Source organism: Microtus oregoni, unplaced genomic scaffold, assembly GCF_018167655.1.
Source record: "Microtus oregoni isolate MIOR12 unplaced genomic scaffold, Mior012 000008F_ref0000371, whole genome shotgun sequence".
Lineage (NCBI taxonomy): Eukaryota > Metazoa > Chordata > Mammalia > Rodentia > Cricetidae > Microtus > Microtus oregoni.
In genome coordinates, this window is record NW_024543067.1 from 43,255,332 (window position 1) to 43,310,609 (window position 55,278).

Sequence of the window (55,278 nt, forward strand, 5' to 3'; positions counted from 1 at the left end):
AAAGGAAGAATTAAGTCAAAGGCCAAGGGGTGAGTAATCAAGCAGTCCTGCTGTGAGGTCTCCTTGATCACTGTCTCAGTTTTAGCTCTGCAAGTCCTATTGCTTTGAAGGACAGCCTGGTAGTGTCCCAGGGTACAGCAAGGGTATCATGGGTAATTGCCCTCATCTGGGAGATGGTCTGTTCTGTGGGTATCTCTCGGTTCTAGAACTCAAGGTGACTGCAGATTTAGAATAACGACCCTATGCATCTTCTGCAGTATAGCCAAGATATAATTAAGCTAACAACAATGTGTCACTTAACTTTGTGAACAAGGCACAAAGGTTTGTTTCCTTTACATTGTTCACATTATTAGTTCTGTATATAGATATAGTAATCGCTTAAGTTGTATTAGTCTAGAAAAGAAGGACCAATCCCTTTAAGGCTGAAGACCCAAGTGATGTTGTGGGGGGGAGTTCTAAGTGCCTATTACATTGTGAGTATAGGCCTATAAAGTAATTGAGTCTCTTCTAGTTGGATTGCATCAAGGCATTAATGTTTCCTTTAAAACACCAGTCCTTAAGGAGGAAGATTTTACCCCAACATTGTGTGAGAGCAGAATTCTTCATGTGTCAAGGACTAACTAAGGGGTGACTAAGAAATATGAGTGCAGACAGGTAAGGTCGCTTTTCTTTAGTGGGAAGAAATAATAAAGCAGAATAACCACCGCAACAAAAACATGATTATGTGGCAATGGGTCCTGCAGGTACAGAGAGGACAGGTTGCTCAGGACAGGACGTGAGGATAAAGGAATACTGCCTCTGGGTATGAGGAAGGGAGTATCAGGACTAATCTCGAGAGGCCAAGAGGGTGTACTGGAGGAGTGGACCGGAAGCTTAGAAGGCCCTGTTAGGTCTGAACCCCGTCAGGCCATGCACACCTCTGATGCCTTTCTTACACCTGCTGCGGAGGAAGGCGCAAGATGCCTACCAAGACCCTATCTGTGACCCTCTAATCCTGAACAGCCTCTGCAGGAGAAGGACAAGTGCCACTCTCTGCCACTCTCACTTCCTCAAGGAATTTTATTGGCCTCAGGTTGCCAGACTCTGGGACATCAGAGGGCTACTTGTGCTGGCTGGCACATCCCCCACCTGTATAATAGGTTCACCTTAACTAAATGTGCCTTTCCTCCCCAGCATTATCAGAATGTTACCTTACTTCCAAGGAATTTCCTCGTCTCCCCCTGCTGCTCAGGAATCAGAGACAGCCTGGTTGGAGGTCCTTGTCGTGGACCACTCCAGCTATGTGGCGCGAAGACCTCCCTGTTCCTCCGGGAAGGAATTTGTGCTGTACCTTATTGGCCTGAACTCCTGCTCAGAAGGACAAGTTTCCTGCTCTGACGTATTCCCACCCTCAAATGTCTTTTGCCCTTAATAAACAATTTCTTCTTCTGTTACTATCCTTGTATCTCTGCTCAAATCTTTGCTCAGGGACATAAGAACCTAAAAATCCAGTGGATACCCTGCAAGGTAGGTACCCCCCAAGTCCTCTAACACCACAAATGGCCTCATTCTGTTTCACAGTCGGTGTTTGTAGGCTGTCTGCTGGAATGTTGGTTTCATAATATTAATTTCCAATAGAACATGCAGAGATTCTCCAGAGTTTCTATGGGATTTCATGTTATCTATGAGGTCAATTTTAAATATTTTATTTCAATCACTTGTGTATTTATGTGTCTACAGATAAAGGGGGGGAGGAGAGAGAGAGAGAGAGAGAGAGAGAGAGAGAGAGAGAGAAAGAGAAAGAGAGAGGGAGGGAGAAAGAAAGTAGATAAAGACTGTATTTTGTATGTGTGTATACTTATGTGACGTATGCATGTTTATTTATGCATGTACCTCTGTGGGGTGGGGGGGGGTACATACTTGCTCTAGGGGAGCCAGAGGTAATGCTGGGTATTTCCTCTATTGTTCTCCATCACCCCCTTTTTGGGAGATGGAATCTCTTCACTAAATCTGTAGGTCACTGATTTGGCTAGGCTGGCTGCCCAATGAGCTCCTGTCACTGTCCCCTCAGGGCTGCAGTTCAAGATATACATCTTTGCATCCAACTTTTTGGTGTATACTGGGAATCTAAACTCAGATCCTCACATTCGAACAGCAAGCACTTTCCCAATGAGCTATATTCCCATCTCCCATTTCAACCACGGCTTTCCATATTAGAAATATTTTATTTTCTATTAGTTAGTCTCCAAACAAAGCACAAAAGTGGTTATCTTGGAAAGTCTAGAGTTGCAACAGATCTCTCTCTCTCTATCTCTATCTCTATCTCTATCTCTATCTCTATCTCTATCTCTATCTCTATCTCTATCTCTCTTTCTCTCTTCTTTGCACATTGGGCAAAGTTTTTCAACACCTAGCTACATCCTCAGCCCCAGTAGTCCCCTTTCTGAGAATGTAGCCCATAATTGGTTTGGCAGACCTTTGGTGCCTTGATCAAATAGGCCAAGACCTGTTAAGCCTTGAAGATTCCCTCTCTATAAGAAGCTGCTTCCTGGATCAGTGGTTCCCACTTTCCCACTTAGACACAATTATGTACAAGTTCTTTGTCTCTTTGACCTTATTGGTATATCATACATCGTGAGGGGGTGGGGGGCTCTCTACAGAAATAGCACCCCGCCAAATACAGACTATATATCTACCTTAAGCTGTGAAAGTTGGGAGGCAGAAAAGGCATGGGTGTCACAAAGAAAGCTTGTTAGTCCAAAATCTCGAAAATCTCCAGATGCCAAGTGAGATCTAACTCCTGGAGATATTTCCTTCCTTGGGAAGTTGATAGAACTCCAAGATTTCAGCCACAATGTCTTTAATAAGGTTCTCATGTTGTTGTATCTTGTAAGGTTTTAGGCTGAAGTAAGACCTTTCCTGGCTTCATTTTTGCATCTGGTTCTTCCATGCGGATCGGTTCTCTCACACTGGTAACAGCTGAACAACTGAGCAAACCTCTACCTGAAGGAGCCAGCCATGATGAGCTAAATATGAACAGATTACCCGAAAGTTCTTTACTTCCAACCACTATCACCTGCCAGTGTAGGAGCCAGCCATGATAAGCTAAACATGAACAGATCACCCAAAGGAAGTTCTTTACTTCCAACCATTATCATCTGCCAGTGTAGGACTCAGGCATCGATAAACTTAATAGTGGTCTGAGTCCCAGTAGTTTACCCTGAAGCAATACTTTGTTGCAGGAAGGACCATAAACTAAGATTACCTGAGCACCACCCAAGAACAGACCAACTGCTGTAGACAGAATCACCTGCCAGCACACACTCACCTAGACAAATGTCAGCCAATCAGGGGTCCTGAGCCTCAGAAACCCCTCATCTCCACCTTTATTACTAAAAAAAAAACCCAACTCTAAATGAGCTCGGGGCCCTCCGTTTATTCTAATACGTTGGACATGCGGAGAGACCAAGTTTGCAAACTTGCATAAAATAAAGGCTCTTTGCTTTTACATTCAGGACTCGGTCTCCTTGTTGGCTTTTAGGGAACTTCGCGGATTTGGGCATAACACTGCCTACCCTCACCCCAAATTTATGATCTCTCAACATCATGAGTCTGGAGATGAAGCACATCTTCACCCCACCCCCACCCCACTTTTTGAAAGGCTGTTCTCATATTGTGGAAACTTAAGTATCTTCTCCTTTACATGAATTCCTTCATGGTAACTTCCATGAGAATTCTGAAACAAGTTTTTTTCCCACAGTGAAATCAGGAGCCAGGTTTTTTGTCTGGATTCCCATGTGTTTATTGAGATTTGTTTAGGACTGAGTCTTTTCCCACAGGGTTTGCAGCCAAAAGGTTTCTCGCCAGTGTGAATCCTTTGGTAGGAATTAAGATAAGAATTTTCATGGCACTGTTTCCTGCACAGTAGACATACAAAACACCTCTTTGTCTTCTGATCTCAAGTATGAACAGTGATTGACAACCTCTTAGTTTGAGAGGGCCTCTAGTGGACCACCATTTTAGTAGCAGCTAAAAGACTCCTAAGTTTCCTTTGCACTGTAATATGTGAGTTCATACATCCTTCTTGGCAACCTGGAAGCTGCTCAGACACCATGCAGCAGTCCATCACAGGGGCCTCTGTGACGTCTTCCTTTACAAACGTCTTTCTGGAACTCTTTGCCCCTCTTCTCTCATAAATCAGCAACATCATCCTCCGACATGACATTATTTTTTGTCTCTGAATTGGGGTATTGAGCAGGTTTTATGTGCACACATCCCTAAGGACCATTAGTGTCTTTGAGTCAGCTTTAAAGACGGCGATGCTACCTTGTTTCCACCAGCCTCCTAAAAGAACTAAAGAACGAGTTCACACTCTCCCAAAACACACTGAGACCTGGGCTGGGAAAGGTCCCAAATGCATGCAAGCCCTTGCCTTGTCCTTCCAAGTGTCCTTAAAGAATCCCAGACAGCAACCACTGGAATTGGCCACTTTGGAGGATCACATTAGCACGGGGTGCCTTCTGGGAGAATATTCACCTCCATCTCTGAGAGGTCACAACCAGGCACCTACTTTCATTGAGAAAACCGGGCTCCCCACTCAGGTAGAATACCTTGTGGGGGGACAGGCAAGGCTGATAATTGGCTGGCAGAAGCTATTCAATCTCTCTCCTGTAGAGGCAGGAAGCAGGTCCTCCTGCTGGGCTGGTGCACACAAGAATGGCCCAAGATTTCTTTTTTTGTTTTCAATTTTAAAATTTCTACTTGGGAACAATCCTTTAAATTAGGACAAACTTCTCATGTAAAGTCCCTTTCAACCATGCATTTCTTTTATTTTCTTTTATCTTTATCCTTACTAGTTTATTTGTTTGTTTCCCAACTTGACATAAAGTTATATGGGAAGAGGAACCTCAGTTGAGAAGATGTCTTTATCGGACTGCTTGTTGGCAAGCCTGTAGAGTAGTTTATTGATTAATGATTGACGTGGGAGGGCCAGGCCTACTGGGAGTGGTGCCACTCCTGTGCTCATGGTTCTGAATGGCATAAGACAGCAGGGTGAGCATGCAGTGAGCAGCCTTCTTCCATGGGTTCTGCTTCAGTTCCTGCCACCAGATTCTTTGCCTTGAGTTTCTGCCCTGATTTCCCTTGATAATGGAGCAGGCTTTGGAGGTGAAGGCAAAGAAAACCCTTTTCTTTCCATGTTGATTTTGGTCATAGTGTCTTAGCAATAGAAACCCTAACTAAGACAACCATTTATTTACTTATTTATTTTACCGAAAATATGCCTTATACAAATGGGTTTTCATGTTTTGTTTTTCATCTAAAGATTCCTTTTTTGTCTTATTCTAATGTAGTGCATTGAAACCACAGGACTCTATATCTGAAAAACAGGTAAAGACGTTTGATTTATTCATCTTTTCATTTTTCTAAGTTTTAAGTTAATCAATTTGTTACAAATTGAAATCCCACAGCTGATTCTATTTTGTAGGAATCAAGGGGAATGTTCTGAATGTCTTATGCTCAGGACTTCAAGGCCCAAGTACTCACTGTGCCCACAGGGAAACAAAGGAGCTAGAGGAAGATAAAAGGAAGCTTAATCAAAGAAAAGACCCCCTGATTCACAATATGCTAACTGACACCAGAAAATCCACCAATCTGGGACTCTCATTTCAGGAAGGACAGGTTCTTTGGGGCATCCTCTGTCTGTCCATTTGTTCCTGACACCCATAGAAAGCTTCATAAACTACAGATGGGACCTCAGACTCCATACACTCTGTGGCTGCCCTCTGCTTTCTTGATGTTAACAACTGGGATCTGAAAGAAGACCAGTAGGACTAGAGAAAAGGTACTGGGGCTCGAACCTGGGATCTCTGGAAGAGTAGCGGGAGCTCTCAAACACTGAGCCATAACTCCGGGCCTCTTTAAATGCTACCTGTTTATTTTAAACGGCATTCATTGAAATATAAGATAAAATTTCATTAAGCTTCAAAATTTTATATTAGCTAAAGTGATACTGATAAATATTTTCTTCCAAAAAAGATTCTGAAAAAAAAAATATTTTTTATAGTCAATGGTAATAAATATAAAAAAATGACATACAAATTCTTTGTTAATCAAAATAGCTCTAAATTGCATACATTAAATGTACTTTTATTAGTTTGATTTTTATATATTTCTTTTCCAAAAATTTTCTTTCTTTTAAAGATCTTACATTCTTGTTTCTTTTTTTTTTAGATTGTAAAAATCTTCTGCCTCATAAAAACAACTTGGTATTGCCATAAAATCAGACACATGGAGAAATGGAATCGAATTGAAGACCCTGATACTAATCCATACACCTATAAACACCTGATTTTTGACAAAAAAAAACCCAAAATTGTGCAATTGAAAAAAGAAAGCATGTTTAACAAATGGTGCTGGCATGACTGGATGTCAACATGTAGAAAAATGCAAATAGATCCAAGTCTATCCCCATGCACAAAACTCAAGTCCAAATGGATCAAAGGCATCATCATAAATCCAGTTACATTAACCTAACAGAAGAGAAAATAAGAAGTATCCCTGAATTCATGGGCACAGGAGACCACTCCCTAAATATAACACAGTAGCACAGACTCTGAGAGTACAGTCAATAAATGGGACCTCCTGAAACATAGAAGCTTCTATAAGGCAACGAATATGGTCAATAAGACAAAACAATAGCCTACAAAATGGGAAAAATCTTCACCAACCCTACATCTGGCAAATGGCTGATCTGCAAAAAATATAAAGAATTCAAGAAACTATGCCAAAATACCAAACAATTCAAATAAAAAATAGGGTAAAGATCTAAACAGAGAATTCTCAACGGAAGAAACTCATGAGGAATCACTCAATATCCTTAGCTATCAGGGAAATGAAAATCAAAATGACTCTGAGATACCATCTTACACCTATCAAAATAAGTAAGTTCAAAAATACTGAGGACAGCTTATGCTGGAGAGGATGTGGAGTAAGGGAAACACTGTTTCATTGCCGGTAGGAGTGCAAACTTGTACAGTCAATTTAGAAATCAATATGGCAGTTTCTCAAAAAATTGGGAATAAACCTACCTCAAGACCCAGCAATATCATTCTTGAGCATATACCCAGAGGAAGCTCAATCATACCATAAGGACATTTTCTCAACTATGTTCATAACAGCATTATTTGTAATAGCCAGAACCTGAAAACAAACTATATGCCCATCAGCCATAGAATGAATAAAGAAAATGTGGTCCATTTATATAATGGAGTATTTCTCAGTGGAAAAAACAAAAAAATCCTGACATCTTGAAATTTGCAGGCCAATGGATGAAACTAGAAAGAACCATTCTGAGTGAAGTAACCACCCAGACCCAGGAAGAAATGTGGTATGTATTCACTCATTTGTGGATATTAGCTGTAAGGCAAAGGAAAAACAGGCTACAATCCACAACTCTAGAAAATCTAGGTCAAAAGAGGAGCCTAAGAGGAACACACATGGAGAACCCCAGGAAGGGGAAATAATTAATATACCCTGGGTACACTGGGAGGGGGTAGACGGGTGAGAATGGAAACATGAGGAACCAAGAAGGCCAAGGTGGGGGAGGGTGAGAACAATGAAAGAGATATCTTGATAGAGGGAGCCATTATGGGGTTAGGGAGAAACCTGGTGATAGAGAAATTCTCACAAATCCATAAGAATGACCCCAGCTAAGACTCCTAGCAATAGTGGAGAGGAGGTCTGAACAGGTCTTCCCTTTAGTCAGATTAGTGACTACCCTAATTGCCATTGTAGACTCTATATCCAGTTACTGACGGAAACAGATGCAGTGACCCACAGTCAAGCACATGGCTGAGCTCCAGGAGTTCAGTTAAAGAGAGGGAAGAGGGATCATATCAACAAGGGGGGTGTCAAATGCATGATGGGAAAAACCACAGAGACAGATGACCTGAGCTACTGGGAGCTCAGGGACCCTGGACTGAGAGCTGAGGAACCTGGATGGGACCAAACTAGACCCTCTGAATGTGGTTTACAGTTATGCTACTTGATATGCTTTGGGGGAAGGCCCTGGTACCAGGACATATCCCAGAAGTATGAACTGTCTTAATGGAACCTATTCCCTATGGTGGGATACCTTACTAAGCCTTGACCTGGGGGGAGGGACTTTGTCTTGCCTCATCTTGATATGCCAGCCTTGTTGACTTTCCAATGACAACCTTATCCTTTCTGAGGAGCATATAGGGTGTAGGAAGGGGGTAAATGGTGGGGGGGGGGGAGGAAGGAGAAGTGGAGGGAGGGGGAACTAGGGTTGGTATTTAAAATGAAAAATAAATTTTTTAAATTAAAATATACAATAGTTAAAAACTTCTGCCTTTTAAAAAAGATTCTATTATTATTGTTACTTATGTGTTTATTTGTATATGTTTGGGTGTCTTGGCTGCATTATATGTCTGTTTACCACATGTGTGCAGTGCCTATAGAAGCCAGAAGAGGGCACTGGATCTCCTAGAACTGGAGTTACAGTTGGTTGTTACCCACTGTGTGGATGCTGGGAATTCAATCTAGGTCCTCTGGAATAGTAGCCAGTGATTTTAATTGCTTAGCCATCTCTCCAACTACAGGAATGGTCTTAATGTGTAACTGATAAATGTAATATTTTAAGACCCTGATATATGTAAAGTGAGATGTGGGGACCCACAGATGTGAGCCTGCTCAACCTTGACTGGAGGTCAGAGAGTTTGAGCTCAACTTTTTTCTCTCAGTGATATTGACAACAGATGTGATTACTTGAGAAATTCTGACCTGAGGTGTGGTTAATTAGTAATTTGAGTATAAAGGTAGATCTGCTCGACCTAGACCAAAGGTTGGACAGTTCAAGTCTATTCCTTATATCACGTTAATGAAGTCTGCGCATTCTCCCTCCCCTTTTGGAGTGATATAGGTGTGTAGAAAATAAACGAGGTGGATTCAGGGTTCACTGAGTGTCACTCCTGATTTTGTTCTGTGTTTCTGTCACTTATTTCACTTATATCTCTGTTCCTTTGGCTTCATAATTCTAATCCTCACTCTCCTATCTTGGAACGTATGAATTTCTCAAGACTGGGTTTTGACAGATTGTGCCCAATGTGGGGCTTAGGATGCACAATGAATAATGCATGATGTGTGGCCAGCAGTACAAGAGAAAACATGCAGGACCCTGTGAAGTGACTATTACACTGCAGGTGTAAAGGTGAGAATTGAGCACTCAATAATAGACAATAGTAGATAATAATGGAGGAAAGGAGGGGATGAGAAATCAGCAGGGAATACATGGTGTTTCTGGGAGATAAAGAAAGAAGAGGATGAATCAAGGTATGCAGGAAAAGCCAGGGACATGGAGAGAAAACAGGAGGTGTAAGATTGAATAGAAGTAATGTCATATGATAGAACATAGATTAATAGAAATGAATTAATTTAACATTTAAGAACTGGTTAGGAATAAGCCTAAGCTATAGGCTGAGCTTTCATAATTAATAAGAAATCTCCATGTCGTCATTTCGGAGCTGGCTGGTGAGACAGAAAAAGACTCATGACGTATGGCATCCAATGCAGAGGCTTGAATGTCCAAACACAGGGCCTGAGAAACCTAGGAAACGTTCTGGACAAGGAGCCGGATGTGGATTCCTAGGCCTGGAGTCTCTCCGTCAGGCCAGGTAATGCATAGGGTATTTTTGAAACAAGATAAAATAGTGTTAATTATCAACTTAAGAGATTCTACAATCACTTGGGAGATGATTCTATAGGCATGCCTTAGGAGGATTTTCTTGATGCTGCTGCTACTTGATGTGGGAAGACCCATCTTAACTGTGGAGCCCAGCATTCTCTGGGCACGGGGTTCTGAACTGCATACTGGGAGAAATGAGTCAGAGCACTAGCATGCACTCATTACACTCTGATTTTTGACTGTGGATACATTGTGGCAGCAACTTCCAGTTCCTGACACTTGAACATCTCCACCATAACAAATGCCAAAACAAACCCTTTCTTCATTAAGTTGCATTTGTCAGAGCAACACAAAAAGACACTGAGGCACTGTGTCTTACTATAAACCTTGGCTGGCCTGGTATTACAGGCATGAGCTACCACATGATATTAACTCCTGGGCTAACACAACCTGGTGTTCCCTGGCAGCCAGCCTAACTCAGCTACAGTGGTATAGGAAGGCCTCCTGTATATGTTTTGCTTTTATTGGAATAAAGAAGCTGGTTTTGACCAATGACTTAACAGAATATAGCCAGACTGGAAGAGATATATAATATAGAGAGAGTAGGCAGAATCAGGAAAAAGTCATGTAGCCACCTGCTGGAAACAGATGTCTTTGCTGGAGCCCACTAGAACCTTGCTGGTAAGCCACAGCCATGTGGTGATTAATAGAAATGGGTTACTTTAAGATATAAGAGCCAGAAATATGCTTAAGCTATTGGAAAAACAGTATTGCAATTAATACAAATTTCTGTGTGATTATTTCAGTTCTGGGCAGCTGGGAACAAATAAGCAGCTTCCACCAACAGATTGTCGCACCAGCATGGGGCAAGAATTCCACATAAAGTCAAGGAAAACTTTTTTAAAAAAAGGTTTCTAGACCCCAAAAACGGGAGCCAAGTGCAGCTTCTTGGTAACAGTATTTTTTTCAGATAGACTGTGTTTACAAGGGAGATGCAGTCTTCTTTTAAAAAACAGCAGCTTCCTGGTTTGCCATCACAGACAACTCTAACTTTTTTGGGAGGTCCAGCTACAGAGCATTTAAAGAGTGCTACAACTTGCTTAATGGCAACATAGACCCACTGTGTGCCTGAAAATGGAGCCATCAGTATGGCTCTCAGAGGCAGCAAACATGCCTCTACCATGTTGGACTGGGCAAAGCCAATAGGCATATCCGAGGAGTTGGTCCTAGCCATGCCCATTTAGGACTAAAAAAAGCACTCCTGTTTAGAAAATAATTACAGATATGCAATAACAACAAATTCAGACATAAATAAACCTGTGAACAGGTCACAGTGTGTTTAAAAAATGTGTGTAGGCTTGAGAGAGAGAATAAAAAGAGTATAGACAGTTATAAATGGAAATAAATTGTATATTAAAAAATAAAGGTTTTTAAAGAGACACAGTACAGATAGTCAGATTAAAGAAGAAAAGAAAAATAAGCCATGTAAAGATGGAATCTACACAGAGAGTCTGAATTATGTATATTATTGTATTCTTTGAAGAATGGGCTAAGTACAGAGAGACCTTTCATTGTATAGGCTGCTAAGCTAAAGCAACATACATATTTTAAAGGTATCTTGACATCAAAATTTGGGACTAAGGATATGTTGCTTTGGAAAAGAGGTTCGACTTTTGTTTCTACAGAGGATGAGAACCTGTGGATTCCAGACTAAAGTGGTTTGACCAAACAAGACTCCCTGAAAAATTAGCCCAGATGGTCCAACATCCATGACAGCTTCAGGACTGCTGGCTGAGATGGACCTACCACGCAGGATACCCCATGACAGACCTGATTAACGGGGCCTGCAATCAGCAGGAAGGAGTCTAGACAACAATGTCCAAATTCCCTAAATGATTGTTTATAAATGTTTGTTTACATTGAAAGGGGGATATGCCATAGATATAAATACTTTGCATTGGTATGTATCTTGGTCTATTGATACAAATTTAATGTCAGTTTTTTTTATACTGTGTATATGTATTTCTGCTCTTGATTAAGGTATTGTGTTTGTGCAGCTCATGAAAAGATGTAATGTATAATTAAGAAATACATGTTAATAGATAGCCATCTATATTAGTCAACCTTGTAGTCATGTTAAGTTTTCTAAATATATATTTCAGTTAGATAGGTATTCTTGAAATTTTTCAAAGACTAACAGAATACGGCATTTAAATGTTTTAAAAACTTAGGACTTTTTATGACAATGAAACACTTCAGCTCCTTGCAGCACCAATTACTTTAAGATAGGCATTGAAGAGGTTCCTTAAGGAGTTGGTTAGCCATTTGGGCAAGAAATTGCTTTTGCCTGAACTACTTGACAGGACTTGCAGGACCCACAGAAAAATAACTGCTGAAGCTGCCTAAAGAAGGTGAAATAGTCCTTCAGTGTTCGTGCTTCATGAAAGAGTCTGTGGGACATTCTGCAGGACACAGAAGAAAGTGACTGACAAACTGCCAATATAGGCAGAACTGTCTTTAAAATTTCATGGGAATTTCTTGCTTTATGGAAAAATCTGCTGGATCCTAAGGGCCTGTAGGCTAAAGATGGGTGCCCCAGTGTTACAGAACAACTTTGGATGACTATCCAGGCAGTGAGATGTCTCTGTCAATTCTAGAGTTTTGGAAGTTGATTGCAATGCACTTCCTGTTAACTTAGGTAATATTATATCTTTTTGGAGTTTTTGATGGAGTTGAAGAATATATAGTTAAAACTACAGATTTCCTTAGTTATGAAAAGATAAAGTAGATATAAATATTGTAATTATAATTCTTGCTTTATACCTGTTTTGTTATATGTAATTGTAGTATGTTAAAGTTAAAACCATCATTTTTATTTAAACAGAAAATGGGAAATGGTGTGGGAAGTCCTTCTGTATATGTGTTGCTTTTATTGGTTAATAAAGAAGCTGCTTTTACCCAATGACTTAACAGAATATAGCCAGTCTGGAAGATATATATATATATACATACACAGAATCAGGGAGAAGCCATGTAGCTACCTGCAGTAGATAAATGCCACTGACACCGCTGGAACCTTGCTAGTAGGCCACAGCCAGATGGCAATATGCAAATCGATAGAAATCGGTTACTTTAAGATACAAGAGTTAGCCATAAAATATGCTTAAGCTGTTAGCCAAACAGTATTGAAATTAATACAAATTTTTGTGTGATTATTTGGGTTCTGGGCAGCTGGGAACAAACAAGTGGCCTCCCCCAGGGCTACAGTCCACTGAGCCACTGAGGTCTAATTGGCATTTCTCTATAGGCCTCCTCGATATTCCTTGGCACCATAGCAATTCATTTCTCAGGGGACCCTCTCTCAAGTTCCCCCTAGTCTGTAACCTAACTCAGGGTCTGTTCACACTACACTAAAATTTGTAGCAATTATTTTAAAATGGGTCTTCCCTCTACAGCCTGAGCACGGCCCTAAAGTTGGTTAACCCAGGAACTTGGACAATTCTCAGTGCCCTTGGATTCAGCTCAGAAGAGTGGAAAATACCCTAGGAGGACCAAATGAATATCAGATAATCAACAGGGACTGTAAGTCAGATGACAAATGTTGGGTGGATAAGTGCCTTTGACTGACACAGCCTCCAAAGAAGGAAGAGTTTTATGTGGATACAGAAAAATGATAGTATGGCATGACCACTAGGAAAGAAATTTAAAAAACATCATTGCTGGATTTTACAAAAACCATATATTATACCTCTCTGTCATTGCCTGTAGTTTCTATTTCATTTGCTCTCTTGAAAATATTCCCAGAGTTACCTTATCAATATAGAGTATTCTGAACATCTTCTTGCTTTGTTTTTCCCAAAATTTTATTTGCTGGTAGAAGAAAATTTATAAAGAAACATGACAAAGGAAGTGGACACTTTGTGTAAACATCAGCACAAATGAGCTAACAAGTCAGAGGTTAGGTTTGCTGTCAAAGGAGAAGACGGGTGGTAGAACTGAGCCCAGAAAAGGGTAGAAAGAAAAGTCAGGGTGGATGCAGAGACCCACCTATGTGTCAGGACTCATGGGATACGCCCACCACCACGGTGTTTGGGATTCAGCTGTCTGTCCTCTGGATTATTTCACAATAGTTGACACTCAAAATCCTGAAAAAGAAAATCTCATTAGCCTACTGTATACAACACTCCCATCACAAGAAGGTAGAACATTGACCTGTGGGGACAAGAAAGCTTGCTCAGGAGGTTTAAAGAATCCACTAAAGTAAGACAACTGATTCTACATAAGACTGTCTCGTACTGGACCGTGAGTGCTTAGGAAAGCATTTGCATAACATACACAAAGTCTCAAGCTTGATTGCTAGCCCTGGGGGAGGGTGGGTGTCGGAGGACACATGGATATCTGTCTCTTGCTACCAAAAAGGGTTCAAGGGAACCTGGGTACCCAAGAGACAACTGCCTTCTAGGGACACTGCAACATGGTTGCAATATAATTGCTCCATGCATGCCTTGCCTTGAAAACTGGTTAAAGGGCACTAGAAAAGGATACCAGGGAGATATCTAACATGGCAGCCTGAGAAAGAGCCATAGGGACAGAAGTGAAAGGTGCTAAGATGGCATCAAAATGAAACTGGAATCCTGACAACATGGAGGGACTGTCAGAAAGAGAGACCGAGAGAGTCAGGATGAGGCTGATGGAGGAACAGGCAGGTTAAGTCATCTTAAAATGGGAGGGATGAGTGGGACAGTGACAGCATAATAGAAAATCCATCTATTGCACAAGGGCTAAAGAGGGGCAGGAGCTGAAATGACATAGAGTGTCATACCGAGTTTAGCCTCTCTTGAGAAGCGGATCTTTAGGCCACCATTCAACTCCTCGAACATCACGATCTGTAAAAAGAAGTAAGCAAATCAGCCAGAAGATTCCAGCTCTCCTTCTGAAGCAGAATAGCATTCAAAGAAAGGGAACTAGGAAGAAGGGGACATTGAGAGAAATCACCTCATTAATTCCAGGATGGAGCCAGGCAGCAGGGACATACAGGGTTTCCTGGGGACCGATATTCCAGTATCGTCCTAGGGTTTGTCCATTGATGAATATGACACCCTTTATCCAGCCCTGAACAAGATAGGGAGGTTTCAGATTCTAACTTCTACATGAAAAATAGAAAACAAATAGACCTCTATCCCAATGGCACACTAAACCTTAGCATGGGCCAAGATAGACAAGCAGAGTAGTACGTGGGGGGGTGTGGGGTGTGCAACATACGAGCTTGTGCAACAGCCCTGCCTTGGAGGTGGCTCAGCATCAGCCTATAGGAAGATTCTAATTTCTATCTCACCTCCCCATGGCTGACCCATGCCATCTGAAGAGATGTCTTACAATCTAATTATCACCAAAACACATCAGGCTTTAAAAACATAGATCAAACTGTATAATAGCAGGAATGGTTGCCAACATGCCCTAGATGGTGAGCTCATGTCAGTGGTAGGGGTATCTACATATGGGGTTATAGGTGAGAGCTACTGGGTCACACTCAATCAATCCCTGCTACAGAGCTTGCACCAGCCAGTCTCACTGGCACTCTCTGCTCAGTCCTCTGCTGCATCTCTTCACTGTCCTTGTCCTAGCCTAAGGGTCCTTAAAAACTTCATCCTTTGAATGGCTATGACTTGCTGTGACTAGGGGGACCTTGGTTCCCTGTTGCACCACAAGGTTCATGTACTGGGGAGCTTTTCTGAGGTTCTTTAGTGCCGGGGCTGGGGCACAATAGCAGGAGAAAAGTGGCACCAACCTTTATTTTTATGAAGGTGTCCTGGGGAGGATCTCCAGCTCTCAAGTGACTGAGGAAAAACGCAGGTCCCCGAACATGGCTTGTAACTACTTTCCAGGAGTCAGGAAACTTTGGAAGTCTTCTATGGGGGTTCAAGAGATAGTGAGGCATTATACATTTGCTCTGATGTGCCACCTGTGACCTCTTCTATGAAGCCTGGCATCCAACGCCCACTGTGGTAACTGCTATGTCCTTGGCATTCATGATACAGTAGGAATTAACTAGCAGACAACAGGACAATCACTCCTCTTCTCCCAGGCATCTATGAAGCTTAGCATCATTTCATTAGTACTCTACATCAGGTTTGATTTTTCTCTCTCGAAATCAAAGGCTTCATCTGCAGACCTCTGAGCATCCCTCCAGCTCTCCACATTCACCAATTTGAGGTATGTTTTATTTTATTTTCTTCATCTACAGTTCAGTGACTGGACTCAGGACCACACATTGCTGGGTAAAATGCTCTATCCCTGACCTATAACTCCACCCTGGCCACTTTCCATCAGCTGAAGTTAAGGCACCTACCTATATATGAACATGGTTTTCATTTCCAGGCTGTATATTCTAAATTGTCTCAGAGGAGTCTTGTCCAGATAGATGTCTCCAGTTAGACCTGTGGAACAGGAATGGAGGTGGGTGTGAAGGAGTTGAGCAGGGCAAAGATATGCACAAGCTGAAGTCAGGGTTCTCCCTGAAGGAAGTTGCTCTCTTGGCCTCATCTGGCTGGAAGGTCTATATAAACCCCATAGATTTCCCCCTTTCTCTTGGCGGTGCTGAGGATTAAACCACCTGGACTCAAAGGGTTCAGGCATGCTAGGCAAATATTCTACTATTATGTTACCTAAGCCCAAGCCCTATGCAGATATTATCCTCTTAAGTGTACACGCCTAAAAAGGGCCTCACAGTCCATATTAACAGCACAAAATCACGACAATCACTTCAGATCTGATCAGCACAGGACTTCTGGCTAGCTTAATACTAGGTTACTCAAAGCACTTATGGGAAAAATCATGTGTAGTGTGACTCTGCTCAGGAGGAATGGACCCAAGCAGAAGGATAAACACAAGCCTTGGATTCCTGACAGTGAAGACTTGGTATCCCTAGAGAGGAGCCCTAACCTGGCACATCACCATAGCTTTTTCTACTGGCACTACTTTCAAAACTCTCACTAAGTGGGTGGCAGGGTTATGTCTCTAGCTTGGCAACCAAAGAACACAAAAATATCACAGTTTCTGTACAGAGGTGTCTTGCAACCAAAAACATATGCTCTTTTGCAAACACAAACCTGTTCCCAACTTCCATTGTCCTGCAGAGGAACAATAGCTTCTGAAGCTCCACTACCTTAGCCGTCTTCTTCTAGGACCCACCTTTTCTCTCTTTGTTGATATCCAACCCAGAAGAGAGTCGGCCTAGGTTCTCCACCAGGATCCTCAGGATCTGGGTTTTCTTGGAGGGCTAATCAAGAGAGACCAGAGTAAACCTCACTTGGCCCTCCCTTAGACTGCCTAGGCCTGCCTGGAGCTGGGACAGTCCATGAGCAGGTGACTGACAGAACAGATCACAAGCCATGGGACCTTGTAGGTCTCCAGCTATGGGAGAGTCAAGCCCCTGTACCATTGCTTTTCCTCTTCCTTCCCTGAAAAAGTCACCTGAACATTTAAACAAGGACTCACTTGGATGGTGACCAAGCCATCCTGCCCTAGACAATGAATATTCAAGTGGGGGGAGTGTGGTGTTTTCTCAAAGAACATTCACCAAGACCTCTAAGATGTAAACAACCCTTCCTGGGATTGCTGGAAGGGACCACAGGCAGAGGAGTGATCTATAATAAGCCCTCACTAACTCTTGGTCCCAGGCCTAGCTGGAACTGGAATGGCTCATCCATGAACTGTGTTAAATACATTTTTCACAAGAAGCAGCTCGCTCTTGAAACGATCCAGGACTCCTATGAATTTGTTATCCAAAAACACCTGGAAAAGAAAGAAGAGACGACTGTTAGTGCTTCATAAAGAAAGGAAGGAACACAGTCCTGAAAATGCAATAAACAAAGCAAGCGGCAAAATGAATTCCACGTCTCCCAGAGCTGCATAGACTCACAGGGTCACTAAGAACAGGTGATAGTTTAAGTAGTGCTGTGAGAAGATGCAGGAAGTGCAGCCTGGGCCAGAGCTCTCAATGAAAGCTGGAACCTGGATCAAGTGTAGGCAAGGAGGGGGAGATGTTTAAAAGACCTGTAGGAAACTAGAGGAGAAGGGAGATAGGAATGGATAAACATTATCAAGGAAATGTTAGCAAGGGAGGAGATGGAACCGAGAGACAGAGACTGTTCTGTGTTTGTCTTCCTTAACCCCACGTGTTCAACCCTTCCAGGGGCTCAACTCTGTAAGATACTCTCAATTTCAGTCTTGAGACCAGCTGTCACATTCTAACTGATTTTAGGGGTGCCCTGCATGGATCCATTTTCCCTATTACCCACTCTGCTGGGAGATTTTTGTCTACTTGACCAACTACTCTCACCTGAGAAGCAGGAACATCAATTGAGAAAAGTCTAAGATAGACTGGCCTGTCAGCAAGCCTGTGGACAATCTTATTAATGAATGATTTGTGTGGGAGAGCTCAGCCAGTGTGGGTGGTGCCACCTAGAGCCAGTGGTTCTGGGTTGTGTAAGAAAGCAGGCTGGGTGAGGTACAGGGAGCAAGCCAGCTCTAGTCTCCTGGGTCTTGCCTTGAGGTCCTGGAAAGGCTTCCCATGATGATAGACTGTAACCTCCAAGACAAATAAGCCTTTCCTTCCCATTGCCATTCTGGGTCATGGTGTTTATGACAATAGCAGAAAAACAAACTAATATAACTACTATAGTGATTAAACACCAGATAAACCACCAGAGAACCTTAGTCAGGCAAGACAACATAAGAATAATTTACTTCCTAGATTAATTAATCTAAATCAGTTTTTTCAAATGTAATTTGGCTAGTAAACTGTAACAATAAAAATTCTTAAGTCAGAAAACAGAAGTATTCTGATTGTAAGGTTACCAGAGTCTAATTACAGAAGTTACATATTTGATGATACTTTTAAAAGCCTACTGTTGAATTGTCTTCCTTGAACGCAGGGTGCCTTGTTGGAAGAGCACAAAGAAATGATCAAAAGACCCTCCAAGAACAGTCACGGTGCTATGAGCAGACTTGAGTGGAGGACATGAGAGAGAAGAACAGGCCACAGTTGGGCTGCTTTGCAGACATGGAGAAGGCTGGCTCATGGAGTCAGCTGGAGGTGGGCAGCAAGCAGTGATGTGTAAGACAGAATGTTTGTTCTAATCTGAAGACTCATGGCACTCTGAGGGATGACAAGTAGGAGAGGAAGGTAGAAAGTGATGGAAGGATCTGAAACAAGAAGACCCACTTTGTATTTTCAGAGAAGACACCAACTAAAGCAGCAGAGGCCTACGTGAGAAAGCAATGGCCAAGAACTGCTGCACCTCACAGGGGCCAGGAGAAAATATGGAACAAAGACACAGTGACAAAGGAACTTCTGGACAGAGATTATGTGTGGGAAGCTGCGATGCCACAAACGAGCACAGGGCTGACTTAGGAGAGCAGTGCATGCACCCTGGGAAAAACCAATGGAACATATAGTAAGTACAGATAACGTCTACCGACGTATAAGAAAGATGTCTCTGCATCAAAAGAAAGGAAGGAAAAGAAGGAATGAAAGGCAGGAAGGAAGAAAGAGAGAGAGAGAAAGAGTGAAAAAAGAAAGATGTTGAAGGGGAGAGGGAGAAAGCTGGAGTCATAAAGATACAAAGATGAATGTGTAAGGAGAAATCTTACATATAGGAGTATAGAATCTGAAAGCAGTATATTGTCAAATCTAATCTCCATGCATGGGAATCAGAGTCAGATAGATCTCTAACAATTTCAGGCCAGCCAGGGCTACATAGTTTAAGCTCAATGTGAAAAACACACAAACAAAAACCAGAAGTATAGGTTGAGTACTATTTAAATGCTTGAGGCATAAACATTTCAGATTTGGGAGATTTTCGGGGTTTAGATTTTCATAGACTTCAGAAGTTAAATATATTCATGGTCCATCAGTGGTGGCCTATGCCTTCAATCCTAGCACTCAGTAGACAGAGGAAAGCAGATCTCTGAGTTCAAACCAGTCTATGGAGCTAACTTCAGGACAGCTCACACTATTACACAGAGAAACCTTGTGTTAATAACATATATATGAAAAAATAACACACACATATATATGTGTGTGTGTGTGTATGTACATAGATAGATAGATAGATAGATAGATAGATAGATAGATAGAAGAGAGAGATCTTCATAGTACCAGAAATTTTTATGTGGGCTCCTGGGGGAAAGTGTTATCCACAGACTGACCCGTCTTTGTTCACTGTGAGCTACAATAATGATCATGTGTCAACATACACACAAGGTACAATAATGGCATGAATGTTATGGGGATAAACAATTGCCTTCTGATGAGATTTAAATCCCGCTCTAGGAGAAAACATATACGTGGTCTCATACATCTCAATAAGCTATGGTCGAGGAGCTCACAGGTCCCAGAGGAGAACTATTATTCTCCTAAATGGACACAAATTCTAAACCCATCACACTACTCATACACTACAGTAGCTTCCGATCCTCATCAGAGAAGTTTCTTCATGCAGTTTAATCATTGGCAAGCAGAAACTTCCTGACCAAAGTACAGAGAACAAGTACTTGAGGACTGCACAGCCACAAGTGGGATCTCTATCACTCCCCACCCAAATCTCAGGGATCTCCTTGAGAAAGTGGAGGATAAGATTGGATGGGCCAGATGTCGGGGGGCCAGACCAAGACATTGTCTTCTGCACATGCCAGGACTGCTTCCCGTGAACTCGCAGTAGTTGTGGTTGCCTATGTAAGACCTAAAGAAGACTCAGCCTGTCCATATTCTAACATGGGGATGGGAGAAGCTCAGTAATCCCCAATGGCAAATGAGGGGCTATTGACAGTTGACAGCTTCTGGGAAAAGGAGAGTCTCTTTTCTTTAAGGGTGTGATTCCAGTAGATCAACCATAGTACCATACTCACAAGCAGCCCAGCTAGACTTTGTGAGTTATTAAACAGAAAAAGAAGGAAGAGAAAGGTGAAAAGGAGAAGGACACAGACAAGAAGGGGTTGAAGAGAATGGGGAGGAAAAAGAGGAAGAAGAAGACACAAAGTTGGAAGGAGGAAGGGGTGGACCTGGGAGGAGTTAGTGGGAGGTGTGGGGGTAAAGCTATCAAATACATTGTATAAAATTTTCAAAGAATTGATGAAATGATCTATTTTTAAAAATTAAAAAACTCTGAAATGTGTGTGTGTTTATGTGTGTGTGCATGTGTGTGTATTCATGTATGGTGGGTCCACATGCCCATGCATGTGCCTTTGGAGGAAAGCGGTTAACACTGGGTATCACCAATCACTCCTACCTTATTTTAAGACAGGGAGGGTCTCTTCATTGAACTTGGAGCTCGTGTTTCAGCTAGACTGACTGACTGACCATTGAACTCCTAGGATCTTCCTGTCTCCACTCCCCTGAGCTGGTCTCATAGACATATGGAACCATGCCTGACTTTCTAAATAGGTGCTGGGAGTCTGAGCCCAGGTCTTCATATTTTGCAGTGAACACTGTTCCCTCTGAATCATCCCCCCAGTCCCATCTGGAATTGTTTGCACATTACACTTTCACTGAGCATTTCTAACTGTGGACTAGGAATGCCCAACCTGAAGCCTCGGGAAAAGGTGATGTGGAAAAGATGAAGAGCAGGGAACTGTCAGAATACAAAGACCAGCTCTTAGCTTGGAGTGGGATGGAACCTTCAGCAACTGCACTGGTCCTTCCCAGCTGCACCTGCTTTGAAAGGCTTTCGTGATTCCTGAGGATTTTCTACTTGGAACACATCACAGCTTGGTGCTTTAAGTCTTAAATGACAAGCGCCAACGTCTCATAAATATTGGGGGTTAATACATGGTAAGAATAGGGACTACAAAAGTACATCCGGGACTTAAGAACATTATCATCTCCTATAAAAGTATAACCTAAGCATGTCTATGTCTAGAAGACTTCACTGAAGGACAGATGACAAGCAACAGAGATAATTTTCTGAAGGACAAATGAGTTGACCACCAATTAGACATTCACCTCAGTACCACAGGGTGATATTTACAGGAAAGTGCCATTAGGAACCACAAATTCCCTACCTGCCCTCGGTCTTGAATATGACCCCTTGTTGTGAGGAGGCCTCCATTGCCAATCGTGGTCTCATAAAGCGTGTACCCAAAGGACTGGCCGTCCCCTTGGTTCACAGGCAGCTGCTCCATGGAGAGTGGCTTGACAGACTTTGCTGGCTATGACAGAGACAGAAGCAACAAACAAAGGTTCGGGCTAGAGAAAAGAATCTCAAAAGTTGCCACCCATAGCCCACTTCTCCAGAGGGATGACCCCAACAGCTTTGCAAAAAGGAGTACTGAAATGGAATACACCATAATAATCAATCTTATATATAACATATAGATTATCTTTGTTGATTTCTCAACCAATCTCACATTTCACCATGCATGGCAGCCAGGGAGTTATTCTTATAATTTAGATGAAGAGTTGTAACCAAGAGAAGCACAGGCATTGTGGCATATGCCTGTAATACCAGTGGATGGGGAACAGAAACAGGGGATTTCTGTGGCAAGTCACTAGAAGGACTAGCCAGAACTGATAAGCTGCAAGTTCGGTGAAGAGATTCTGCCTCAATATAAAAAATAAATAAGCAAATAAACAAATTTAAGCCAGCCTTGTTGGTCTGCAGAGCTAGTTCCAGGACAGCCAGAGCTACACAAAAAACTCTGTCTCGAAAAAACAAAAACAAACAACAAAATATGAATAATAAAAATGAAAAAGTGAAGAATGATCAGAAAAAGCACATGACATCAACTTTGGACCCCCACATGCATTTTCACATATGTGCAAGCACACATGCAGGAACACGTGTACACACTTATACACAATACAATACACAACAACAACAATGAAAGTCCTCTGATCCCCTTGAGAAACAGATGAGTCCAAGTCTTGGGAGGCTCACAGCCTAGATCCTCCAGGCGAACAAACAACAAAGATGCTAACAACACTAGGTGTCCTGTCAAGAAGACACAGAAGAGCACTCGGGAGGCAGAGGCAGGCGGATCTCTGTAAGTTCGAGACCAGCCTGGTCTACAAGAGCTAGTTCCAGGACAGGCTCCAAAACCACAGAAAAACCCTGTCTCGAAAAACCAAAAAAAAAAAAAAAAAAAAAAAAAGAAGAAGAAGAAGAAGACACAGAAGCCAAGAAGGGTCCTGATTGACTGCAATGGGCCACTGTGAGCATCAAAGAGACTATGGTGGCATACAAACATGCCAAACTGTGCACATTTATAACCATACAAAGAACCCCAGTAGTAAAACATCCCACTGCACCTTTGGAAGTCACATTATTTCATTTTTCTGATTAAATAAAATACTTGAACTTGCCTGTTTTCTGTACAAACCATACTTAGAGATAAAAAGCTGATGAAAGAAGTTGTCTACAACTGAAGTTATTAGAAAGGAATTATAGAATTAAAGCATTTCTAAGGCGTTTAATGAAATGTTGGCTTTCTTTGTCAACATGGTTTATCTCATTTCACCTGTACCTCTGTCTTTCCTATCTACCCTTCATAAAATAATTTTGTTATTATTTTACATGTATGGGGTTTGCTTGGCTCTGTATCTGTGCACTGTGTGCATGCAGTCCCCATGGAGCCCTGAAAATGGTGTTGGTTCTCCTGGAACTGGAGTAACAGATATTGTAGTTCATTGGGTCCTATGGAAGGATAACGAGTGCTCTTTACCACCAAGCCATCCCACTAACCCTACAGGATTATTTTAAAGCTTATGTCAGTTGCTACCAAAATTCAACATTCATCTAAAAAGAGGGGGACAGAAAGAAAGAAAGAAAGAAAGAAAGAAAGAAAGAAAGAAAGAATCACTACAGTAACATAATCACAGTAAAAGCGGTGATGGTTATAATTTCCTAAATCAAGAGATTTTTAAGGAAATTTTAGGCAATGGACTCTCTGTTGATGTATGGCAAATATTGGCAGCATGGTAAATTTCAATGCAATAAGATCAATTGTTGCCTAAAGCCGCTGGCTAGGAATCGGGCTAAGAATGTTGAAAATGAGCAAGTGCTATAGTAGCACCTAACCACACCAACAAGCAGTGAAACCACCTTCACTGTCCTGGGGCTATGATGCACGAAACGTACCACAGTGCTACCTATGGAGGAACTAACAAAAGAAACACACAATAGAAAAACAGTGGCATGCTGGTGCACATAAATGTCATCCTAGCACGAAGGAGGCAGAGGGTCAGCCTGGTCTACCTAGCAAGACCCTATCTCTAAAACATAAATAAGTAAAAAAGAAAATAGAAAATATGGGGCTTAGTTGATAGAGTATGGAGCCTAGTTTGCACCAACATGTAAACCCAACATGCTGTCACAAGTCTGTACTCAGCTCCTTCTGTGACACCTGGCTTCTGTTGTGACACTGTCCACACAAAATGTTCTTTTGCAATCCTAACCACAGTTCTCCAAACATGCAGTCCTCCGTGTCTTTGTAAGTGGATCACAGAGTGCCTCAGTTTCTCTGTCTCCCACATCACCCTGCTGCCATATCATTTACTCCCATTCAGTCTTTCAGCCATAATGCTGCACTGACTGGATGTCCATGGAATCCTGGGACCGCCCAGCACAAGGCCTGTATCTCCATAGCCCTGATGATGAAGCTCAGTTCCTCCACCTATGACCAATATCCCTCCCGTCAATTCTTCATTCATTCTTCTTACTCATTAGACTGGAAGCTGTCTAAATTAACATCCTGATAATACCGTTCCAAGATATTGACATTTGGTGAGTTTTATTGGGATGAGCATGCATTGTCTCCTTACACCAGTTTTCAATCTGTGCTTTTTGGAACCCTAGTTAGAAGTGACAGCGTCATAGAGAAGGGATGGCCGCTGCTTTCAGGGGAGGAAAGTTCAGTGCCCAGAACTAACACCCTGACTAACCTAGTTTATGGTTTATAAGTTAAACTTAATGATAAGTTTAGAGAAAGCCTCCCTCTATGCAAACAAAAGATTAAAAGTCATTGCCCTAGGTTGAGTTTATTCTAACACCTTAATAAAGCAGGGGATAGGGCTGGAGAGAGGGCTGAGTGGTAAGAGCAGGGCACTGCTCTTGCAAACGACTTGGATTCAGTTCCCAGCACCCATGCAATCACACACAATAGTCTCTAACTACAGGTCCAGGGGATCCGAGGCCTCTACAGACACATGTGTGGTCCACTTACAAACATGCAGGCAAAACACTCGCACATAAATGAATCTTTATGAGAGAGAGAGAGAGAGAGAGAGAGAGAGAGAGAGAGACAGAGAGAGAGACAGAGAGAGAGACAGAGAGAGAGAGAAGGGAAGAAAAAAGACAGGAACGATGGAAGGAGGAAGAAGAGAGGGAGAGAGAACGTTCACAGCTGGGTCATGAAAGGGCGTTCCAGTATTATACAAGTTTAAAGCATTTCTTCACTTATAAATATCTAATCTGAGTTCTTATAATGTGTTTCCTATTCTGAATGGCAAAACTTGAAAGGAACTAACACTCTTAAGAATCACTTTGGTTCCTTGGTCATCTACTTCCTTATCTTTGAATTAACCCTTTATCCCCTATCTTTTTTTTTCCCCTAGAGTGATGCTGTGTGTCAATATCCAAGAAACAATCACCTGGTCCAGATAGGGCAGGACTTCCCACAGGGTGAGGAAATACAAAAGTGTCAATGACTTGTATGCAGTCATCCGTACAAATGTTGGTTGAATGACCGTGGAAACATCTGCAATGAAAAGCACATGGCTGGCCATCGTAAGACCTACTCCAACACCATTCAGAGACATCAGGTACCCTGCTGTCCCTCAGCCTTCACAAATGAAGGACCTAGTCTCGCGCTCTTATATCCTAACTCCAGGAGGAAGTAAGGCATGTACTAAGGAGTGAGGGTCCTCTGGTATCCTTAAACATCCAAAGAAGAACCCTTATTGTATTAGAAAAAAGGAGTATGTGGACCAAGCTGGTAGACCGAAAAATCCTAAATTAACTGTTCATTAGAATCTCCTAAACACCAGTTACAAATACACTTGCTCTCAGGTTCTACCCTTTCTTCCCCACCTCAACCCAGACATGCTTGCTGAATAGCTCAGAGGGAGGGGACTTGGAACCTCTACCTTTTGGAAGTTTTAGAGGATGGCGGGCACAGCTAAGATCAAGCAAAGTGGTCTCACGCTGAGAACAAGAGAGCAGACCCTGTTTCTTGTAGATTTCCAGTGCTGATGATAAACTGGATCAAACTGTGTTTCTCCCCAAAAGGTCTTCACACATCCGCCACCCCTCCTCCCAAGGCAGATCCCACTGGAGAAATCTAAGTTACCATTCAGACTGAAGCTGCTGCTGGGTACCTGTAACTGAGTGAAAAAGCTCTTGAAACACACGATACTCAGGCGTGTATCCACCACCCTCTGACAACAGTGCACAGTAATCTAAAGAACAAAGAGAAATGTGTCATTTTCCCCAAGAAAATCTTAGGATTAGCTTCTTTCCTTAAGAAGAGAAAAAAAATTCCTTAGCTCAGAGCAAAAAGATTCATAATTCAGCAACTCCCCAGAGGAAAACTCTGGGTATATAAGTGAACTCCGTATATGTTAGTCCAAACTAAAAGGCATCTGCTAAGCTATGATGGGTATGCAGGTGTTACCCCAGAGGCAAACTGCACCAATCTGTGGGCCTGTGAGCCGCCACCCCATTAAATGTTTCTCTTTATAAGAGTTACTGGTCATGGGGTCTCTTCACAACAACAGAAACCCTAATTAGATAGAGGCTAAGAAAGACACATTTGTGGATATTCTGGTACTTTTAGGGGATCCAAAACAACAGGTGAAGCAAGGTTATACACAACAGATAGGCTGGACTAAGCTATCTTCTGACTGCTCACAACGTTACAAAAAGCCAAGACCCCAAGATCTACTGTGGTCACAAATACTAAATATCAGTCTCCAGCACACAGAAACTCAAGACAGAGGAAGAGATTTCCCTTAGGGGCCTAACCTGGCATGTTTCATATTCAACAAGGAAGCCGCCCAGATGAGAGATAATTCAGGGAACCAAGTACTTGCCATAGCTGGTTACTACAGGTAGATAACCATCAGAAGAGCTAGCGCCACCTATTAAACCGAAGTTGGTGCCCCCATGGAACATGTAGAAGTTGAAGGAAAACCCAAGGATGAACATCTCCCGCACATCCTTCATCAGCACTGCAGAAAGGTGGAAAGAAAGGGGAAAGCAAAGGTGGGATTAGGATGGAAGATTTCAGTTTGTAATGGATGTTAAAACTACCTAGACCTGAAATCCTCAAGATCTGCTAGAGCCTGTGAGCAGAAAATCATATCAGATGAGCCAGGCCTGGTTAGAGTAGATGACAGTGTTTGTTTTCATGATCCAAAATCACTTATTACTTTTTTTCTAGGATTCATATTTGAGGGAATCTTTCTTTCTAGCATACAAACATAAACTTTCTAGTATATAAAGTATTGCTCATAACTTTTTATGGTCATAGTTATGTCCAGGGTATTTCTAAAGCACTTGTCAACTTCTTAGTGACAAGTCTGAAATGATGGCACCAGTCACATTTACCTTCAGCTCCACTTAAATGGCCATCATCCATTCTCCAGGGAGAGTAAGAGAGTGATGAGTCAAAATCAGCCCAGTAGGGATTATACCACTTCCTGCATCTATTCCCAGCACACCTTCATCGTATTTCCCCCTCCCAGAAGAACTCATTCTCATTACTTTTATAGCATAGTGAAATGTATATAAAATAAAAAACTACAGAAACTTAACTTCCTTTTCCAATGGCCACAGAGATGCTCAGTGGATGGCCACTCCATGTGAGCAGATGTCTGCTGATGTCTAGATGGTATCTACTTAGGTAAATTGATGTTAAGTGATACAACATCTGAGAACCTTGTCCCTAAACTTCAAGTATACTAACACACAACAAAAAAGAAACAAAACAAAGAACCAGACCAGTGCCCCTGTAAAGTCATAAGGAGGGCTCACTCTGTGGATCTCCAAACTGGCGGGGAGTTCCCCATGTGTCAGAAGAGTCTGTCGTATACACCATCATCAGTATGGGGCTTCTGCCCTGAAGGAAAAAAAACACATCAGTTTAGGAAGCTCTTCCCCAATTCTGCAGCCTTGAACAACCTGCAAAGGAGCTGTGATTCCCAGGGCTTCAGCACTTTAACTGAAAGCAGCCTGCTGCCCCCAGGAGCGCAGAGTCCTACTCTCCCATTCCCATGTGATCTTCCCAGCCACATCGTCTCCTCGTGTGACTTCACTGACTTCATTTTTGCCAAGCTTCGGGGGTGGGAAGGGTATCAACTGCTATTTTAATATTTTGCTTTCAAGACATCCTAAAAGTAGAATTTGGAAATTTCTAAAAATAGAATCTTTTTATTCTCCTGGGTGACCTGAGTAGAGGTCTGGTAAGAAACAGCAGACACAGAGGAAGGATCTCAATGTTCAATTACAGGGGGCTGCATAGGTGAAGGGATCATGACAAGTGCTGGGCTTTCAACTATGGCAGAAGGCAATGTCTGAGAAACCAGAGTGAACAAGAGTTAGGACTATAGCACTCAAACACTATGGCCTGTGGACCAAGTGTTCTATATGTATACAATTTGAACCTAAAACCACCTGAAATAGATAGTTAAGGACACAGAGGAGTTAGATTTTAACTAAACTAATTACTACTAAGATTTTCCTCAATAAGTGAGCCAAGAAGTCCTGGGTAGGGTAAGAAGCAAAGTGGCTGTCACGTCTGAAAGGCCTTTACTTGAATGGATTGGAGTTCTTCATATGTTTCTTTCTTTATATTCTTCATGTGGACAGTGGCCAGCACTGTGGGTGGAAAGAACACATGTGAGATCCTGCCATGACCACACAGAACAGACTCTCCCAGAACCACGCGGCAGAATCCGGACCACATCTCTTGGACATCTGCCTCCCAAATTCTCACTTCAATACTGTTATATCCAGAGCTAGCAATAAAGATAAGATGTCACATTGATAGCCACAAAAGCACATACGAATGGATTTACACATTGCCCTTCACTTAGAAATTATGGTGATGGTCTTGAATGTTAAAAAGTGGTTAAAATACACCTCATGACACAAATTAATACATGGAAAGCAAATGAAGCAATTGAGACTCTAAAATTTGACATTTTTGGTTGTGGGAATCTAATCCAGGATCTCTTTCATGCTTGACATCTAGATCAGAACACCATTGTAACCTTTGAAGTACAACAGAAAGGGCCACAAAAGAAAACAAACAAACAAAAAACAAAAGCAACAACAACAAAAAAAAAAGACTAGGGACAAGAGCATTGGAAGAGAATGGAGTTGACAAAATCGCTTAGAGGGAAGAATGCAAGAATTGCTTTATTGCTTTTCGTAGTCTTGGTCCCTATGCATCCATTCTTTCCTCTTAGCATGTTGATCCCATGTACACATGCTAAGCAAGTGCTCTACACTGACAATTATTCCCTCCCACCCGATTTCCAACCCTGCTTTTATTCTCTGGACACATTTGTTCCGAGAACGGCCAGGGCCATGGGTTCCTGGCAGTACCACTGCTCTGAAACCCCTCCATTCTGTGGTTCAGTCAGGGACTCTTGTCAGAGCTGGAGACAACTTACTTGTGTCTCAGCTATTCCCTGTGCTAGGCCACTCAACATTTGAAAGGGAGGAGTAACGCTCTGGTCATAACAGATGCTGTGCACCAAGGTTGGGCCCTATGTCCTAACTCAGTTTTGACCACAAGTTCTTACCACTGGGAAATGGAAGGATGAACCATAGAAAGACCTGTGCTTTTTCAACTTGGCCAGTGTAGAAACAAATGCAGACAATACCATACCGTTTTTCAAGTGGCCTTTTCTCAGATTCAGGCCATCGTCTGCAGTCATGAGCAGCTCACTGATCCCTCTTGACACCAAAGCCTGGGGAGAAAGTCAGTAAGAGAAATAAATGGGTTGCCCTAGGCCCATGAGTTTGCTTCTTCCTAGGGCTGGAAAAAAAAAAGAACTATGGCCATGGAAATGAGACCGTTCATTTGAGACATGGGGAGGAAGGCTTCATTCCCCATGCAACCACTTTTATGTTAAAAAGTTAAAACAAAAATGTGAATCCTGCCTCTGTCACACTCCTCAACAGCAGTTACATTCCAAACCTCAGAGAAGAGGCAGAGGGGCAATTGTATCACCCAATGCAGTGCTTTCCCCAAAGGGCCTCCAGGGGTTGCTCCAAGCCACAGAGTAGAAAAATGAATGCTTCTGTCCATGCTGTCACCAAATCACCATACCTCATGAGCCAAATCCACAGGATCCTCTTCTGTCCGTAGTTTCTTCAGTCAGTGGCACATAAATTGTGATTACTCCACCCATGGTGGCCCTTTCACCTGCATGACCCTTAAATATTCCTAATTTGACTACAAATACTTCAGGGATACTCTCAACCAAGACGGAGAAGAGATGAAGGGACTTATGTAATGGAGGGGCAAAATACTGAGGTGGTGGCTGCAGGTTCTAAGACAAGTCAAATGTGTGCCTTTTTTGAGCTTTTGGACTACGATATCTTGAAAGCCAAAGAATTAATAGAATTCGCCTCTGAGTCTTTTGTTTGTATCATAAAATTATTGGTTTCTATAAGTCAATTTCGAAAACTAAAAAGGCAGAAAAGTCACTCAAGTGAGAGGACCCAGGGCGTCACTTGGCACTCTGTGCCACTGTTCTCTGGTTCCCATAGGTTTGATGAAGGTTCATTGTTTCAGTCCACTCCAGTGAGTCATGTGGCTTGTTGGGGGGTGACTGTATAGACAAACCCAGTAGGCTTGTCACACAAACAGAAACGGATTCTTCTGTAGAACATGGGCTGCATTTATTCCCATTGGCCTGTTATTTTAAATCACAACTACACAGTTGGACGAAGTGTTTCCTAAAGATTTAGTTGGAGAACCTAGACAGAGATAAAATGTAAGGACCCGAGGTCCCAGTAAGGAAAGGAGTCAGCGGCTGATCTGAGAAAATGGGATGGTGAACATATTCAGTGAGCAAGTTCAGTGCAAGAGGAGCCATGGCCATGGGCGACACTTGGGGCAAGAACTGAGCAGCTGAGGGTCCTGCATTAGAAGGACGGATGGAGCTGCTGCACTCCGTGATTGACAGCAGAGAGTTACTGCCTCTGGGTGATAAGCTACCGAGGGAAAGCACAGGAAAGCTTCTGATGGAGATTTCTATGTTGACTGAGGGGCACGAGAGAAGGCAGGAAACTGAAGAGATGAGCAGAGGGAAGGGGAAAGAGAAGTTTGTCTGGTGTAGAGATGTTTGAGAGGTTGGAGCAATGGACTGAGGGCATGTAGGGAGTTGTAAAAGTCCAAGGAATATAAACTATGTTTGCTATGGTACCTTACACCTGCAAATACTAAATTTAAAAGAAAACATAAAATAAATTAAAATTTTGACCATATTAAGTTAATGATGCTTAAAAATATTCTGGTTTTCTTGTTAATAGGTTATATCTATTTTTTTATGCTTGTTTTGTTTATGTTTCTGATGTACTTGTAAGTTTTGTTGCAAGCATGGCAGGAAGACAGAAATGGTTGGGATATTTTGCTGTCTTTGCACCAACAGCAGCTAGTCAACACTGCTGTGGCCAAATTTATAGGCGCAACCCAAAACTTATCTCTGAGTTCTGGACACTGGATTTGGATTAGTAAGAATTCAGATGTTTTTTGATAAAGGTAATGTTGAAACTGTTTAATGCTGTTCTTTTTTTAAAAGCTGGCTCTAGAGCTAGATTGTGGTCTTCCTTCACTAGACCCAGGCATACTTAGTTAAAAGTTTCCTCTGTGCCATTCTGTCAGTCTGACACTGTGACAAGGAGAAGAGAACCAAGCAGAACAGCCAAAATTTGGACTTGGTTTACATAAACATTCAACTGCTTTGAAATTGATGGGTTTGTTTTGTTAAATATAGTTAAAAATCTGTTGAAATTAAAATGAAACTAGTTTAAAAATTAACTAGTAACACTGGAAATTGGTAAATTGTAATCTATGTATAGGTAATTTTAAAGAAACCATAAGGCAGAATTTCGTTTTGAATTTTGGATTGCCATCATTTTTAGTCAACCACATGGCTCATTGCCATTTTGCAAAAATTAAGAAAGATAGATGTTATATGATTTCACCACCATCTTGATTAGGGTGACCACATGGAAAGGGCCTACCTAGGAGACAACAATGGGTATTTAAGATATATATCCAATCGCTGGATTCAGAGTCCAGAGCATTAACCATTACACCCCAGGAGCTTGTGATTTGGACTAACAATAAAAAGCTAAAATTAGGGTCAGAGCCATAAGCAGCAAATATCAAGCAAAAACTGGGATACTCATTTCTTGTGATGCAGCAGGACAATGATCTAAGTTGTCTGACAGAGAGCTTGGAGCAGCTTTTAAGTCCATGGGTCTCAATCTTTTGGGGGTTATACAGGGGTAGCCTAGGACCACCTGCGTTTCAGATGTTTGAAAATAACAATGAGAAAAAAAATTGTAATCGGGGTGACCACAACATGGGAAACTATATTAAAAGGTCAAAGCATCAAAAAAGAAAAAAAAAAGGTTAAAAACCAATGACTTAGAAAATGTCTCTCTCCGTACTCAAGGTCAAATCAGACTTAAAAATGTATGTCTAGCCTCATTGTCTTTGCTAACTTTGTTAAACTTAAGCTATTTGGATAAACTGAGTCATATATACTAAAAGGAACTTATGGTCCTGCCATTAATATATGACTACGGTGCCTTAGAACTTATCAAGGGCAATGCTAGCCCCTAAGGTCCTTCCTGTTCCCATTTTGCCATGAGACCTTTTCCTTGTCACCTTGCCTTGCCTTCCCAAGTGACAGCATTAACAGCTGAATACAAACTTGTTCTATTTTTACCCTTGGAATGGCTAATTTAGTTTTCTTTATTAGTTTCCATTCAAAATCATTAATTTAAAGGCAAAACCTGACAGGAAAATAATGTAAAACCCAAGTCTTATGAAAGCTCCTAAATTGCTGTAGACTGTTAGGGAATACAAGTTAATAATCAGTCATCCTCAAAGCACTGAAATAATTAATTACAGGGATAAGCCCTATTTAGTTCCCTGTATATGATTTCAAAGTCAAGCTTAAAACAAGTAACTAGAAACAAAGTTTGTCTAATCAGACATACCTAAGCAGCTCTCAGAGATCTGAGGAATGTGGCATTTAAAATGATAATTAAAAAGTTTATTATATCAAACAGAGACTCCTAGATCCTGGCAGTGACCAATAGTCTCCAGAGAAGATTATGGCACATTATGATGTTTTGATCTGGCTTATGATGATGCTGACCACTAGGCAGGATGCTTCAATGCACCATATGCTGCCAGAACCCACACCAGACTGTGGGCAAACAGCAGGACACTGGAGAGTTGATTGCACCGCTTTTGCCTAGACAAAATAAGGTCAGTCTTTTCCATGTCCCTCTTCCACAGGAACCTCTCACCTTATGGGCCTGGTAAAAACTGCTGTTCTGATACTTCTGCCTCCAAAGCTATGTAGACTTGAGTATGGCTGTATATAGACTGGTTCCTGCAATTTTTAATAGATTCTAAAGCTGCTTGGTCTGTTCTCAGGTATAATTATTTATCCTCCTGGGAGCTCTGATAGTATTGATGGCTAAGCTAGCCGTAACTTTGTCAACTCGGCGGCATCAGACAACCAGCTCCTTCCACAAGGTTATTCCCAACTTGTTAGCTCATTTTATATAGAGAGTCTGAGGATATAAAAGGTATGATGTAAATACAGGTTATAGCAGTATACATAGATGATTAAGATATGAAAATTATTTCAGATTTCTTTCTCCTTCTATGGTATAGTTCTGATAAGCTGGTAGAGCAATAACTACTTACTGTTTGGGTTACAAGCTCAAGATTTTAGATTTATCTGGCTGCTATCTAAATATCAACTTAAAGATGTTTCTCATCAGGCCCAAGATATCTCTGTCCAATCCATACCTGGCTTTTGGGGCAGAAGGGAAACGTACTTGTTTCTAACCCAAGTCTATAGTTTTTGCTAGGACACAAAGGAATGAGTCTACTCCTGCTGTTTTACAAATACCTTTTATCTTCTTTTTATATGATAGGGACCTGAAAGTTTCAAATGTATTGTTTTCCTTTAAGTACATAAATTTTAACTTATGTTCCTAGTTTGAACTTGTCTCAACAGGTTTCCACTTGCCTGGCAGAAACATCTAAGCATCAGTTGCTGACTACAACCTCCTCTGAATGACTTGTGAGCCCCGGACTTGCTGAAAATTGATGTGGACCAGTGCAGCCAATGTGAATGCTCACTGTATTTTCTTTTTTTTTTTTAATTTTTTTTTTTTTCGAGACAGGGTTTTTCTGTGGCTTTGGAGCCTGTCCTGGAACTAGCTCTGTAGACCAGGCTGGTCTCGAACTCCCAGGGATCCGCCTGCCTCTGCCTCCCGAGTGCTGGGATTAAAGGCGTGCGCCACCACCGCCCGGCTTTGCTCACTGTATTTTCAACAGAGTCTGTGGACCAGATGCTTCCGATAAACCCCATTGCCTGAATTCCCTCTTTGCCTTCTTAGCCCCTGACGACAATGTCCCAAAGTCAGCCAGAAGCATTACAGTAAAAGAATATATTTATTATCCTGTGGTCCCTGGTTGAGAAACTAAGTCAAAGGAAAACTCTCTTACATAGGGAGACTATGCAGCACTAGGGAAAGAATGTTGCTTCTATGTTGACTATTTAGGGATAATGAAAGAATCCATGGCCAAAGTTAGAGAAGGCCTGGCCTATTCTAGTTATGCTACTCACATTTGGGCCTTGCATTTTAAACAAATTGGTCCAGTTTATAAAAGAAAAATTGGGGCCATCCAACTGATGGTAATATGGACCCAATATCAGTCCCTCCTCCAAAAGACCAGGGAAACTATAGAGTTCCATGACTGAAATTCTCAGGAACCAGTCAAACCGTGTGTGTGTGTGTGTGTGTGTGTGTGTGTGTGTGTGTGTGTGTGTAAGGATCTGACCTTGCAGACTCTTTTTTATAAAGGGGCTTCATCATCTTAAGCCATATAGTGACAGGGAGCTGACCTCAGCTCCAGGAATATGCTGCAATAGCACATTAATTTAAATGGATACCCTAGAAATAGCCAATTAAGGAGCTAAGGAGCAGGACCAGAAACATTTAACAAAGATCAAATGTCTCTGAAGACATCCTGCCCTCGCAGATACCTTGTCAGTAATTATTGTTTCTTTGTTAGGGTTTTCGTGCACAAAAACTGACCAATGGTTTCAGAAATCATCTTACTCTGTAGCCCCCTAACCAATCGCAAGACCCTAAAACATGCATGCACCTTAATTCTGGCTTTTCCCCTTTAAAGGCTCTTTTTCCTCAGGCTCGAGGCCTCGCTCACTCCTTACCCACTGAAGCATCACTGTGCTGGAGGTTTGTGATCCAAGTTTAAGCTTCCTAAATAAGGTCCATTTGTATTTAGATTGGAAACTGGCTTCATGAATTCATTTGGGGTTCCAAAACGCAGGCATAATAGTTCTGAGGTCCAGCTGCTTTCACTTCCCCAACTAGAAGGACTGACCCTTGAACCCTGAGTTAAAATAAGTTCTTTCTTCCGAAAATTGCTTTTGTCAGAATATTTTACCACAGCCACAGAAAAGGAAAGTCAGACAGTGGTGTTTTGAGACAGGGTCTCATGTCACACAGGCTGACCTCCAACTCACTATGTAGCTGAGGGTGATCTTGAACTGCCGACCCTCTGACCTTCACCTCTTCCAGCGCAACAGCAAATCTGGCTGTGTATATTATGTACTGTTTATTAGTATCTTAAGAAATGGTTACATCTGAAAGTAAAAGAATGGAAAAGCACATGTTAAATGTCACTCAGAAGGAAGCTGAGAGTCCTAGAAGGTGAAGCTGTCCTAGTGTGGGTCTCTGCCTTCTGTCAGAGACATCCGTGTTATTGCCAGGCCACTGAGTAGAATATAACCAAAGATCAAACATAAAATTGGACCCTATCCATCCGCACAGTTCACAGTTCCAGGCAAGCTACAGGCATCTGGGATGTGTTTGCGCCACAATATAACAAACCACAGACACAGAGCACTTACCGCTTTGACATATGCCATATACTTCTTATCCATATTGTAGGAGCCATATTCATTCTCAATCTGCACAGCAATGATAGGTCCTCCTCTTGTATACTGAGAGTCAAGGAGGGAAGAATAGAAGAGTGAAATATTGATGTGATTAAATAAGACTGGATTTTCTGAATCCTAGGCACACACCTAAAAACAGCACACCCAACTCCAGAATGAACCTCAGTGTTGGTCATTTCTTTCATTCACCATCAGTGCCTCTATGTGAGAAGTCAAATGCTTCCAAAATAGTTCCTTTAAAAGTATCCCCTGAATAACCACCATTTCTGCATACTTTAATGTGTTCATTGTGAGGGCTCAAACTTCCAGAGTCACCCTCCCCATCGCCCAAGAGCTTCGCATTTAGGGGGCACTGCCTTTGGCACCGTCATCTTCATTTAAGATGCATTAAGTCCTACATGAAGATTAACTTGCATAAACCACCAGCCCCTTAGTGACTCCATCTTGTCCTTTTCACTTTCATAGCCAAACTTAAACTATTTCCTCAAACTTCCTTCAGAAACATGTAGGCTAACCGGAAGGTGTCTCACATGTAGGGAGAGAGACACTCTAAGGCATTCAACTCCATGACAATGTTAGCGACATGGGAGCGTCCAGGATTCTGTACTCCTTTGACTGAAGTGTTTGCATACCCAAATCTGACCATAATGACTGAGGAGATATTCAAGACAGCCAGAATTGAAATAGGAAGATAGTGAGCAAGCATCTATCCTAAGCAAGCAAGCATCATCCCTAAGTTATTTAGCAGGGAAGTAAAACAAACACCAAGACTAAAGGTGTGCTTTAATTTTCTAAAGCGCATACTCTTAGCTGACAAACATGGAAAGACTTTCAAAAGCAGCTTCTTCTCTTTTGTCTTAGGCTCTTTATCTCTCTGATGAAGAACAGAACATAAAAGAAGAATGATCCAGAAGCTATCAGGACCCAGAATGACCTGAGGCAGAAGAGCTGGAATGTGATAAGTTTGATTGAAATATTCTAGAGAGGATTGCTCAGTGGTATAGGAGTACTGACCCATGAGGCTACAGGGGGCGTTTCCAAGACCTCCCAACATCACTTGGAGAAAACTCACCCCTGGAAGAGGGAGAACTCACTTAGGGATTCCAGGTTGAAGTTTCAAGGCTGCAATATTCTAAATTAGGAAGGGTGAGCACAAATGGCTGCAGGGATGAAAATGTCCTCTGTTCAGTTCTGTTCTGGAAACAGGTTCTCACTATGGAGCCCTGACTGGCCTGGAATTCCCTAAGTAGATGGTTTGTCCTTGAGCTCACAGAGATCTGCCTGACTCTGTCCCCTAAGTGTTGAGATTAAACATGTACTCCACCATACCCAACTTGTTTTTTAATTTTTGAGGCAGGGTCTCTTATATCAAAAACTGGTCTCAAACTCCTTATGACCAGGAAGGCAATCTTCTGGCCCTATTTCCTCTACCCCCTAACTTCTGGAACTGCAAACTTGGAAAACCACGCTGGTTTATTGAAGCTGAGGATTGAACTCAGGGCTTTTGTAGAAGGCAGGCACTCTACCAATTGAGTTACTACCGTATCCTGAGGATCTGTTTGTATATACTGTCAATATAATAGCAACCAGCTGCTTGTAGTTATTGGTACGGTGAAGGAGAAGTGTGTGCCCTGGAAACTTAAGTTCTAATTGTACTTTGTTTACATTGATTTAAGCAGCTACATGTGCCTATGGACACCATGTCTCTGAAAAAGGCCATCTTAATTATCTCTCAAATGTGCACTGGCTTGTGTAGTTGGTCACTCATGAGTTTTAATATCTTTCTGGAGCAATGATAGTCTATTCCTCCAAAACGTTCAACCATGTGAAGCATTCATCTAAACAAATGCATGTTTTGGCATTGCCTCCATTTAATATATACTAATCTAAAATAATTACTGTGAGGATAAAATAAGTTTGGTAAGTACTGATTTCCTAGTGAAAAGTTGATATCTAATAGATGTTGTGATGGCTTGAATGAAAATGGCCCCCATAGGTCCATAGGGAGTGGCACTATTAGGAGGTATGGCCTTGACGGAGTAGGTGTGGCTTTTTTACAAGAGGTGTGTCACTAGGAGAGTGGGCATTGAGGTCTCAGAAGCTCAAGCCTGGCCAGTGTGTCACTGTCACTTCCTGATGCCTGCAGATCAAGATGCAGAACCCTCAGCTACCTCTCCAGTACCATATCAGCCTTCATGCTGCCAGGCTTCCTGCCATGATGCTAATGAACTAAACCTCTCAACTGTAAGCCAGTCCTGATTAAACTTTTCCTTTCTAAGAGTTGCTGTGCTCATGTTATCTCTTCACAGCCACAGAAATCCTAACTGAGACCAAAGTAATTAAAATTTATCACTCTCTACTCATTTTCTACATGGAATAGACATTCTTTAGCCTAATGTGCAGTTCTATCTCAAATGAAGCCAACCTAAATTGAAAATATTGTTTTGGGGCTGGAGAGATGGACCAGAAGCTAAGAGTACTGGCTACTGTTCATGGGGACCTGGGTTCAACTCCCAACACCTACACTGTGGCTCACAACTCTCTGCAACTCAGTCCCAAGGGCCTCCTTGGGCAATGCACACATGTGGTGCACAGACATGTAAAAATAAATAAAACCTTTTTATAAAAAAAGATAAGAAAATATTGCTTGGTAAAAAAGGCACTAAATACTGAGGACCACAGCTGAAAACCACAAATCACTAGAGGACACATTATTTTCCTTGGGAGAGCATGGCTGACCAGGATCTGTGAACCCATTACCACTGCCTAATAATGCAAGAAAACATTACTCCCCTCTCCCAGGCAGAGGCAATAGCTCTGCTCTCTGAGGCAGATGCAATCAAGCACAGACATAGGCTAGAATATTCCTGGTAAGCGGTGCTACACACTTAATTAGAAATGGGCTAGTCCAGGTGCGAGAGTTAGCCAAGAAGAGGCTAGATATAATGGGCCAAGCAGTGTTTAAAAGAATACAATTTGTGTGTTGTTATTTCGGGGCATAAGCTAGCAGGTGGCCGGGGTGCTGGGGACACAGCCCTGCCACTCCTATTACAACAAAATTGTTAGATCAGGAAAAGATCTAAGACTCAAATTCAAAGTCAAACTCAGGGTGGCAAAGAGAGGCAGGAGAGATGGCTCAATAACTAAACACTTGATGCTCTTCTGGAAAACTGGGGTTCAATTCTCAGAAACACATGGTAGCTAACGACTCTTTGTAATTCCAGTTCTAGGGGATCCAACCCTCTTTTCAGGTTCCTTATGCACCAAGCAAGACATGGTACATTTGTGTGTGTGTGTGTGTGTGTGTGTGTGTGTGTGTGTGTGTGTATGATTATAGATAAGGTAAAAGTAAATATTGAAAAAGTCAAACTGGGAAGGCAAGATGCCTCTTAAGGCAAAAGAACTTACCACAAAACCTGATGATCTGAGTTCCATCTCACACAGTAGATAGATGATAGATAGATAGATAGATAGATAGATAGATAGATAGATAGATAGATCAGAGTTGAGCAGCTGGTGTGGGAAGGCAAAAGGGGAGTAATTAAATCCAAATCCTGTCCATGCATTGAGACAGGGTCTCAATAGGTAGCTCAGGCTGGATTTTGTCACTTCAACTGTCAAAGGCAGGAAATACAGCATGTGCCATCATGCCCAATTAGAGTCTAAAGGCAGAAGCTTCCTTACACAGAACCTGGAAATCCTGGCTGCAAACATACACAGTACCAGCATATGCTCCCTGCTTCTTGTTGTAATGAGGAGTGGCGGGCCACTTCCTGTCACCCGGCTCCTGGCTGGCTGGCTAGCTTATACCCCGAAATAACAACACACAAATTATATTCATTTAAACACTGCCTAGCCCATTATATCTAGCCTCTTATTAGCTAACTCTCACATATTAGTTTAACCCATCTCCATTAATGTGTATTGCCACGTGACTGTGGCTTACCAGCATGAGTCTAACCAGCATCCGTCTTGAAGAGGACAGCCATGGCATCTGTCTGACTCTGCTTCTTTCTCCCAGCATTCTGTTTGGTCTACTCCACCTGTCTAAATTCTGCCCTATCAAAAAGCAGAGGCAGTTTCTTTATTTGACCAATGAAAGGACCCCATAGAAAGGAGACCCTCCTACACGAGCTTCTCAGAGCACAGAAAGCAGCAAGCAACAAGCAGCAACTAGCCAGGAAATCAAGCTGGCAATCACTTCCCTTACCAGCAGAGATGAGGACTGGATTTTACCTGGAACATTGCTATCTTGGGAACCAGATGATCGAAATACTCATTCATCGCTCTGGTGAATCCCTTGTAAGTTGTCCGCAGCTTCATTCTGGGATCCTTGAGTAACCAGCTGTGATTGAAAAAGTGGGATTCAGACTCAGGATGGGAACTGGTGATAGGAAACACTACAGCAAAGAAGATCTAACACAGGGCCCCTATTTGCAAGGCCATAGAGACGGTGAGATGTGGGGATGTGGTCCAGCTTCAAGAAAGAACAGTCTCTGCCAATGAGAAACATCCCCATGCCACAAAGATCTGGGGGTAGTGGAATGTGATTCAAGACAGAGCTCAACAAAGTACAGCCCAAAAACCAAGTTTGACTTGCTCTCTGATTATTAAATAGTTTTGTCAGCACAATTGAACCCAGTTGTTCACATATTATCCTTCAGTTTTCAGGCTAATTACAGAGGCTGCATGTGGCTTGGAAAACCTAAAATATTTGCCATTAGGACTTTGTATCAAAATCGTACTATGTAGCACTGACTATCCTAGAAGCCTACATTATTATGCAGCCCAGGATGGCCCCAAATTTGTAACAATCCTTGCATCTCAGCTTTTTTAGGAAAAAATTATCAGCCTGTATTCTAGAATGATACTGTTTGGAAGTTCTTGGTTTGTGTGTGTGAGGGATGGAGAACCTGACCGTCTCAGAAAATACTCAGCTAGAAAAAGGGAAACAGCACAGATAAATGGTCCTGCTACCACATGCATAAACTTTGAAAGTGTTAACTAAGAGAAAACAGCTAGACTCAAAAATATACCCATAAGTACCTGCCATCAGGAAACAAAATGGTGTAGGTTTTCTAAATGAGTCCAGAAATAAAGTCCTGTGAATGTGTTACCCACCAAGGGATCTTCAGACCACAACTCACCTGGGCAAGCCTCCAAGGTCCAGGTCACTGCCAATGTAGGGACCTGGACACAGAATGACCCAGAGCCCCTCGTCTGAAGCCATGGTGACAAAAGCTCTGGAAAGAAAACAGTCACAGTGACATTTCCCTCAAAGTAATGGCTTGGCACAGCAGCTCTCTTCCTTCCTTCCTTCCTCCTTTCCTTCCCTCCTTTTTTTTCTTTCTTCCTCTTGTGGGCTTTCTACTCAAAGGGACTGTGACTTAGACAAAAGTGTTGAAGATTTAAGACAAAAATACTCTGAATTCCTCCCTTTATTATTTATTGGAAGAGAAATATATGACACTAAGGAAGATCCCATTTAAATGAAAACAGACTTTTACTTTTACAGGAATGTGAGGCTTACATGTTACAGCATCTAACATCACCTTGAGTGACATGCACTGCTTTTTCACGCTTATGACTTGCCTCTGCTGCACACAGTCCCTTCCCATTTACTTCTGAGCAACTTCTAAACTTGACTCAATTTCATCATCACCTCTGTCTTTCCTGACTTGACCCTAGCCGGGTCTGTAACAGTCTCAATACATAGTTGCCTTCCTCTCTTGAGCTTCCCCAAAATAATACTCCAGAAGTCAATATTTTTTTAATTAAAAAAAATTATTCTACTTCTATCAGGTCATGGAAGATATAAACTATAACTCAGATATCTGCCATTACAACTAAGAGAGCAGGTTCTTCATGATACACTTTGTAAAATACTGGCTAAAACAAGGTCTATTCCATACTATAACAACATGCTATGACCTATGTAAGCCATAGACTAATGGCTGAAGCAGGCTTCAAACGAGGTAAAAAGTTAATAGATCTTAAAACAGGATTATATTTAAAACAGAATTATAGGCCAAGGGTTGATGACACACACTTTTAATTCTAGCAGTAAGGAAGCAGAGGCAAGCAGTCCTCTGTGAATGTGTGATCAGCCTGGGGTGTTGCATAGAGAATTCCAGGCCAGCTGGAGTTATATGGTGAGACCCTGCTTCAAAACAACAACAACACAACAGCCACCAAAAAGCAGAGCTATAATCCATTCCATCACCCAGTTCCCCAGGCACATCCCTATCTGAATCTCAGAATCAAGTAATTAAAGTATGAACACATACATGAGGTCCAAGTTTTCAGTGAACTGAAATTGGCCCACTGATGGCTCGTGGAGGTTCCAAGGAACATGCCTGTCATGTGAAAAAAGAGAAACATAAGAAGCTCCCCCATCATACATGTTTGTCGTGTGGAAAAAGAGAAACATAAGAAGCTCCCCTATCATGCACTTCTTCAATACCAACTGCTCCACTTTTAACCTAGAAGCAAGCGTCTTTCACTTGGAGAAAGCTGAATGTTTCCACAATGAAGCCTCCAGTGTGGCACCTGCATTCCAAGCACTGAGGATCCTGAAGCAGGAGGATCACAAGTTAAAGGCCAGTTGCCTATATAGCAAGCCCTGTGTTGAAAAAACAACCTTAAAAACAAGCAAAAACTGTTGGGTGGGGTGGTACATGCCTGTAATACCATCACTTTGGGGGTTAAAAGATGAGACTCACAAGTTTGAGGCTACATAGTGAGAATCTGTCAAAAAAAGAAAAAAGAAATACCAGACCTGGTGACACATGTCATGTCCTTACTTCCAGTTAATGGGTGATGAAGCACAGGGATGCACATTTCAATGACTAATTCTGGTAGAGAGTTCAAGGGTAGCTTCAGCAATTTAGCAAGACCCTGTCTCAAAATAAAAAGTAAAAAGGGCTGTGCACCTAGTTCAGTGGAGTGTGTGTGTGTGTGTGTGTGAGAGAGAGAGAGAGAGAGAGAAGGAGAGAGAGAGAGAGAGAGAGAGAGAGAAAGAGAAGAAATGGAAGATGTTCTGAGTACAATAAAGACAAAGAAATGAAATATCCAAGCTGAAACAAACAGAAGAGTAGACACCTAGAATAAAAAAGTCAGGGGTTTTTAAAATCTAATGAAAGAGTCAGGCATGATGGCACATGCCTTTAATCCTAGTACTTGCAAGGCAGAAGAGACTGATCTCTGAGATCAAGGTTAAACTGGTCAACAGAGCAAGCTCCAGGACAGCCAGGGCTACACAGGGAAATTCTGTCTCAAAAAAATAAAATAAAATAAAAAGAAGAGGGGGAGGAGGAGAAAGAAGAGGAGGAGAAGAAAGAGGAGGAAAACAAGAACAAGAACAACAAGAAGAAGATATAATAAAAGTAACCATCAAAAAACAACAATAATAGAATAAAAAGGAAGACTGAATTAATTGAATGTGAGATTTAGTCAAGAAATCTAATATATAGGTTTTTGGAGCTCTGTAGCATGGGGAGGAGCAAAAAATAGTTGAAAAAACAGTCAAAAATTTTTCAAGTTTGATTTTTTTTAAAAGAAAAAGCTATATATAGAATCTACCCCAATTGTCTAAATCAGGAGCTTGAGAGATGGCTAAGCAGTTAAGTACTTGTTGCTCTTGCAGAGGACCCAGGTTTGACTCCCAGTATGCTCAACCACCCATAACCTCAGTTCCTGGAGTCCCCTTCTGACCTCTGCAGGTCTGTTTAGTGCAGATCGCAACTTTTCATGCTGTTCTGTAGGTTACTTTAACATCTTTTTGTCATATGCGTTCTATTTCTTTTTATCTACAATATTTCATATATATATGCATTTTATGTAAATACATATGTAATAATATCCTGAATATATATTTTATATATGTATACATACACACAAGATAAATACACAATATAAGAAATATATAAAAGATATATACACAAGATTATATTTTTTACATTATGTCATATAAATATGTATATATGATAAAAAAAAACATTGTAGTGTGATTATTCTTGGAATTCCGTTTAGTTTTGCCAATGAAAAAAAGCAGTATATGTAGTCATGTGTGTGAGTCTCCAATCTTTCGGTTTTGTTCTTGAGTTTTGTTCTGTGGCAGGATCTCATTATGTATCCCAGATGAACTCAAGCTTGTGATCCTCCTGATCGACCTCCTACGTGTTAGGCTCAAAGGTGTGTATTGCTGCTCTCAGCCCTTGTTTTGGGGTTTAGACTCTGCCTGCTTTTGAACTGGAGCTTTCACCATCAGACATCTTGCTCTTAAGCCTCGAGACCCCAAAGCAAGATCACTCTCTTCTGTCCAGAGTTTCCATCCTCCTAACTGCAGCCATGAAGAGTTCCCATCCCCCACAACATTGTGAACAATTCATTATAACTACACTTTACCTGCTATGGTGGTTTGAAAGAAAATTGTCCCCAAAGGAAATATCACTATTGGAAGCTGTGGTTTTGTTGAAGGAAGTTTGTCACTGTGGGGGTGGGCTGTGAGGTCTTTTTCTCAGGTTTTCCTGAGTGGAACAGTCAGTTGACTTCTTATTGCCTGCAAGATGTAGTACTCTCAGCTCCAGCACCATGTCAGCCTGCACACGGCCATGCTCCCTGACATGATGTTAATGGACTGAATCTCTCAAACAGTAACAAGCCAGTAAGCAGCTCCCCTCCATGGCCTCTGAATCAGCTCTTGCTTCCAGAATCCTGCCCTTTTCAACTTCCTATCCTGACTTCCTTGAGTAATGAACAGCAATGCTGTAGTGTAATCCTAATAAACCCTTTCGTCCCCAACTTGCTTTTTGGTCATGGTGTTTCATCACAGCCATAGAAACCTAAGACACCTGCTGATTGTGCTTCCCAGGAGAAACCTGACTACCACAGAGGATTCTGAGAACACAGCCTAGCAGGAGCTGGTCCTCACAAAGAGAAGCCTTTGCTGGAGCCCACATTGCTTAAGAAAACTCAAACTTGGGCTGGAGATATGGCTCGGTGGTTGGGAGCACTGGCTGCTCTTCCAGGGGTCCTGAGTTCAATTCCCAGCAACCACATGGTGGCTCACAACCATCTGTAATGATATCTGGCGCCCTCTTCTGGCAAGCAGGTGTACATGGAGGCAGAATGTCGTATACATAATAAATAATTCTTGAAAAAAAAAAGGAAAACTCAAACTTCACCTCATAAACCGAGATTCAGTGCAGATAATCTTGGTGGTTTAAAAATGCTACAACAGGGAAAGGCTTGTGGGGTGCAGTCCCCACATTTTCATGATGTTTACCTCCTGGAGTATAAATCCTCACTGTGGAGATCTGAGGAGCATTTCCTTCTGCTCCTTCTGTGGAGGCAGACAGTGACCATTTGACAGGCTCCCAGAGGATTCTGTTCTCAACAAAGCTCCAAGGAGACCATTTTACTGAATCTTAGCCAGTGTGAAAGAAATCCACCTTCAGCATGCTCTCTACTTGACATGGAATCAAAAATCATTCAATTCTGTGTCATGGTAGCAAATAGGTACTCAAGACTTCCAAAAATACTGCACATTTTTCTGGTTAGCTGTTATTTTAGTGGTGGTTTTTGGGGTGTTGGTTGGTCAGTTGGTTATTTTTGTTTATATTGCTTTGTTTTGTTTTGTTGACAAATCTAGGCTAGCTTCAGTTTTCTATGATTCTGGAGCTGGCCTTAAATAATCCTCCTGCCTCTATCTCCTAAAAATTGAGATTCTAGGCCTATTCCAAAAGCTTGATATGATGACTAATTTTGGTTGTTATCTCCGTTATGGTTTCTATTGCTGTGAAGAGACACCATGACCACAACTCTTATAAAGGAAGACATTTAATTGGGACTGGCTTACAGTTCAGAGATTTAGTCCATTATCATCATGGTGGGAAGCATGCAGGCAGATAGACATGCTGCTATAGAGGCAGCTGAGAGTTATATATCTTGGATAGGCAATAGGAAGTGATCTTAGACACTGGGTGTGGCTTGAGCATATATGAGACCTCAAAGCCGGCCTCCACAGTGACACACTTCCTCCAACAAGACTGCACCTCCTAATAGTGCCACTCCCTATAAGGGCTATTTTTTTTAACCACTAAAATTGTTGAAGTACAGAATTAACCAAAACTCAAGCAACTGGACATGCTTCTGAGGGATTCTCTTAATTGGATCATTTGAGGTGGGAAAAGATGCCTCAAATGTAGGTCATCTAAGGACAAAAGACCAACCCTAAAATCAGGACAGCCCACAAAAGATGACATGGAAGAAGGAAGCATTTGATTTTTGCCTTCTTGCCCTATTGCTGGCAAGTTTATCTTTGCTGGTATTAGAACCAGCTTCTATGGGATTCCAATGCAGACTGAAGAGCAACAACTCTTCAGAACTTCTGTGGGACTCCAGTACCAGATTGGGCCTGCTAAGGCACCCAGTTTCATGGACTGAACAATTATCAGATCCTTGTCCTTTCCAATATATATATATATATATATATATATATATATATATATATATATACACACACACACACACACACACACACACACATCCCTTTAGACAACCCTGACTAATAACTTGGCTAACAAATATCCTTCTTAATAATAATTTTTAAATGACTGTTCAGTTTCTGCTAGGATTCAATTGAAAAAAATTAAATAAGAACCAGAAGCAAGAAGAGCTAATACCAATACTCTTTAAATTGTTTCACACAATAGAGAAAGAGAAGGGACATTGCCAAACTCCTTCTACCAGGTCACAATCATCCTGATACCTAAACCACACAAAGATGCAACAGAGGTAGAAAACTACAAACCAGTCTCCCTCATGAACACTGATGCAAAAATACTCAATAAAATACTGGCAAACTGAATTCAAGAACACACACACAAAGACCAAATAGACTTCATCCCAGAGATGTAAGGTTGGTTAAACATGCGGAAATCTGTCAATGTAATCCACCATATAAACAAACTGAAAGAAAAAAACCCACGTGATCATCTCATAAGATGCTGGAAAGCCCGTTGACAAAATCCCACACCTTTTCATGATAAAGGTTTTAGAGAGATCAAAGATACAAGAAACATACCTAAATATAATAAAGCAATTTACAGCAAGCTGACAGCCAACATCAAAATAAATGGAGAGAAACTCAAAGTAATCCCACTAAAATCAGGAAGAAAACAAGGCTGTCCATTCTCTCCATATCTATGCAATATTGTATACGAAGAACTAGCTAAAACAATAACAAAAGGAGACCAAGGAGATACAAATCAGAAAGGAATTCAAACTACCACTTCTCACAGATGATATGATAGTATACATAAATGACCCCAAAAAATATACCCAAGAACTCCTAAAACTGATAAACACCTTCAGAAATGTGGCAGGACATAAGATTAACTCAAAAAAAAAAAAAACAAAATCAGTAACCCTCATATACACATGTCTATTGCTAGAGCAATAAGACAACTAAAGGAGATCAAGGGGACACAAATCGGAAAAAAAGTCCAACTCTCACTATTTACTGATGATATGGTATTTTACATAAGCAACCCCAAAAATTCTACCAAGGAATTTCTACAACTCATAAACACCTTCAGTAAAGCAGCAGGATACAAGACTCACTAAAAAAAAAAAAAAAAAATCAGTAGCCCTCCTTTATACCGATGATAAAATGGGCTGAGAAAGAAATCAGAGAAATATCACTCTTCACAATAGCCAAAAATAGCATAAAATATCATGAAGTAACTTTAACCAAACAAGTGGAAGATCTATATGACAAGAACATTAAATCTCTGAAGAAAGAAACTGAAGAAGACATCAAAAAATGGATAGATCTCCCACGCTCTTGAATAGGTAGGATGAACATAACAAAAAAAATGGCAATCTTGGCAAAAGCAATCTACAAATTCAATGCAATCCCCATCAAAATCCCAACACAATTCTTCACAGACCTTAAAAGAACATTACTCAACTTCATATATGAGAAAACAGAAAAACCCAAACAGCTAAAACAATGTTGTACAATAAAGGAACTTCTGGAGGTATCATCATCCCTGACCTCAAACTCTACTATAGAGCTATATCAAGAAAAAAAAAACAGCTTGGTTTTGACATAAAAATAGACACGTGGACCAACAAAAGTGAATTGAAGACCCTGACATCCGTGCAAATATGACCACTTGATTTTTGATCAAGAAGCCAAAAAGGTAAAATGAAAAAAGGAAAACATCTTTAATAAAAGGTGCTGGCGCCAGGCAGTGGTGACACATGCCTTTAATCCCAGCACTCAGGAGGCAGAGGCAGGCAGATCTCTGTGAGTTTGAGGCCAGCCTGGTCTACAAGAGCTAGTTAGGGCAGACTCCAAAGCTACAAAGAAATCTTGTCTTGAAAAACCACACACACACACACACACACACACACACACATACACACACACACACACACACACACACACACAAATACAAGTTGATCAAGGACCTCAACATAAAACCAGTTACATTGAACATGATAGAAGAGACAGTAGGAAGCACACTTGAATGCATTGGCACAGGGAACTACTTCCTAAATACAACACCAGTAGCACAGACACTGAGAGCAACAATCAATAAATGGGACCTACTGAAACTGAAAAACTTCAATAAGGCAAAGGACATGGTAAACAAGACAAAGTAACAGCCTACAAAATGGGGAAAGGTCTTCACCTTTTGAGCATATACTCAAAGGATATTCAATGATATCACAAGGATGCTTGCTCAACAATATTCAAAGCAGCATTATTCATAATAGTCAGAATCTGGAAACAACCTAGATGCCCCTCAACTGAAGAATGGTTAAAGAAAATGTGATACATTTACACAGTATTACACAGCTGTGAAAAACAATGCCATCATGAAATTTGCAGGCAAATGGATAGACAGAACTAGAAAAAGCCATCCTAACCCAGGACCAACCAGAAAGATAAACATGGTATGTACTCATTCATAAGAGGGTATTAGATATAAAGCAAAGCAGAAGATACCCAGACTACAAACCACAGCCCCAGAGAAGTGAGAGCCTTCTTCCTGTAACTGATGAAACCAGATGCAGAGATCCACAACCAAGCATCAGGACGAACTCTGGGAACCCAGTCAAAGAGAGAAGAGGAAATATATGCACAAGGGACATCAAGGTGATGATGGAGAAACCTACAGAGACAGCTGAACCAAGCTTGTTGCAATTCATGAACTCTGACCGGACAGCTGTGGAGCCTCCATGGGACTGCAATAGGCCCTCCAAATGCGGGAGTCAGTTGTGAAGCTTGGGCTATCTGAGGGGCCCCTGGCAGGAGGAACAGGATCTCTCCCTGGTGCATGAGCTAGCGTGTGAGAGCCCATTACCTGTGGTGGGATGCCATGCTCAGACTTAATACAGAGGGAAGAGGATTGGTCCTACCCCAACTAAATGTGGCAAACTGTGTCAGTTCACCATGGGGGCCTTTACCTATGGGAGGAATGGATAGGGAGTGGGCTAGCGAGAGGAGGTGAGGGAGGGGCAGAAGGAGGAATGTGAGGGAGAACTTTAGTTGGAATGTAAAATTAATTAAAAATAAATAAAAATAAAAAAAGAAACAGAAGCAGCAACTCACGTGGTAAGGGTGTTGAAGCCACAAGCTTTCATCTTCCTCAAGCTGAGTCTCCAGTTCTGCCTAGGTATCCGGAAGTAGTCCATAGTGCCAGATAGGATCCGGAATGGGGAACCTTCCAGTGTGAATTGTGATCCCTCAACTTTCAGACCTACCTTTCGAATCCGCAGCAACAAGGGGGTCAGGTGAGTTTGATTAAGCCTGCAAGGACAAGAAGGTGTTCAGATATAGTGCACAGGTTGCTGAGCCAAAAGGCCCAGGAAAGCTGGAGTTCAAAGTCAGTCTGGGATATAAAGCCCACTCTGTTTCCAAAGAAAGAGCAGAGAGGAGAGGAAAGCAAGGAGAGGGAGGGAGGAAAAGGAAGAGAAAGGAGCTACGGATGTGGCTCAATGTGGAAAGTGCTTACAGATTCCCAGCATCTGGATAAAGACCATGTCAAACGTAATAGTGCATGTATCTAATCCCAGCACCTTTATATGGGAATGGGAGGCAGAGAGAGGAGAATCCATGGAAGCGGTAGACAACAAGGGAGCCCCTGTCTCCAACGAGGTGGAAATCAAAGACTGACATCTGAAGATGTCCTCTGACCTCCACACAGGCACCATGTCACATGCACACAAACATGCACATATCCATCATATGCTTGTGTGCACATCTGCACACACAGAGTTTTTAAAAGCTTTTCCCTTAGGGACTCTAGGTATACCTTACATGGGACCTCTTCATTGTTTTGAATATACGTACCTGGGTAACTGGTTAAGGTTGGACGGAGCCATCATGGATAAGACAGAAAACAGACACAGAATACACTCAGGTCTCCCCAGGAAGGTCCACATGCTAAATGGGACAGAATAGGGAGGTGAGAAATAGGGGTTGAGAAGAGAAGCAGCTAGGGGCTAAAGGAGGCCTTCCTTGAAGAAGGGAGAGGGTGGTCTAATGCAAAGGCAAAATTTGTTCCTGGGCTTTTGTATCAGCTGGAATCTGGACAGCATCTTGAAGCCAAGGCTGCTGGCTGGAAGAAGACAATAGCAATTGCTGCCCACATAGCTGGGTTCTCAGGCACCATATACATTTGATGCTGGTTAAGGTCCAGTCAAGTACTGTTTTTACTACAATGGAGCATAACCCCGAGACCTTCCACAACTGCCCAGCTGCTGAGAAATGGACCCCAGTGCTGCCCTGCATAGCAGAGGAGGAATTTCTTCACAGGGCAGATCAATTCTTTGTCTCCAACTCCATCTTCCATTTGTTTGTTACTATTGGAGATCAACCCAGATTGCCAGAACTGTTGGGTTGCCAGAATACAAATCTTATTGTTTTTGTATTGTCTTGATGGTGCTTATTCTGAACAAATGCATCAAAACCTCATGAGTTCAGGCTGGACAGAACTCACTCGGCAGAGTCTGCATGCCGCTGTTTCCAGGGTGTGGGTGACATCTGAGCCCATGGTGGTGCCTGGCTCTACAAACTTTTCTAATTAAAATGGTTGATGTTTCACTTTGCTTTATACTTTAAACATAGTTTAATTAACATGAACTTATTATATATCTTTTATTGAATTGATGAAAAATGATATTCCACATGCAACCTCCTTTTACACACACACACACACACACACACACACACACGTCTTCTCAGCCTGTAGTAATCACTCCTCCATATTGAAATCACCACCACCACCACTACCATCAGCATTTCTGCACAAATGCTAAATTGCTAGCATTAGTAAAAACATTTACATCTGCGCAGAGCTGGGAATTGGTAAAATTTTGGGAAGTCACAGGAAAATTTAAAAACAACCAAAAATTAAATGAAGCAAAGACAGTGAGGAAGTGCTGTCCGGACACAGGGCAGCTTTGGGAGCTGGGAAAGCATAGAGGACGCTCTGGCAAGCTTTCCAGGGAGAAGAGCAGGCATGAAGCAAAACTTCAAGGGAACCTGAAGGAGAGCCCCAAGGGGAGTCCTCAGCCAGTCTCTGCGGAAACCCCCAGCAGAGGCAGCCAGCCTTTAAAGGAGGGGATAGCCAGAGTCCACGGTGCAGAGAGGCCTGGGCTCCGTTGAGTCTCAGAGGACAGCCCAGAGAATACGCATCTGGGGACAACCAGGCTTTGCCCTTAGCTGTTCCAGAGGCCACTGGCACCAAGTAATGTTCCCAGAGCCTGGCACTATCACATAGCCTTGTCCAGGTCGGGCTCTATACTGCCATGGTGGCTCTGCCCGCACTGGTGGCCACAAGCCAGTACCAGAAGGCCTGACCGGCACATGCCAAGTGCTTGCCATACACGCCCTCCCTTGGACACCAGCCGTGCATCAAGGGCCTCTAGGAGATGCCGGTACCTTACTGGACTGGTCTCTTCTCGAAGCCAGTCACTGTCAGCCAGCAGCCACAGCACTGCACCGCGAGCCTCTCCTGACCACTGCAGTCTGCAGCTTCCTGTCCCCACGTGGGGCAGGCTGAGCCCAGGTGCCCAGACACTTGTGGTCTTTCCCTTCTCTCAGACTGTGGGTGTAGGACCTCGTGGGTGAAGGGACGCTCTGTTTCATATTCTGTCAGCACAGTTTATCTTTCTTCCAGCTGCAAAGGAAGTGAAAACGCCTCTTTACCTGCAAAAGAGCAGGGCACCCTGTGGGCCCAAGCCACCAGCAGGCTAACTTCCCCCAGAGTTGGCCAGTGCTCCCATTACTGACTTCTCCTGGGTCAGACTGTATTTTCCAGGTCTTCTCCTTGCACGCTAACTGTGGCTTGTGTTACACTTTTTCTTTGGTTTTCGCCACTAAACAGTTGCAGTCTGACGCTGGATGAAGCACTGAGATTGATGATTTTTTTCCCCACTAATTGATTTCCTTTACTGAAGACTTGCACTTATTAAAGATGAAATCTCTTCTCTACTCGTGCTTTGCAGACCACTGTCTTTCCCCTGTGCTTTCCCTGGAGTGTCACCATGGACTCCCCTGGGAAATCCAGTCAGCTAATGGAGTTTACCTTTTCTGTCACCTTCTTCATTTACACTATGATTCTCCCCCTACCCCCCGGGCAGGGTTTCACTGTGCAGCTCAGGCTGTCCTGGAACTCGCTATGTAGACCAGGATAGCCTCAAATTCACAAAGATCTGCCTGCCTCTGCTTCCCAAGTACTGGGATTAAAGGCATGGGCAGGATCACCCATTTACCACTAAGATTTTAGCTCATGATTTTCCCATAAATTCTCCCCTACTTGGCATCACCCATAACATTTATGTTCTCTACTTCCACTTTTACTGGTAATTTCACCTTTTTATTAACCTAACTGAGGTGGGCAACAATGGCCCCATGCTCTCCTGTCACAGTCTGGACTCACACAGACGAGGACATGATACATAAAGAGCCTGTCTTGGTGGAGATCGTCTCCCTCTGTTGCCTGGTGCTATCCTTGGTGTATCCTCACCCATGACAACAACCTTTTTTTAAGTCAGGCGCCTTCCTACACTGCTAAAACATCAACTGCATTGAAGTGATTATACACATTATTATTATGCATTTGTATTTTCTACTTAGTTTTTTTAAAATTATTTTCAGTATCGCCATTTCCCCCTTGACTTTCCCTCTTTCCTCCAGTTAGTCATTATGTCTGTATTCTATATCCATTGATTTGCTGCTGCTGCTGCTTAAATTGCTATCGTTAGTATTTACATGGTAATAATTGTTATAGATTCTTTTGTAGGCTAGTTATTTATTATATCAGGAGTTCTCCAAATATCTAATTCTTTGTTGCCCATTTTCTTCTAATATTTGTAGAGCTTTTCATTTGAATCTTTGATCTGTAAAGAGTGAATTGACATACAAATTATCAAAGTGGGTTAATTTTACTTTTTATCTACAAATAACTAGCAGATTACTCTAAAATTTCTTTCCTAATTTTGAAAAAAAATATTTATCATATACTAATATACTAAATTACTAACTCTATTTGTTTCTGAATATTTTTTATCCCATTGCTCTTTGTATGCTAGATCTCCTACTAATGACAACCTACTGCTTGCCAGACACAGTTTCCAAGTCATAAATTCATTCATGTATCATCAAAATAGCATTGGTGCTTGTTACTCTTAGCAAAATATTTAACAATCCTACTATTCTAAACTGTGCTCTAGACATAGATAATGCAACAGCATGGGGGAAAGCTGACAAGTCTGTGATTGTGGAGTTTACAGTCTAACACAGAGAAACACAACAGTGAGGAACAACAGTAATATTTATACTGTGTTACCAGGTAATGAGTACTTTAGGGAAAGACAGAGCAGAAAGTGGGGGACAGAGTTGAGATGGGAAGGGGAGAGAAAAATGATGTTAAAATAAGAGCATTTTACGTGGGGGCAGGGCACAAGAAGGGTCTCTCACAAAAGGATGACATGCAAGAAACTTAAGGAGTAAAAAGTGAGTCGTTTTAATGTGCAATATAAAGACACCTTGGACAGGACTGCAAGAACAAAGGCCCTGCAGCAGGAACACTTTAATGAATTGGAGAAAACCTTAGAGGCACGAAAAACTTAGGAAACTAAAGGCTGATGGATCAGCCTAAATCATGTGGCATCTGGGAAGTCAAAGGAGGGGCTTTAATCTTTGCTCAGGGCTGGGAAGGCATTGGGGTGTTTTGATCCAAGGAACAACACGATCTGAGTTGCATATTAACATTAACTAAAATGTCAGGGGCAAAGTGAGAAGAAAGCAAGATTTTTCTGGCAATGAGGTTATGTGGAGTGTCTCTCTGTATGTTGTGAATAAGTTTTATCACCATTGGATACTGACCACACAACATACCCAAATTTATGGGACACAATGAAAGCATGTAAAGCAGAAAGTTCATAGCACTAAAAGCCTGCATAAAGAAGCTGGGAAAAAAATCCCACACTAGAGAGTTAACAGAAAACTCAAGAACAAAAAGAAACAAACTCACCCAGGAGGACTATAATCAAATTGAGATCTAAAAACCAACAAAATAGAAACAAAGAAAACAATACAAAGAATCAATGAGACAAAGAGCTGGTTCTTCAGAAAAACAGCAAAATAAACAAACCTTGGCCCAAACTAACCAAAAGGCAGAGAAAGAATATCCAAATTAACAAAATCAGAAATGAAAAGGAGGACTTTGAAAACCTGTATCCCACACAATTGGAAAACTTTAAGGAAAAGGGACAAATTTCTAGATTAATATCACACACCAAAATTAAATCAAGACCAGATAAACAAATTAAATATACCTATAACTGCTAAAGAAATAGAAATAGTCATCAAATATCTCCCAACCAAAAAAAGCCACCCTAGACCAGATGATTACAGAGCAGAATTCTACAAGATTTTTAAAGAAAAGCTAATACCAATACCCTTTAAATTATTCCACACAATAGAAAGAAAAGGAACATTGCCAAACTCTTTTTAAGAGGCTAAAATTACCCTGATACCCAAACCAGACAAAGGAATTACTTAGAAAGAGAATTACAGACCAATCTCATTAATGAATATTGATGCAAAAATACTCAATAAAATACTGGCAAACCAAATCCAAGAACACATCAGAAAAATCATCCATCATGAACAAATAGGCTTCATCCCAGAGATGCAGGGATGGTTCAACACATGCAAATCTGAAAATCTGTCAATGTAATTCACCATATAAACAAACTAAAAAAAAAATGATCATCTCACTAGATGCTGAAAAAGCCTTTGACAAAAATACAA

The 55,278-nt window shown here is 41.8% G+C and overlaps 1 protein-coding gene across 1 annotated transcript; it reads right to left on the reverse strand.

Moving 5' to 3' along the window:
• Window positions 1–14,463: 14,463 nt before the first annotated feature.
• Window positions 14,464–50,399, reverse strand: LOC121451367 (beta-galactosidase-1-like protein 2). Its single transcript, XM_041656830.1, is given in 19 exon segments — window positions 14,464–14,568; window positions 14,678–14,794; window positions 15,471–15,578; window positions 16,028–16,119; window positions 16,874–16,961; window positions 17,408–17,476; window positions 21,746–21,892; window positions 25,332–25,438; window positions 26,058–26,138; window positions 26,772–26,909; window positions 27,715–27,799; window positions 28,493–28,557; window positions 29,576–29,657; window positions 35,892–35,984; window positions 40,176–40,284; window positions 41,087–41,182; window positions 42,227–42,295; window positions 49,567–49,764; window positions 50,308–50,399. Coding segments are annotated over 19 exon segments (1,941 nt in total).
• Between the last annotated feature and the right edge of the window lie 4,879 nt (window positions 50,400–55,278).